Source organism: Argiope bruennichi, chromosome X1 (genome assembly GCF_947563725.1).
Source record: "Argiope bruennichi chromosome X1, qqArgBrue1.1, whole genome shotgun sequence".
Taxonomy (NCBI): Eukaryota; Metazoa; Arthropoda; class Arachnida; order Araneae; family Araneidae; genus Argiope; species Argiope bruennichi.
In genome coordinates, this window is record NC_079162.1 from 65,422,906 (window position 1) to 65,494,994 (window position 72,089).

Consider the following 72,089-nt stretch of genomic DNA (forward strand, 5'->3'; position numbering starts at 1 on the left):
ATCCAGCTTGGGAGCGGATATCAGGTTATGCCTTATTTGGGAAGATAAAATAACATTATTCAAGAAACAACTTTGGTCATTTGGAAAAGACAGTTTTACAGCTCCTTTGCCTTTGATTGGACATGTAGCCTGACACATCTATTTGCTAAATAGATGTGTTCAGGCTGATTAGATTAGATTAGATTAGATTAGATAGTGTTCAGGCTGACAGACTTAGTGAAATATTTTTAATCTGAACAGAAATGTGTCTATGCTGCACTATCTATGCGTTTAGATCCGATCTTTCAGGTATAAAAGTTTCAACTATAAGATTTTGGGTTAACCTTTCTTTCTCCTACAATCTTTATCACTTTTAGATAGTTGAGAAAGCTTTGTTACAGCGTTTATATATAATATACATAACGCGATTTCTCCTTTTATGTTGCATCTTCACCAGGAGGAATTTCCTTTCTTAAAGCTATGTTATGCACATTGTAATCTAGCAAGATAGCTATCATATCCTATTTCAGATTGGATAATTAACGGAAGTCAACGGAGCTACATGTTCATTATTCATAGTGTCACCCTACCAGACTTAGCAGTTCTTCAGAAATTAAATGGAAATTGAATTTTAAGAAGAAAATTATAAGGGTGGGTTTCCACAATCAAGTTTAAAATCCGATTGTCATTGTGGGAGTCTAATTCATAGTCTTTTCTTGAGATATATTAAATTTATCAATTTTGCTTAATTTTATCAAGCAAGAAAGATATCCACACAATGACGATTAAAAAAAACTTGAATTTTTATTATGTGATTGACATAAGAAAAGGTAAAAATGCTTATAGATTCACAAAAATGCGTATCAGCTTGCTACTCTCTTGGATTCTTCAATTCCAATAAGTTAACAGATGCCAACATGTTAACAGATCACTAACCATCTTAAATGCAGTCTGTCAAAAAATTATTGGGACACGCTACAAGTTCACAGATTTTAGCATGACATTTCACTTAAATATACAAATGAAACCAAAATAAAGAATATTATTTTGATATATAAAAATCATAATTGAAACAAAACTCTCATATTAACGCAATTATGGTTATAATTAAAAGTCAAAGAAATAAAATAAGAAAACGTGCTCAAAAACTTATTCGGACAATTCCCAATAAATTAAGAAAAACGATGAAAACTTAAGTTAATATTTTGTTGGGCCACACTTGCTTTCCTTGACCTGTCATATTTTATTTGGCATGTATCGGACCAATATTTTGCAAAAATATCATTTTTTGCATCGATTTTGTCTCTTTCTTCGACAAAATGTTTTCTTAAATTCCGCTTGTTGGAAATTTGATGTTCATATAGTTTTTGCTGCAAATAATCCCACACATGCTCAATGGGATTAATGTCTGAACTTTGTGCGGGAGTCTTAATAACACTAGGACAGTGGTAGAGAACCCATTACTTGCAAATATCAGTGATGGGTGCTCTATGATTTGGGTCATTATTTTGGTACAATTTAAAATGTCGTGAGATTCCCAGCTTGCTCGCACTTTGCTTAAGTTTCGCTTGGCAGTATAAAGATAGACATGTTTATTCATTGTACAGCCAATAAAATGTAAGTTCCAGATACAAGTACTTGCCATACTACCCCACACTATTTGATTGCCATCTCCATATTTAACAATAAGCCTTAAATTTTTGATATGCATTGCTTTATTTGGTTTCCGCCAAACGTTTTACTTGTCATCCGATCCGAAAATATTATATTTGCTTCCATCAATAAAAATTGCATTTTTCAAAAATTCTTTCGGCTGCTTTACACACTTTTTACCAGCCTAGCTTGTCGATTTGCTTTGCTGATGTAGGGCTTTCTTTGAAGTACTCTACCATGATATCTATATTTTCTTAAAACATTTTTAACAGTTTCAAGATTTACAGATTTTCCGAACTTAATTTTACATTGCAGAGTCAATTTTATTGCACTAGTTTTCGGATAAAGTAAACTTGTTTCACAATCCACCTCTTCACATTCATGAAATGTCCTTGTACGCTCTGATCTTTTCTTGTTTTCAACCTGTAAATTACCTGTACCCTTTTCTTGAACCTGTAAATAATGTTAAAAACAGTGGACTTGCTCAGTTTCAAAATATTACCTATACAGTGAACTCATTTTCCATTTTTCCAATGACTTATTACAAGTTTTCGCAGATCAACCTATATATCTTCATTTCTCATCGTTTTTTCTATAAGTAATCTTACCTAAGCGGTAATAAATTCATTTCTATTGATGTGCTATATGTTTGTTGAATTTCTCATTTCAAATGTGTCCAAGCAATTTTATGACACCCTTTTCCTTTGAATTATATCTGAAAAGCTGTAGATCAAATTATAATTTTAAAATATCGATAAAATTTTCCTTACAAACTGTATACCAAATGTTAAAATATTTCTTGATTCATCCAGTTATTGTTTTAGTGTGATAAATAGTTTTATAAATGGCTTTGTAGTTATTCATTCCGAGTGTGCCGATACTTTTTTTTAGTGACTGTATGTGGCGATATAGGAAATGACTACACCTTCAATCATAAGCTAATTAGTCAGAATAGTTGCCAACTGCGGTGCTGCCTCACAAGAGCTAATGAGGATCAAAATTTGCATCCTGTAGATGTTGCCGATAAAATGAAACGAAAGTTTCAATTTAGTCTCAGTATAATTAATCTGTTCTCTACACAGAATAAATTTCCTAATTGTCAATGCTCTCCTTTATCTTCCGCGGGTTGTTGTTTTTCCCAAGGAACCAAACTCCTAAGTCGGAAACTTCTTTTCTAAAACTATATAAGCTCAGAATACTTTCTCCCAGTCTCTTTCTTACTTTCGATCTTCCTATTTGCAAAATACAATATGTTCACCAGGGATTGGACAAAAAATTTTGGTTATATATGTAAAACTGGGTGGGACAAAATCCCCATTCAATCCCATTTGGATCAGTGTCTAGGGTACTGATTAAGAAACTTTTAAAAAGAAACAATTTATTTACAGTAAACACGATTTAAAAGGACATTAACAATTAGGACGGGAAAGATTATTTACATTAAAGTCAGAAGTAAAATATTTAGATGGCACAAAGGGCGAAGCCTAACAAGATGTCTGCTCATAGCTAAACTATGTAACGCCCCTCTGCTTTTCTGCTCTCGAGCGAATGCCAACAGCTCACTTTGTATAAAATTTATGGTCACGTGACTTAGCACTTTTGATTAGAACCCATGGTGCCATCTATTACAATATAATAAAACTAAATTGAATTGGATGCGTTCAGTATAACAGTGGAATGGTAATGGCCACTAATTAAATCTCTACAACTCGGCCAATCCTGATAGAACGATGACCTCATCGTTGTTTACATACTGGCACTCAAAATTGACATTAAATTCGACTCGACCAAACTGTTATTAAAGGAAACAAATTCAGAAATTCACTTTAAATACGTTGATTCTTAATAGAGAGGAACGTTACACTAGTAGTAATAATTTGCTAAATACATAACTGGAAAAAAAAATGTCTAAAATATAAATGCACAATTTAAAGGAAAACACAGTTTACATAATTGTTGATATTTCTTGTTCGTGGATGGCATAGGACCTATAAAATCGACATGATAGGTACTTAGTGGTATATCTTCTTTAGGAATAGCGTTCAAAAATCCTTCTTTCTTCCCACTTTTCTTATTTGCTAGTATACATGATACACAGTTCAAGATTACATTTTGTACTCGTTTGGTTAGGTTTGGAATAAAGAATTCTTGCTTGATGATTTCTTCGGTCTTAGTTGTTGAAAAGTGTCCCTTTCCATGAGCTAATTTGATTAATTCGGTTTGCATGTCTCTTGGAACAACTATTAATTCCCGACCATTTTCATATTTATATAAATTTTCGTTTCTTTCGAAAAAATTTTCTTGATCAACACTGCCGCTGATGGCCGATCTGAAATTTTGGACATTTTCATCCTCTTGCTGGGCTCTTTTCAATCTTGCTGTAATAGTTTCGTTTGATATTACCGCTACCGGATTTCTGCTTAGAGCATCTACCTGTTGCATTCTTTTACCTGGTCGATGAATAATTTCGTAGTCAAATTCTTCTAAAAGAAGTGCTCATCTGGCTATTCGAGTGACTAAGTCCTTTTTATCCATAGTCTTTTGGAAAGCGGAGCACTCTGTAAGAATCTTGAAGTGATTACCTAAAAGGTAGGTGCGAAATTTCTTAAGTGCGGTGACAATGGCGAGGACTTCTAATTCGTAGCTACTATACTTTTCTTCCGCTGGAGAGGTTTTATGAGACATGTATTGGATCGGATGCAGTTTTCTATCTTCGCCTTCTTGCAGTAAAATGGCTCCATACCCATGTTGACTTGCGTCCGTATGTACTGTTTTTCTTCCTTGTCGAAATATATTTAACACTGGACCTCCTGTTAATATTTTTTTGAGCCTTTCGAATGCTTCAAATTGTGGCTGATTAAACAAAAATGGAGTATCCTTTCTAGTCAGGTCACTCAGTGGTTTTGCTATCTTTGAATACTGAGGAACGAACTTGCGAAAATAGCCGGTTAGGCCTGGGAAACTTTGAACTTGTTTGACCGTTGTCGGTACTGGAAATTCTTTTACTGCTAACGTTTTTGCTGTTGATAGACAGATTGTCCCGTTTTCGACGATGTGACCTAAAAACTCTCTTCTGCAGAAATTGACATTTTGGAAATTTTATTTCTAAGCCAAATTTGGAAGCTACTTCAAACACTTTCTTTAACTTTTCGAACCCCTCAATTTCGTCTTTAGTTGGAATTATTAAGTCGTCCATGTAAATTATCACAATGCCTTTACGCATAAGTTCTCGGAAAATACTGTACACATACATCTGGAACACGCTAGGACTGGTACTCAGACCAAAAGGTACCTTGTTGAATTCGAATTGTCCATCAGGAACTACAAAAGATGTGAAGTGTTTACAGTTTTCGTTTACGTCGACATGAAAAAATCCGTTTCTTAAATCAAGGGTAGTGTATACTTTAGCTTCTTGGAGTTTATTCAAAACGTCTTCTATTAACGGCAATGGAAAACGGTCTTTGATGAGCTTTTTGTTTAATTTTCTATAATCGATGCATAACCTAGTAGTACCATCTTTTTCTTTACTAATACGATTGGACTCGCGTACTCAGATGAGCTGGTTCCGATTATCCCTTATTCTAACCATTCGTCGATTTCTTTATTCCCTGCTTGATTCTCTGAAAATGAGTCTTCTTGCAGGTTGGTAAACTGGAATGTCGTCCTTTAAAATAATTCTCATGGATACATCCGTACTTTCAGTTTTTTCTGGTTTGTAACTGGAAATTAGCTCCGATGATTCTTTTCTTACTTTTGGACTAGAAATGTGCTCTATTTCGATTTCATCTTTTGGTCTTGCCTCATATAGCTGTGCATGCATGGAAAATATTTCTACGTCTTCTCTTCTTCGAAATTTAACACCTTCTTTGGTGAAGTCAAGTGAGGCTTGTTCTAAAATGTCTGACCCAATAATTGCCTGAAAATCTAAATATGACGTAGTCACCACATGCCATGTCAGAGAATATTTTTGTCCATCTAATTCGATATCTTGCCGAAATGACCCTTTTGTTTTGACTTGTTATTTTCCTAAACCAGATAATATAATCGTTTCTCTTGCGAGTTCTGAAGGTTTGATGATTTGTCTCGGAGGAGTGTGACTGAACTACCAGTGTCGATTAATGCATAGAAAGTTTTGCTTCTTAAAGCTACTTTTCTTGTTCTATTTTTCTCTCCCGAAAGTTCCGAGCAAACTTGTTCAATAGGCGCCAAAAGCTTATTACTTTTCGTATTTTTGAGTCGTCGTGGACAATATACGCCCAAATATCCTAGTGTCTGGCAGTAACAACAATTCACAGGTCTCCATGGTTTATTCTTCTCGACGTATGAGTTTCTATTTAGCTGCAAAGGTCTCTTCTTGAACTTGTTATTAAATTCCCTGAAATTCTCTGGTCTTCGTGGGTAATTCTGAAATTTATTTGCTCCTTGAACTTCATCTTTCCTTCTGAAGAATGGATCTGATGCTTTTGGTTTCAATGTCCTCCTGACATCGTCATATTGCTCGAATTTTCTCTCCATATCAGCAGGTGAATTCATGGATGACCACTCATGAAGAAAGTGATTCTGAAACTCTGGTGGTGCTTTCCGCTTTTTCATCTGGTCCGTGATAATAAATTCACGTAACCTTCCGTAGGTGTCTATTTTCAGCCCTCTTAACCATCCATCAAAGTAAGTCTACAATTCATGATAGAAATCTTGCCATGTTTTCCCAGGAGCTTTTTCATGTGAAACAAACAACTGTCGAAGTTTCTCCGGTGACAATTTGAATCTCTGTAACAACAAATTCTTCACATGTTCGTAATCGTTCGATTTTCCTCAGGTTCTCGAGCACTTAAATGAGCAACTTCCAGAGGAATTAATCCTAGTAGCTTCTGGACCCATTGCGCTTTTGGCAATAACGTTAAATTGGCATGGTGCTCAAATAGCGTTAAATTTAAACTTATGTCATCTTTCATGTTGAATCGGTGGAACATCTCTTGCGAAGCCTTATTTTTTGTTGAAATATCTGCCGAGTTTTCATGACCAACATTTCTTTGAGCTTGGATTCTCAACTTCTCAAGTTCGTGCTCACGTTCCTCCTTCCGCAATCGCTCTTCTCTTTCGTTCTGTTTTCCTACTTCTGCTAGAAGTCTGTCCTCAATGATACTATTTAACATCACTTTGGCATCTTCCTCATCATAATCTTCGCTTTTCAAAATCAGATCTTTAATTTTGGGTTTCGTCAAGTCGGTTTCAACAGATACGCCGAATTGTTTCGCGAGAGCAATTACATCTTCTTTCTTGCCTTTTAGTAAGAAAGCCATTTTGAGAGAAAAAGAGAGCCGGTGGCGAATCTTGCTCAGTAGTTGTATGCGACGACACAACGTTTTATACCTTACTCGGCGGTGCACACTTATTTTCGATTTTCGATAATTTTTTTTCGTTGATGATGCTTTCAAGATTTTTGACTGATGATGCTTTTGAGATACATTTTTTTCACTGATGACGCTTTTGACATTTGACATGCAGGAACACACATTCTTCCGTTGCACAGGTAGGAACTCTTCCGTTGTATGCTTATTTGAAGAGGAGACTGGATGCTGGAGTTTTCTTTAACGATAATTCAAAATCCCGTGGCCATGCCCCCAAGTTTGTAGGACTGGGTGGGACAAAATACCCATTCAATCTTATTTGGATCAGTGTCTAGGGTACTGATTAAGAAACTTTAAAAAAAAAAAAAATTTATTTACAGTAAACACGATTAAAAGGACATTAACAATTAGGACGGGAAAGATCATTTACATTAAAGTCAGAAGTAAAATATTTAGATGGCACAAAGTTTAGATGGCGTTACACCTAAACTATGTAACGCTTCTCTGCTCTCGAGCGAATGCCAACAGCTGGCTTTATATAAAATTTACGGTCCCGTGACTTAGCACTTTCGATTAGTATAACCCATGGCGCCATCTATTACAATATAATAAAACTAAATTGAATTGGATGCGTTCAGTATAACAGTGGAATGGTAATGACCACTAATTAAAACTCTTCATACATATATATATATAACTGGACTACTTCATAGAAATTAGGAAGAATTAAAATCTCTAAAGAGCTCCAAGGCTGTTGCTTAAAATCCTATTACATAATGAAATAAGAATTCATTACTGTAGAGTCATAAAAAATGATATAAATTGTGTCGATAAAAAGTATGTTCTCTGTACAAATACGGAAAAATAAAAGATATATATTCATTAAATAACATAGAAATTGTCTTCAGTTTATATAAATTGTATTAAAAAATAAGCATGAAGATAAAAACTAAAATAAATTTAGTTAATGTTACTTTCTTGCCTCAATGGAGGAGTAATAAAATTTTTCAGCTCCTGTGAACTCGTATTTTCAAAATCTGTCATTGGGTAAAACACAGAATTAACAACATCCAATCATCTACGGATTCATACGTATTACGAATCTTATGAACATATGTTCATTGACACTTGAATTATTTTGGTAATTATTCTTTGCCTCAATCATTATTCAATGTAGAACAGATAATTAAAAAAACGTTGCCAATATATGACATCTCAGCGAGCATACAGTTCATGGGAACGAAAGCGATTTTTGAATACTGGTATTATGACATGCGTTCTAGAATTTGAAAACAATAGCCCTGTTCTCATGTTTATAGTTAGATACAAGATCTTAAGGTAACCGCCTACGTTCGAAGGAAAATTTTTGAAAAATTGGATTTTTTAAAATCTATTTATGGTTTTCAGATGTATTGTCAATTAGAAACACTATATATACAAAAAAAATTATTTGAAAATATATTTTGAAAAATAGGAAAATTTGTGGTAAATTTTAATGAGATTTAACCAAAACGGTTAACACTCTACACAAAATTGTACTGCACCAATCCTATTTTTCTTTGTACACAAGTTATAGAATATAATGGTGAATGAAATGAACCTCAATCTAAGAAAAATTGAGATGCAAAAAAGTTATGGGTATAAATATACTTACATATGCATTTTTTCCATAAATTTATAACTAAATTTTTCTAAAAACCCCTATAAATGAAAAAGTATTTCACCAACAATAAAACTTTTGGTTCATTTCATTGCTCATATTATTTAAAACATATGTTGAAATTTTTATGTAAATATCTTTATTAGTTTTTGAGATATCATGTTAACGGTGGAGGATTTTTATGAAAATTAAAGTTTTGAGAAAATTGAAGTTAAAGTCAAATTTTAGTTGAAAAATATGGTTCCTGTAATTAAAATTGCTTAAAATTCACCTGGATGATAGGTCAGGCCTTCCTTTTCCTCAATACGTAGGCATTTTTTCTTTCGGAGGGCAGAAAGTATTTTTCTTTGAGTTTTTGCTTTTGTTAATGAATGTCTTTTAGAATCATTAATTCGCTGTTTTTCAACTAAAGACATTCCACTTAGCATATAATGTCCTGCACTCAATTTTAAATTGTTTAAAATTTCAAGTAATCCTTTCATACCATCATTAAACTGAAGCACAGTTATAAAGGAACATAGCTGTAATGTTTGTAATTCGACAAAATGCTCTTTCGGAACAAAATTCCATAACATGCCGTTAAAACTTTCGTTTGCATTTTGTGTTTTTCCATGTAAACACTTACGTAGTAATTCCTGTTCACATAGTTTCATATAAACAGGTTTCACTTTGTTTATTATTTGTTGTGGAAGCCCTGCTGATTTATCGTGGAATGTTTTGTTATTAGATCTTTCTCGTTGATACTTGCACCAACTGTCGACACCTTTAGGACATTGACCATGCATTGGGTACTTCTTGCTCGAGCAACAATGATAAAATGCTGCGATAACAGCGCTTTGCATAGATTTTAAATTGCCTTTATTACTACGAATTGCAATTCCGTAGTAATTTTGCAACTTATCGATAAAGCGATCAGTGAGTTTTCCTTTTCCACCTATTCCTTTTGTACATTTTTTCAGTTTTCGAAGGCGTGTTCCAACTCTTTTTTGAATGTGGCCAATACATTCCAATTTCTTTACAGAGTCCTTACCATAAATGTCCTTTACAGCATCATAGGCCTTTGAATCTCCATCTCCATAGTAATCAGTATAAATTAATTTCCGGTTATTTATTGAACGCTCAAAAATACGGTAGGCTCCAACCGTCTCCATACGTGCAGCTGAACCATTGTGGTTTTTACACACATGTGGATTATTTACAGTTTTTTGCTTTCCTGAGAAAGTTTTGCAAAATCTGCAGAACTGAGAAAAAGCTTCAATATCCAATACTTTGCCGGTGTCAATTGATATGCAACTTACAAGGCCATTCAATGAGGAAAAACCCCTCTTCTGCCAAGTGCCATCTACAGACACTCCGCAATCTACAATGTTACGCTTTGAACATTTTGAAATTTTTATTTGTTCAGCTGCATTTTCCATACTTTTTTGAGCAGCTATAGATGCAGCTTTCAGAATTGTCAGCTCTTGCCTTCTGAAAGTTGCTTTAGAAAGAAAAGGCATATCTAACATGGATATCAGTTTCTTACCTGCTGTATATCCTTTTCCTATAAGCCTTAAACCATATACAAATAAAGTATTCACTTCATTAGCATTGTTTGTCTTTTTCGAAGAAAATCCTTTAGCAAATGTGCAATTCTGGCATTTTAACAAAAAATTTGAGCACAAACCAAAACGAGAATCTTCTTCTAAGCAGAGTTTGTTTTTTAAACACATGGGACAACATAATATTGTTAACTGACACTAGAATCTCAATGTCCATTATTCGATTTCCACATAATTCATTAGGATGTGAAGACTCTTTCAGTTGCAAGTAGTTTTTACCACTGAGTTTTGAAGAACTTGCAGTAGTAACCTCAGTAGAAGTAGCTGGAATTTCACTTTCAGTATCTTTTTGAGAAGATCCAGAATTATGCTGATTTCCGGAAATTTTTCGCTTCTTTGAGCCATAATTTGTTTTATGACCCATTATAAATAAAACTTTACGTTGAAAAATGCAAAAAATTTCAAGAAAATTCAAATTTTTGCCTTTTTAAAACAATCAAAATAAAATGAGAAAAGCAAGCACGAGATCGTAAACACAACAAGTAAAAAGAGATGTTGCCAATTGTTCACAAAGAAATAAGGAAAGTATGTATTAAAAACATGTGGCTATGTCGCTAGCAACCTAAAATAAAACTATTTTATAAAGTAAAAATCAAAGGAAAATATCAAAATTTGGCAAACTAAAGGATAGTTTTGGTTTCAGAATTCTCCTTCCGGTTTCGGAATGCCACTTCCGGTCTTGTTTTGTTTCGGTAAGGTATTTTATAATCGCTATAACTTTTTTTCTAATTCACTTAGGAACAAAAGATAAACTGATTTAGAAAGAGGAAAGTTTGAATTACAAGAAATAATAATAAAAAAAATTCGCCAATGTGGTCGAAAACCAGTGTTTTCAACGTAGGCGGATACCTTAAAATGCAATGCCACTTTTTTCAAGGGAACAAGTTTCTAATAATAATAGTAATAATAATAAAAAACTTAAAACAGAAAGGTATTTTTAGGGAGAAAATTGGCCTCACTAAGCATATGTTTACTTTACACACTTTAGAAAGTCCTAACTCACTAGCAGTTTGCCGCTTTCTACTTAACAGAAGAAAAAAAAATTGTAAATTCCCAATAAATTGCATTCCGTTGAACGTTTCTTAAGTTTTTGGTCTTTTTTTCTGAAGTGCATGTTGTATGTTAAATTGATTTATCTCGGATAAAGGACATAAACGTTTCCTAACAAGCACCTTGTCTTTGGATCATGTTCCCAAGTACTGATTTTACTTCTGAGGCTTTGATGTTCTTCATCTCGTCATGATTACTTTCATCCATCTTGAAAATCCTTGTAAGGTGGGTAAGAACGCACTGAAATGTAATTCATTTCTTAAGATATTCGCTCTTATGAAATACTTTTATTTCTCAGTTTTTCAATTTCCTTCTTTTTGATTTTTATCAAACAATTATGTCAAGGAATTTGCATTTTTATTAGCTTCCACTCCAGTTAACTATTGTTATTGATATCGACGGATTTCAATAACGGAAATCGATGGATTTTTATCGACGGATTTCAATAATGTGCATGATCTGTTAGGAAGAAGTCTTCTCGTGCTAAAAAAGTTTTTAAAAAATTTCAACAGCTTTCGTTTCTAAAGCAGAGCGAATAAGTTTCGTATGTTTCCAAATGAAACAAAATTCTCGAAATCAATTTCCATTTTGTGCCAGACAGATGAATTTAAGTGCAATATCGGAAAGTAATGAGTGATCAAATAAAACTTTTAATCTCAGCAGCAGTCTTGCATCACTCTTAAACCGTAAAGAAGACTAATGTATTATAATTGCGTTGAAGGCAAGTCATTCTCAATTTCTGCACTCTTGTTCCAAAAATATTTTCATTTGAATTTTTAATCCTTATATTATGAAGCATATCTTCGTAAATTCCTTGATAATTTTGTGTTTATTTCGTTAAAAATGAAACGCAAGCTAAATTTAACTGTTACACGAACATTAAGATGCATATTATTTTCTCAACTTCTTTTGATATTATTCTATAAAATATTTTGTATTCTTAAGAAACTGCAATTTTTGCTTTATAACAAGAATTTTTAGATTTATCTTTTAAAACATTTGCAAAATTCCTTCAGACAAAAACTCATTCATGAGGTATGTTTAAAATATTGTATCATTTATATACTTATACACCATAGGTTGGTGGGTTGGATTTTTTGGCGCAAGAGTCAATTTTGGCTAGGCTGCGCCAAGCATATCTTATACACCATAGATATTTCCGAATTGCAGCTAAAAATATGAAGTATTTTAAAACGAGGATAACGTTATAAAATTCCGTTTCCAGACAACTATAAAAATCGACATTAAACATTAATATAGTACTCTACAGAATAAGAAAAAAATACATTAAACTGAGCAAACAAATAAAGATATCGAAAATATTTTTTCCATTCAATTGCTGAAATGCTGTATCAACAAAAAATTATTTTTTCAAATATATTCAACTTCTATTATTCTATTTTACCAAAACAAAAATAAACCTGCTTTCGTTCATATAAAAATTGTTCCCACTGACCGATTGTACTTTTAACCATTTTTGTGTCCGCAAGTTGTGATAAAGTTTGAATTTTATATTTAATACAAGGATTATCCACCAAGTACAAAATTAACGTGTTGCTATTTCAAAGAGATGCATAATTTCCGAATGAAAACTTTTATCAAATTTCATTGCTAAATGTAAGTATTACAAACTTTTACCTCGGAACACTTTTTTTAATTTTAGAAATTATATTAACGTATACGTATCAAAGAGACTAATAGTCTCATTTTGTACAAAATCTTATCCTTTTTGGTTAGAAATAAAAAAATATATATAAAGGATTAAGTGTGAAACTGTATCATATATTTCACCATGCTCCATCTACCACTATCTGTTGTTCTTTTGACCAGGTCAGAGATGTAATATTTCATTAGAAGAATGTATGGATACTTGATCCAAGATCTTTTGCTCTTATTAAGAGGAAATTAATGCATAAAGATGGTAATTCGCGTTTCCCAATTCTATTTGACCCTTGGTTATATTCTCTATTGCAAGTAATTTCTATTCCAAGCTTAAAATTCCTTGTAAGGATGGGTTGATAATAATATTGTGGGTGTCATACACAAATTTTCTCGTTTTCTTCTATCGGAGAATTAGTTTATTTTTGACACAAAGACTAATTAAAATATTTGGGTTATTTGACATTATGGCATTGTGCAACATCTTAATTCTAGGCGTTTTAATCTTTGAATTGATTACTAAAAGTCGAAAAGTATTCATCAAACAATTTCATTCAATTTAGTCTTGCCAATTTTCAGATTATTTTATGAGATTAGTTTCAGTTTTTTTTAAGCACTTTATCGATCATAACCGATCACGTTCCGAAATCCTGCACTAATCCACGAAATTCATCAAAAGAGTGATGTGATCATAATGATTTTCAATTCTTGCAGTAATTGTCGAATCAGCCGCTTTACAGGAATGTATGTTGTAAATTAAAAAATCCTCACTTCATGAAGCAGTAAAATATACATCTCAGTTTTCAAACAACAATACTTTTAAAATACATGTCGACAAAGACCTAGTATCATGGCATCTTCAAATCCAAAGAGCACAAACCAAACGGCAAGAGAAATGTTTGGTGTCCTGCTTTCAAAACCAACAGTAAAAGTTTCATGGGTTAAAGCACATGCGAGCAATATAGGCAATGAAAAAGCAGACCAACTGGCAAAGGACGCAACTCGAAATGGGCAATTTTATATGCAAACAAAGCTTCCTAAACCACATATAAAAGCCCTCCTCCGGAAAGACATGCTTGAAGTATGGCAAGGATATTGGAGCAATGGTGTCACAGGCAGAAAATTTTTAATATCCTGCCTTCAGTCAACCTTAATCCCACTATCTGGATCAGAGAGGATATAATTTTCTTCTCAGAACACGGCCCTTTTCCTGCCTACCTCAAAAGGTTCAGTCTGTCTGAGAGTGACCAGTGCAGTTGTGGTGGGATTGGTACCGCACTTCATTATGCTACAGAATGCATCCTTACAATCTCTTGGCATATGAAAAAACCATCACCAAACCATGAACAGGAATCGCTGAAAAGAGTCGCACGCAACTTCCTTTCCAGGCAAAAAAATCCACAGTATAATCAAATTTATAAGTAAAAATAGACCTATTCTTGCCTCCACAGCTCTCAACATCAAGTCTCATACCAAAAAAATATATACTAAGGGAAAAAGCAAGTACCGTAGTCTCCTGTCATACATTTCAATCAAACAGATTATCTTCATTCCCATCTCTCAAATTATGTTCCATCTGATTTTTTTAATTGAATCATGATATACTATATGATAAAAATAAGTGAACACAGAATATATGTATATTTTCACGCATTTTATCTCTCAGCATTACATTTCTAAGTTTATTATTACAAATTATATTTCTAAGTTGAAAAATTTTGTAAACGGTTTCAGTTTATAATTTCTTATATGCTTGCAAATTCTGTAAATAGTTTTTTTTTTTTTCGTTTTTCTACTGTAAATATTTTGTTACTTAAATAAAATTCCCGTAACATGCCCACCAAACCGTTCAGTGGCCAGAATGGTCACGGATATGAGGGTTTGAGACGGCGTTCTGTTCTGTAAATTAAAAGCTTAATACAAAAAGGCAATGAACAACTGGATGTTAACCTCAGATAATAATGATGCCTATCATTTATATCGGCTTCCTGTGTGGCTGGCTTTATGACCCCGAGATACCCTAGTAATGACTGTTCTCAAGTTTACACTACCCTCAAACTCTTCTTTCCGCCCTAAATTGAAAGCGACAGAGCTCTCCTTAAGAAGCTATGGCTACTCTATTTGCTTTTTTGCTTCTTATGAATGGTCAAAAATCGTGTATGTTGGTCGTGCATAGAGATTCCTTAGATAGGCGGTACACTGTTGGTCTCTAATGTATCAATACGGCTGGTAACTTAATCATTCAAGTGGCTAATTTACTCTGGGATCAAGTGAAATGGTTATGGTTTTGCGTATAGAATTTGGATAACACTATGGTAAATTCTGGAGCTAGAATTGACCAGAGTGAGCCTGTAACTGCCTTCTCTATTTGGACTCAGTTGTAGTGGTCGTGTCGTAGAGGTACAAGTTTAACGTTTCCTTCCCTTGGGGCGTGCCAAAGAGGATGTCTTTAACGAGCAACATTATACCTGAAAATCTTTTTGAGACATATTTCATTATGAATAGGGGATTCTCAAATAATGAATGCCTTATTACTCTCACCTTTTCTAGTCCAAATAATATCATAAATTACAATAAATCTTACATTTGGGGACTTGCTGAGAAAGCTGATTTCTCGGCAAGAAGCCTGCTAATACAAAATGGAGACCATAATTGCTATTGCATTTAATATGAGCGCTAATGATTACATTCTCCAAAAATAAAAGATTTTATTTATGATATTTAAATTATCTGCTCGACCTTTTTTACTTAACCCGTTAAGATGCTTTCAGTATCACAGTTTTGGCCACTCACGAAGTAACTGGCGCAAAATAACTTATGACCATTCTATTGAGAAGCCACAATAGCAAGCAGTGCACTTCTCCAGAAAAATGCGTGAGCTGCATCTATGATCATACTGCCTACTTACGAATACGTAAGTTCATGCTAGCAACTTGAAAAAGAAATCCTTAAAGAACAAATATCTGAAGCAAAGTGTAAAGTTAAAAATTTAATATGGATTGATGGAATTAGTTATGTTTCTATTGCTAAAACTTCTTCTCAACCTAAAAATATGCCATCAATCAACATTTAAAAAACCTACTAAATCTCATCAGTCTCTTTAGCGACCTCCATCTAATCAAATCGAAATGTTTCATTACATTTTTATCGATGAAACGGCTTCAGCAATACCATTAACTCAGATATTGGGGATTTTATTACGGTAAATAAAAGAAATCCCAAAAAATCGATCTTCAATAAAGAGCAGCAAAGAAAAACAATATAGAAAAATTCTAAATCTTGGACAACTTTACCTCTTCAAATATCGAATTCAGCTCCAGTGCAGGTCGATAATAATCTAGTATCAATAAAAGGAACAAATGTTGTAATAACTATTGATATTATCGAATCCAGTATTGTACACTTAAACACTGAATCCATACCAATGGACAATTGAAAAGACTTCTGTTTTAAAACATCGAGCTTTAATCTTATTTTCAGAGCATCATTATCTCTTCTGAGAAAACGACATTGAGAAAGACTGAAAAACTACCCTTTTAAATTGGTTAGTTTAAAACTTCTTCGCAATATATCGCATAATATTGTCCATAAAAAAATACCTTGTTTAAAGATTATGCTAATTTGACTTCCTTTGTTAACGTTTCGGCCTCTAGTATTGTAATGTTTTTTTCACTTAAAATACTTGAGTAGCATCAAATAATGTATCTCTTCTTACTTTAAAATAATTGCCTTTGAAAATTTGCCTTCACATTTTACTCAATCATAAGGTTGTTTTACTTTTGGCGGCTTTTATCTTTTATCTAGCTGTATTAAAACGGCTTAAGACATTTTAATTAATAAAATTGCAACATATCCTCCGTGTATTTAGTACAGTATGGTCAAATCTGGCTTTTGGGATCTAGAAACCCCAACCAAGCATTAATTTTATCCAAATTTTCCTTTTATTCTTACTTGATACGAAATTGATAGTAGCAAAGCAGTGCATAAATACTCACCAATTCAGCTTCTTTCATTTCATTAAAAATAATGTTGGAAATTAATAACCCGAACGAGTGCGATATATATTTGTGTCGGATCTGCAAGTGTATGATAAATCAAATGAATTATAGTCTGCTCTTTCTGCGCTATAGGTTCCAATAATTAGTAACGATAACATGAGACTAAGATGAGCTAGAGTCTCCAATACGTCAGCGGCTGACCAAATCTAGGTTGTTCACTCATTAACCCTTTACCCTTGAGACCGCTTTCTCGCGGACGAATCAGCAACTCGAAACGTTTTGTAGAGCTTTGAATTTCTTACCTCTAACTTAAAATGATTACACACACAATTTAGCGTATAAAACATTTACATTTACACGCTTTATTAATCCTTGAAACTTACACGCGATATTTCAAATGTATGCTGAGTTTTTTTTAAAGAAACTATAGTTATCACCGCTCGTCGAATTTTCTCTCAAAACAAAGTGGTGAGCGAAAATCACCTTTCAAGTTGCGGCATTAAATCATGTGATGAGTGAGAGTCATCTTTCGAGAGCAAAGGGGTTAATATATGAAAGTCCTTTAGCCAGCCAATTCAGGAGTAAAAGATCTTTATACGTTCTAGGACAACTAGTAAATTATCTCTAAATAGTTTCTAAATAAACGAAAATATTTTTTCAAACTCTGCAAATCAGATCACATTAGATGGCAAAACTTTTCAACTAGATTTTTATTTTAATTTGAAATGATCTTTTGTTGAGGAAATTGGTTATTTCTATGATGTAGGAGGGTATTTTGAAATCTATGGGCTTGTAAATAAGACCGTTATGCCGCATTCTATCAAATGCCTTTCTTACGTCAAGGAAAATACCACCGGTGTATAATTTGTTATTGAAACCATGCGTGATGATATTTGTGACCCTCAGAAGTTGATGAATACATCCATGAGTGGGCCTAAAGCCATATTGCTCATCAGGAATGATAGCAAGTTACCTTACTCTTTCACTCTGATAAGAATAATATTCTCATAAATTTTCCCAGGTTGCTCAATAGGCTTATTTGTCTGTAATTTCCAGAAAGTTTTTGATTTTTTTGATTTTATTTATTTATTTGCTGGTTTTGGAAACTTTAGCACATGTGCGATTTTCCATGCAGGTAGAAAATATCGATATAGCAGGAATCTGTTAATTATTTTGGTAATAAGAATGACTACGTTGGGTGGAAGGGATTTCAGAGCTTTGTTCGGATTGCCATCCGGACCTGTAGCGTTTTGGGGATTTTTCTCTGGATTGATGAGGGCTGCTTAGGTATTTTTCAACTGTAAAATTGACTTTAGCAATTTTTTTTATTTTCATAAGGTTCTGGATTTTTTGAAAAGAATTTTCTAAAGAGTGTTTAAAAGCATTGGCTTTACCCAAAGGAGTGTACATTAAACCATCAGTGTCTAGAATAGGTGGTATTTAAATAAACTTTTTTGTGAACTTCCAGTTTGCTTCGTAGACAGTTGTCCTCGGGACTTAGATTCAAAAGTCAATCTAGCCGAGAATCCTGATCGAAAGCTACTAGTTCTGTAATCAATGCTACATGATTGAGAGAACATATTGAAAAACTAAATCGTAATTATAATTTGTTGTTAAAACAGAATGTAATGAACAAATAGGCTTAACAGTAACAGATTAAATAAGACTTTAAGCTTATATTGAGGATTATAAAAGAAATACTTACCTTAAATAAGTTATATCCTAAACTTGCTTTTGTATCTCATTCATTTCAATATAACACCATCTTGTATCAAGAAATAAATAGAAAAATAGAAAAAAAAATGAAGGCTTACAAACGCCAGCCGCCTTTCACTTCGCGCAGAAAACCTGCAGAGTGACGATTGTTAACCGGCTTCTCGATCGCCTAGCAGTGATGACTCATGAAGGAGCGAGTCGTAGAGCCAGCAGGCCTTGTCTCTCGGAGGTCACGGACCTTACCACCAGGCCTTCTATGATAATCGTTGAAATACATGTATCATAATAGAGACTTCAAAAGAATTTCTCTTGGTCCTGGTTGATCAAGTTTTGCATTATTTAGGTTGCAGTTTTTTGCTTGCCTTTCATGTCTTACTGGGTGAACATCCTAAAATATGCATCCTAAATAATGCACCAAATTTTATATAGAATTGAATTTCGCAAATTTTTTTGTTAGAACTATCAGAATTCTCATTATATTATATATTCTCATTTTAAATAAGTATCAACATCTTCAAGAAATATATTGATTCCTGACAATGATTTACAAATCTCGAGTTTTCTGTAGGATTTCTGGTGTTGAAAATGATAAAACAAAGAAGGTGATAAAACAAAAACAATCTTAATTCTAGAAGAAGCAAACGTCTTTCTCCCTTCATTTATTTCTCAGTTCTATCGTCCCGGTTTCTCCTACTTTATGCTCGTTTCGAAGAAACGCCTGTTGCTGAACAGCAATCGAAACTCTCTACTATCTATACCCATCTGGGCAGGGTAAACCTGAAACAAAGACTGAATCAGAGGCCCTATTTTATGGATCGACTTAAAATATTTTACACAAGTACATGCAGCAGTTCTGTTCATGATAAATTCGTTAAATGACATACTTTTGAAAGTCTTCAATGATTTTAATTTCACTGTCAAATGATGCAAGAATGGTACAAATTTTGTTTAAGTACGCGTTTTTGTATTTTGATTTGTGTGTGTGTGTGTGTGTGCTTTTAAATTCCTTCATATTATTTTTTTTTATCTTTTCTGTTTGATATGCTGTATAACTATGCGACAAAAATTTTATTTCAATTTTAATCATAATTTATCACCATGAATGTATCTTAAAAATTTAGATTTTAAAGAATTTTAAGGGATATTGTGCCAGAAATACAGTTGACATATCTGACTTTTGCGCCATATAACTACCAATTTCCTACGATATTACTTTTATTACATTTCACTACCGGAAGTGATCTCTATAATGTTGATCTTTTGTCTTTTATAGCCTTCAATTCTAAAAATGGTTGGAGCTCTTAAAGTCAGCGATATGATCTAATCCAGCGAACAGACTTCATATTACTAGTAGAAATCAAAGACTATAGCTCGTACTGCAGACATGTCGAAGGCATTACAGCATGTCATTGGTCTCAATATGCACACCATTCAAAATGACATTACATGTCATGTTTGCCGTACGTGGCAACCCATTAGACTCGGGGATTATTCCTCGTACAGGTGGTAGAGGCGTTCAGATCATACCTTGGGAAGGCCTCAATCTTATTTCAAATGCAGGGCACTTGGGTGTTTATCTATCACACGAAATTGCTATTTTTTCAGATGTGATAATCAATAGTTTACATGAGAATGTGAAAACATTATCATATGGCTGATAAACTATTTTTTTAAGATGCAATTTCAACAAATAGAATTAATACCCTGGGTATTGGGAATTGAGATATTAATTTGGCGTTTTTAGACTGTATATGGTGAACGGATATCCTTATACACCACCAAAGATATCAACACTAGTGTGGCAAGGGTAAGTAATGAGGTTACTTAATACTAAAAGCATTGGTAAATAGATGATATATCAGGAATAACTTCTTGTCACTTCTTCAAATAATTAAAAAAAATTGCTAAACAGAGGAATTCTTCAAAGGACTTCTGGATTCCTAGGGTTTGGAGTATTAACTATTTAATAAAGGTGTGATCCAATTTGAGAAACGTTGTTGTCAAAATCTGATCGATGTTTGTTGCACAGGGAATAAAAAGCCTGTGGTGGACCTGCTTTCATCAAAATGACGTCACAGTTTAAGTTGCGTGATCCTGAACGCGGATTTATTATACGTGTACGAGATATTATTATACTGCACCTGAATCTTTTTTTCTTCTTAATGTTTCCGTTAAAATTAATATGCTATTTTTTTACGCCGTCATTGAATTAAATATTATAGACAACATCCACAAGCCTTAGCAGTTGTTTAATCTTGTTGGAATTGGTCACAACAACAAAAGAGTATAAAAACCGGCATAATATTACAAACAAATTCTTTAATGAACAAAAAAGAAGTCTGCTTCTTGCAGAGTATTGAGTTACAGCCCGCACCAAGTCGGTGCCCGTTCTTTTTATTTAAAAGCACAATTTATCCGGAAATACAACGTACTTCCGCTTACAAAATGTTCTAACAACTAATGTTATTTGTCTGGGATCGACCTCTGCTTGATTTGAATATGTAACAAATCTGCATTTTATGGAAGCAAATCTTTTATGGAAAATATAGTAATTCAATATCGTTTCTTTTTGCATAATATTTCACAGCATGTATTAAAGAAAAATTTCCATACAAATATATAAGCTCTCGAGCTCCAAAAAAATTGAATCTTATGAAAATCTTATCAATGAGAACGAATTTCATAAATCATTCCTGCAGTGAATACGGAATGACATGCTGCAAAAAACAAAACTTTACGCTGCTGAGGGGTTCGGGTAAAAAAATAAGGTTCCAACAGATAATCTCCGAGAATTCCTGCCTTGAAGTTAATATTAAACTTGTGTTATACATTCGACGAGATAGTGAAATGGGAATTTTCGTACGATCAAGTATTCTTATTTTGCGTATTGAAGACGCTTTTCTTGTAAAGCAGACCATCTGAGAATAAAATTCTGGGAGGAAAGTGTGCAACTTCCTATGGAGCAACAAGCATCCAGAGTGGGCACTCCACCCGAAGTGGATAATCATCACCGCATAGGAGTTAGACTTTCTGCAAGTGGAAAGGAGTGCATGTTTTCAACTCGCATAACCTTCCACACCGTTACGTGCTGAATACTCAGTTCAGCTGCAATTGATTGTGTACTTGACGATGGGGTATCGGCAAAGCGTTCCAAAACTCTATTTCCTGAGTCAGATGTGCGCACACTATGCTCTTGTACTGCATTTGACATCGTTATTTGAACCCTCCAAGGGGCAAATCCGTCTTAAGACGCCCCTCAGGGGCTCACCTACTATAGGTGAGTACGGGTGTCCCAATCCCGAGGTACCCAGGGATCTTTACTCCCTTTATGATTTACTCTCCACTACGCCTTCTGCTGTCTCCTTTTTTTCTTTCCCTCGAGGGTACGCGAGGGAGCTTTCCATGAGAAGCTGTCGCCGCTCTGTTTGCTTCCTGCTTCTCATGGACAGCTAATACCCCCACGTGTTTGCCGTGCGTGGCGACCCATTAGACGGGCGGTGCACTGTGGTCCCCAGTGTATCAATCGGCTTGTCGCTAACCACCTAAGTGGTTAGTCTGCTAGGGATCAAGCGAAGGGGTTACTCCTTGGGCTTGGCGTTAAGGGTGGTCACTGTCCCCGGGGGTAACTCCCAGCGTATAGGTACCAGTTAGCATTATGGTAAGTGCTGAGGCTAGGAACATCTAGAGCCAGTTACTGCCATCCCTAGTAGGGCTCCGTGGTGGGCGATGCCGCTGGGCCTGAACCTCTATAAATATCATATGGGCCGCAAAAACTTTTCTAACTTCAGTGGACACCTCAATAATCAAGTCGAATCTAACAAATCTTTTGATACATTTTTTATTTTGAAACGTATTTCTACTACAAATGAGACTTTTCATACTGTTTCTCCGTTCTTGGTTGAGAAGGCGATATCCTCTAATCTTGGTAACACTAAGTCTATTCGGAAACTACGCTCAGGAGATCTGCTTATTGAGGTAGCAACTCGTAAGCAAGCAGAACAAATTCTTAAATTGAATTCTCTAAGCACTATCCCTGTTTCTGTTACTCCGCATGCATCTCTTAACTCCTCAAAGGGTGTGATTTCTTGTGGAGAACTTTTTAATGTTCCGGTAGAGCAAATTTGTAAAGATTTCAAGGCAATTGGCGTTACACATGTGCGTCGGATCAAAATCAGAAAAAATGGTGAACTAGTTGATACTAAGCATTTAATTCTCACTTTTCACTCTCCTAAAATACCCGAGTCAGTTAAAGCGGGGTACATGAAATTGGCAGTTAGACCATATTTTCCAAACCCCTTGCGGTGTTTTAAATGCCAGCGTTTTGGGCATTCACAAGCTTCCTGCCGTGGAACTCTTATTTGTGCCCGCTGTGCGGAAGCTGTTCATGACAGTTCTGCATGTACTAAACCAGAGAAATGCGTAAATTGCAAAGATTCTCATACTTCCTTTTCCCGTTCCTGTTCTGCTTGGAAATTTGAAGAAATGATTGCTGAGAAGGTAAAAAAAGATATTTCTTATATCGAAGCCAGACAGATTGTGAAGTCTCGCACTCCACCTCCAGGAGTCAGCTATGCATCTGTGGTGAATAAAACATTCGGAACCACAAGCACTCAGATCTTATCTGCAGTTCTGCTCGATTTAAAATATCGTACATACCTTCGGAGACCTGCCCTAGATATGACGAATCTTTTATAGCAGCATTCAATCCCAGTACATGTGGAGAGAAAACCGAAGAAATGCGTAAATCCACTGTCCCAGAATCTAATATAAGTTCATCTGATTGCTCTGGTTTTAAAAAAGTTAATAACAGGAAAAAGTTCAAAAAAGATTATAGGATTAATAAAGATAATCAAAAACTAAATATTAATAACGCACCGAAACATTATAAAACCTCGCATCTTTCAGAATCTCACAAGATGAACTTGGATAAAAAAGAGAGTGCAAAGTTCCATAAAACTTCACCTAGAAAGCCTCCCCTTTCCGCTTCCGTAGAGGGCAATTCTGGAACGAATGATGTAACAAGTGCTGCTTTGATTACAAACTCTCCAGCCCTTGTTTATTCAGCTGATACTGAGACTCGAATTTTAGCTGACCTTCCTTCGGGAAACTCCAGTGATCCATTACGTCAGGAATCGGATACTGACGCAGAAATGTGTTCTAGTGCATCGGAAGGTGATACACTGGAATATAATATGTCAGAAAACTTAGAGGATACATCTGAAGACACTAGTCCTCCAACTCCGCCTCTACCAACTACTACACGCAAACGGGAGAAAAGATACTCCCATATTATTATTCCAACAAAATATAAATAAATATATATCATCTTTTCAACCTTAGTTTTTTAAAATTATCGATTTCGTAGTTATCTGTCGGTTTTAAAATTTACATTTATTGTATGACGTTATGTACTCAATTAATTCCTTTTAATCTTTGCCATAAATTTATTCAAGTATTTCATATGTATAGTACTTGTTCTCAATGATTTTAGACATTTCTATTTATGTACTTAAGGAAAATTTATTTTAATATTTTTAAAATTTTATATATTTTATACCTTGATCCTGTTGATCTAACATATGTTTGGCGCAGCATAGCCAAACATGGCTCTTGCGCCAGTAAAATCATCTAACCAACCAACCAACCCGTCTTAAGACGGAATCTTTTCCCCCTTCAAAACGGCGGACCCGTCTATAGACGGAAACAAAAAACCCCTTAAAACTGTCGCTGCCCGTACTTTTACGGGTTGCGGTTTTTCCCTTCCCTCAATCTCAAGCTGTGCGATAATAAGAAGGGAATGTGAGATAAGGAAAAGTGAATCGTTATCAGTGGAAGATATGATTGACGTTTTCCTGCTCGCGTCCATTTATGGATTTTAAAAGATCGCTTAAGTTCTGAGCCGTTACTTTTAAGATTTTGAGATATTAAATAAGAAGCCAAAATTAGTTTTAAATAAAGGGAATAAAATTGAACGTATGAAAATATATACCTGGAATGAATAAATATACGTATTATTAATAATAATTTGATCGATAAGATCTTAAAGCTTTCTAGCATAAGAAAATAGTTTATCTAAAAAATATATAATTAAAATTTGACAAGTTTCTCTTTTATAGCGTGCTTTTATTTAAGGATTGCTTTTGCAATTTATTTTTCAAAATAAGACACTAAACTTATGTACAGAATTTACTTAACGAACGAAACTTTTTAATTTTTAATGAAATATTTTTTTTAGTTTTCATTAATATGTGTATTTAAAAACGGGGAGATATATAGAACCAATATATTAAAGTGAGATTTTCCGGAAATATTAGCATTCGTTACATTAAATCCTTATTTTTATAATGTAATAATCTATATATGAAAATTGAATATTCGTTTAATTCTTTAAGCCTTATAGAATTTCACACTCCTTGACGAATTGGAACAAAAATGTAAGCATTGTAGATATATAAGTTTCATTGTTTTTATATTTTTCTCTGGTTTTTAATATTTCAAAGTTAATATAAGCGCAGTTTTTAAAGGTTCTATTTTTTTTTATCGAAATATTAATCTTATTTCACTGCTGAATCCCATATACATCGAGCGGTTTTGTTAATGCTAAATTGGTTTCTTCTGACATTTTTACTTATACGTTTAATGTTGAGTAATTTAATCCGCGTGAAATGAATAAGTGATCTAATAGTGAGAATTTTTTGTTAATTTTATTAAAGTGAAATAATTACACTGTTTTTTTTTTTTTGAAATGTTGCTATTTTTTTACATCCTTGATCTAATTTTATCTCTTATCTTAGCATTTAAAAAATTTTTAATGCCTACAGCTGACATTTAGACTATCTTCTTCTCCTGTTTGCCCAGTTTGAGTTCCCTGGATGTGATTTTAATTTATCAAATTTGCTAGTTTTTATGTCCTAATATGCCAAATGAAGAAACTAAAATGCTCGTTTAGTTTCCCAAAGCTTTAAAGAGGTAATTAATTATTGTTAATTAGGGCTAAGTTTTATAAATATTCTAAAGAAATTAAATATAAAAATACAAAAATTTAAATAAAAAATCTGTTTATTTTCTTTCTTTTTCACAAACAATAATCGCAGCCGAGGTATTTTATATATACTAGTTTGTATATGTAAAATTGATGTATCTTTTTCTGACATTTTGGCTTAATTTTTTTTTCGCATATTTTTAACACCTTTAAATTTTTAATGTACCTAATATATATCATTTTTAGTTTGTTGAAGAATACAATTGCATTTCACTTCGTAAGTTTGACAACATTATACATTTTATCACACTAGATTTAAAACCATACTTTTAATATGTACCGATTGACAAATCTGATAACTTGCCTCACTACAGATTTTTGGCCTTCTTTTATACGTCATAAATATAGACTTCAGGCATTTTTTTGTTGCGTTATTGAAAATCTAAGTATTGAGTTTTGAAAATTTATTTAAATACTGTAGGAAATGTGAACAATAATGTTCTTAAAACAGAACGAATACGAACACGTATTTAAAAACCTATTACAAGCTAAAACTATTTTTACAAACACAATCAAAAACATTTTCAAAATATATGTTTACTTATATACACATCTTCATTGATATGCTACTTTTATTAGTAGTTTATAGTAAAACTTCTATTTGTGCTATTACATCAGGTATTTAATGAAGGGATTGTTACCTGAAACCAAAAGATTTTTGATTCCGCTTGACATTAATTCCTTAAATAAGAAATTAATCCCTTCAAAAATTCAGCATGCACCTAGAAACGCAATGTTTTACCAACGTTCAATTATGGTTCAAGCAATCTGCATACATTTGCACCAAATTTAAGACTAAAAATGTTGTTCTGCCAAATTCTTTAGATTATTAATTAAAATAGATGATCTTAAAACTTTTTAAGGATTTAAAGAGAAAACTTTTGCAATTAAATATGTTCTGTATTTTTTTAGTAGCATATGTAGCAGATAAATGCAGGCGAATCCATGTATAATTATTGTGATTTCTAATATAGTTGAATTTTATATAAGATACTTATATGGGTGTTATTTTTAGAATTGTGCAATAAAATTAATCTTTCCCTTACTTTTTTGAAAACGTACAAGAGAATACACATTTAATTTGATGACAAAACAGCAAGTAAATTTACTCCATAGAAAAATTACGAGAAATTGCTCAACCTATGAACCTCTATGGCCTCTGGGTTTTTCGGAAGAAATTATATTGTAAAGGAAAATGATTTATACGAAATATTGAAAGTTTGAAATGCAATAAATGTTTTCTCGGAGATTACCAGAAATATAGCAATATAACAAAATAATTAAATAAAACTTAATGCAAAAAGTAGAATATATAAATAAAAATATTAATGCAATTAATGATTATAAAAGATTCTATTAGATTTTTGTTATAGGGGATGTAATTGTAAAATCAAACCCGTCTTATTTATTCTTGGAATTAGGAAAAGAACAAACACAAATATTTTAATTACAAAATGTCAGACAAAAATTATTAAAATTATACAACCTTAAAGCAAATATTCAGAATTTCATAGAAATAAATTAATACACAAGTCCAGAAAAACTTATTTACAAAAATTTAGTTTTCCTCTTAGGATCATAAGAGGGAATTGTGTAGTATAATGAAAATAAAAGCATATCAGAGAATATATGTGGAAACGTGTATAGAAAATGCTTGTTTCAAAAGATATCTTAATACATACAGCTTATTTAAATAATAAAATTAAGTCCCAACTGCTAATGGGAATCTGATTTGTGAGACTGAGAATGTAAGTCTCGGTAATTCATCACAGTATGGTATCTTTCAAAGCATGGTATTATGCACAGTGCGACCTTGCATTGTTTGCACTCGAACCTAGTTTCTTTCCGCAAACGACGGCCTTTATTGTCAAATTTTTTGCTGCACACAATACACACTCTTGATAAGGTTTTCTTTTTTCCTGTCGCTTCAATATGTGCGGGAAAGTGGCGTCCAATAAGGCGGTCGGTTGAAGTCAGAAGTTGCACATTTTTCTTCTCTCCATACGTTTGAAATAAACTTTCCATCTAAAATCTAAATGTGTCATTCTACCTCCACATATTTTGAAGAGTACAAATGCATTCCACACGCTCTGGTTCAATAATTGCCTGAAAATCTTCTTGTAATACTTTTTTTTTTTTGCTGATTTCGAACTGTTGGGTAATATGATAAGCATTGATCAGCCATATCCACACCTCCCATTGTTCGATTATAGTCTAAAACAGCCTTAGGCTTTTTAGTTTTAATTTCTTCAATATCGCCATTACTTTTCTTCCTTTTGCACTTCTCAACAAAATCAATTGTGTGTATTGTGCTAAGCATATGGATTGGCTTCTTATCCATATACTTTAAAATACACATTTTACCTTTCTGGAATCCAATTATCTCTCCCTTTTTAATATTTCTGTCCTTTATGTCTTGTGGAATACCACGTCTATATGATCGTAGAGTTCCATAAACATCTGTTTTATTAGTTATCAAAATCTCTGCCAGTTCTGGTGAAGTATAAAAATTATCCAAAGTTACGCAATATCCTTTACCCAGAAGATTTTCCATCAACGTCATAACTATATTAGTGGTTGAAGAATATTTATTCGCGTTTTGCCATAAAGGCATGTCTCTTCCAGTGTATACTAAGCTATTCCAAATATATCCGGTGCTTGATTCACATAATTGGTAAAATTTTACTCCAAATTTCGACTTTTTTTTTGGTAGGTATTGCTTAAAGACCAACCGGCCCTTATATAAGAGCAACGATTCATCCACAGTCACTTCACATTCAGGAATATATGAAGATTTAAATTTCCTGTTTAAGGCTTCATATACTTCATATATTTTTCGCAGTCCAGGTTGAGGATGATTGCTTGTATCTATTGTTGCATTATTAGTGAATTGCAAGAACTTCATTAACAAAGCAAACCTTCTTTCGGACATTATCTGACCGAAAAACGGAGTATAAAAGTATGGAATTTGGGACCAATACAACTTTTGAATTGGCTTTTGAAGGATTCCTTGGAGTATCAGTAGAGCCAGAAATACTCGTATTTCGCTGGAATCCATGTCTTTCCAATTGTGCGACCTTGAACTGGGTGTTAATTCATTATTTTCAATAAAATCCTCGGCAAAACGGTTTGTTTCACTCGCAATAAAGCTAACGATATCATCATCAAAAAAAAAAATTCCGAAGAATTCCAAAGGTGAAGAACTGTGGATCTCAACTTTTACTCCGGGATTCGCAGTAAATGGAAATCTTGGGGGAGAAGGTCCAAGGTTGTCTTCATCCAGACGACACCAGTCTCTTGCATCATCTAATGATGCATCCTCATCACTTTCAGAAGAAAAATCTGAATACGATGAATCAGAATCAGAGTATTCTTCAGAATCCATTTATAAATTAGTAGATAAAACAAAAGCGATAAAATATTTTTAAAATACTGAAATTTGCCAAGTAACGACAAATTAAATCAATTAGGAACTCTTTTAAAATTTGTCATTTAATATAATGTAAACTAAAAAGTAACTTTTCTAACCTACACTATCTACCTAGTTTCCTACCTAGCTGACTAGGTACTCCACACAGGTTGCTCGATAGGATTTGAAAGGAAAAAATAAATCTAAATATAGGAATAAGTTTGTAGCTTCACTATCTCAACTATCTGCAGAATAAGTAAAGACAACCCATTTCTGGTCTTTACTTATATAGAGTCCCTATATCGATATTCAATTCTTTCGCTCCTGTTTTTATTGCCATCTGATATGCTTTCTTGTACAATAATCATCTGGCATGCAAATGAGAAAATAATTCTTCAAACTATCACATGCTTTGAAATCGCATATCAAACTTCAAGCATATAGACCAATCTGCTCTAAGCGTCTGTACACGGTCTGCCTTGAAACTGTCGTACCAGTTTCAAGGCAGTACCAGAGAGCTGACGAGACAGGTCTGATGCTGTGCTCCGTTTCTTTTGGCAGTAACTGCCAAATACCGGTCCTCATTCGGAGTTGTAACTCGGGGGCGACCTGTGATGTAACGTCTACTCACGTTACCATCACCTTGGAATCGTTGCCAAAGCCTGGAGATGAGACTCTAGGCTATTCCAAGTTCCTCGGATACTTCCAGCTGGGTACGCCCACATTCCAGACGACCGATAATTCTGAACGTAAAAAAATCATCCAAATGCGTTCTTTGTGTCATATCTATGTGGTTATTGCATTGGAAAGCTTATAAAGCGCTTGCGAACAATTTTACTTCTTTACCTGTACTCCTTATACATCACTCTCTTACACTCTCGTTATTGTGACGTACTCTGTGTCATCTGGTGGCTTCCTGCAATTTGCATATGATTTTTGAAGGTGTTTGTACTCATTTGAAGGGTGATATATGTATTTTAGAGTTCGATTTCCGCGTGACACTGAATTTTCCTGAATTTATGGACATGAGTGTATTATCCCATAATGCATATCCATAATGCTGAAAAGCATTGGAATCTGTCTCAATATGAGATTTTTCTGGGGTTAAATGATATTCCTTTGATGCTGGCTTTTACTTCAGATTCGTAAATAATTTTTTTTTTATTAGGTCCTTGAAATTTTTAAGTAACGTAAAATATTTGTACTGATTTTTTTTTTAATTCAATGTCCAAAATTAGATTTGGGAGAAAAATTCTTACAAATTTTAATTGTTTTTAGTATCAAAGTATGTGTTTCCTTTATCCACAGGGTCTTTTTGTTTTAAACGGTGTTATTTGGATGGCTTTTTATTTTGAAGTTTCAATGTCCAGTTGCTATATTGGAAGTGGTGAATATTATTGATTGGAAATATCGATATTTCATTTATATTTATTATCTATCATAATTAACATTATTTACTAGTTATTTGTTAATTATACATCTCTTAAAACTTTTATATAAATCTTAGGTACTATTAATGTACTTCAATTCATGAAAACAATAATATCGTTTAAAAAGGAAACCAGACTTAAGATCTTGTAATCAAGATACTTCTCAAGACAGGGTAAAAAAAAATTTTCGTAAGCAAACAATGGCAGATGAAGTTCATACTTTTTAAAAACATCCCAAAATATAAATTTCTTGTAGGCTAATATATAGTATATAAATTACAATTGCTAAACAAGGTATAGTATATAAATTACAATTGCTAAACAAGGTATAGTATATAAATTGCTAAACAAGGTATAGTATATAAATTACAATTGCTTTACAAGCCATACACTGGCAAAGTATTAGTGCACAGGGGTTTCGTTAGAACACCGAGGACAAGTATTTATTTTGTAAAGAAACGCGAGACAGTACACAAATGGCAGGATTGCTTCGACAATTTTTAGCTTGAAAATTTTTCTCTCGGTTCTCAGTTTTAGACGCTTCTTAATTAGATTATTTTCGCAAATATGATTATTGCTATGGTCCCGTCAGCTTCAAGTCATTCAAGTTTTATATGTGTAGGAACATATAGATTTCATTAAAAGTTGCGGAATTTGCCCTTAATATATCTTTTTGTGGTATAAAATGCATAATAAACAGTTTCAAATTAAAAAGCACCGATACGAGTATTGCAATCAGTAGTGTATATACTAGGAAAGATTTCTTAGCATTCAAAATGTTGATTTATACTGCAAAAATAACATTGAATATGGAACTTTAAAATTTCGCACTATTTTCAATTTAACCCTTATCGTGGCAAAATTGCTTTTTTGAAGAAAAGCAAAAAAAAAAAATGTATATAGGTAGTTTCTTTACACTATAAAAAACATCAAAAAATAAATTAAAATCGTAATATGAAAATTTTGGAGAAACAAGATGTATACTATTCTATACATTGCTACACGTACAGTGATTAGCGCATTTTTAGGAATGTATATTATGCTATACATTGCTATGTTTAGGGAGTTGGAATGTTACTGGTAGTTTTTAACATATACCAAAAGATTATTGTAAATAACATGATTTTAAATAAAAACTGTCTTGGTGGAAGTAAAAATGTTTAATAAAATAAATCTTTCTTGAACATTTTTTTTTTACAAAATGATCGTAATATAATAATTCAGAGTCCCTATTGTTTGCGGTGGTACTCCAAAAAACAGTTTCGATTCTTCACATAACAAAGTTGAACCTTACATTTAGTGCACATCGTACTTGCCTGGCCAGCTTTGCAGTACTTGCACCTCTGATATCCGGTTATTTGCGGCCAATGGTCATATTTGTCATACCGGACATCATTGCATGGTCGTTCAGATACCAGTTTTTTTATTTTTGCTTTGTCGGGAATTGCGTCTAAATTTTTCACTGAAACGTTTCGACCTCGTTTCAATACGCCACTGTAGATTTCATTCCTAAAATATTTTAAGCGATCCTGCTTTCTAGTGGTGTTGATCATTTTGTTATGTCTTCGACGTAAAAGCCAAGCGTTATTGATATATCCAAAGCGTTGTTGCATATATCCACACGCTGCGAGAAAATATACATATACCACCAGTGCGATCTTATTCCACTGCGATATAATGCAATCAGCATGTCTGCCAAATCGACACCTCCCATGTGACGATTATAGTCTTCAACAATTTTAGGACATTTTACATCAACACGAGATTTTGCTTCTTTGCTGAATCGTTTTATATTTTCGACAGGGTATGCATCATCATAAGAACTCACCAATGTGACCTGTTTATTATCAAACCACTTGACAATAATAAGTTTATTTTTATTGCAAACAACCTAACAGAAGGCACCTCTTCCTTTCTTTTTAAAAGCCTTTTCAGTTAGCAGTTTAGTAGCAGCATCTTTGAGTCTATTTTGTCTGATTGTTCCTAAACTAAATATACTATAATTTTGCCTCAACATATGTACCAGCTCCAAGGAAGTAAAATAATTGTCAAAATATATCACACTTGCTTTATTTTTAATAGTCTTAGATAAAGCTAAAACTATTTTACTTCCAACACCCATAGTCTCTTCCTCTTCATTAAATGTAATCTCCCGCGTAGAGCAAGAAGTCATAAATGATGCCAGATACACCGGCCCTGTCTAAGTTCTTGAAACCCCATTTACAAGGCTTATTTGGGTTATATTGACGACGACTTCCTGCTTTCTTCCCTTTGTACGGTATAACCATTTCATCGATACTAAGAGCATTCTCTTCTACGGATAAACACTGTGTTCGAATGCGCTCAATTACAGGACGTAGTTTATAATATCTACCTGATGCATCGGCTTCAGAATTATTGGTAAAATGTAAAAATTGCCTAATTTGTTCAAATCTTTTTAGGGGCATTACATCTGCTACCTTTGCATAACGAAAGGGCATTTTCCAGTAATCTTTGTATGATGGCAAAATTACAATACCCATGATGACATTTATTGCCAAAAAGTCTAGTATTTCTTTCCTTGAAGCTGTTATGGATCTTCCTGTTCTTTGTACGCTATATAAATTTGTGGGAGTGGTAATAATATCTACTAAGTCTTCAGTAAAAAAATCTATAAAAATAATCTAAAGGTGGCAAATCAGATGGTACATTTTCCAAAAATGTAGGCCCTGCTATTTCAACCTTGTGTTGAAATTTTGCTTTTTACCTACGAAAAGATAAATTAATTCTTCTGCTACACTATCTTTTTATTTTTCGTGCAACGATGGCAGGAGCTTTGCGTTTCATTTTTTGAGCGCGCGTCAAAGGTGTGCCGACAGGCGTGGATGCAGGTGGTTGATTTGAAGGCAAAGATGAAATTGAGGGTAGAGCGTCATAATTACTTTCTGATGGATTAGGAAATACCTGAGTAAGAATAGGTGTAAGAGGCACTTCGGTTGTATCGGCATAAATACCATCTGCATGCGTTCCTATCTCATCATCAGAAATTTGTAGGAGGTTTAACCTTTCGAGACTGGAATTTATCGATGGCGCTGGAGAACTTTCTGCTGATCCAATCATTCCAGCTTCATCACCGCTACTAGCTCCGTCACTTGTGTCAGAGTATGCATTTTTTTCAGGCACCTAGCTCTTTCACTCATAGCAGTCTAAAACCAAAGCAAAAGAAACATGCTAAAAAGCCATCACCATAGTAAAGCCAAACCATATTGTATTAGATAGGTAAATAATATATGTAATGTTATTTGTCCCTTTATATAGGTAGGTAGTCATGCAGTAATAATAGTAGTATTTTTGTGGTAATCGAACCCACAACTTTGTGTGTCGCTTTCTACAACCACTATATCAACGAGGTAGTCAAACATCAGTACAACTGTCTTTTAAATTGTAATAAAATTGGTTTTAGTATATAAGACAGACATACTTGCAATTTAAATTTTATAGTAAAGTCCAAAAAAATATTGATCCCGTGAATTTAGCAATGTATATTATTCTATACACCACCAACGAAAGGTAAATTACTGCAACTGCGGCATTGTATAGTATAATATACGTTAGTAAAAAACACGACAAAAACATGCTAATTCTCATAGCGACAACAGAATATATATAAAAATGTGTGAGAACAAACATTTAGGCATGTGTATGTTATAATAAACATGCATATTTAGGGGTACAAACATAAAAATAAAATAAAACTTACCTTAGATAAACCTGAGCGGAGCATCTTGACGGTTATTTTTCACAACTGATTTAAAATTATGACAGATAAACTATTTTTATTTTTGAAGTATAAATAAACGTCTAGAAATGTCATGGGTTTAATAAAACTAAGTTAAAAATTATTTTATAGTGGTAGTATATTTTTATAAAGTTGTATGTATGGTATATTATACAAAATGAACATAGTTTTATTTTCTAGGACATGTGCAGCGCAGCTTGGCCAACATTGGCTCTTGTGCCATAAAATTTTACTCAATAACCAATCTACCTACCTACACTGAATTTGGTGTACCATCCAGTCTTAAAGAATAAAAAAGAATTTACTATACCACCCAATTTTAAAGAATAAAAAACACATCAGCTTGGGAGAAAGACGAAAATTCATGCACGAGCAAGAAGTAACCCTATTAGCGATTTCAAATAAAAATATTTTTTTTCTAAATACTGTTGTTGCGGATATGGTTGATAAATTCAGATTTTGTTGCTTTAAATTAAATATTTTCTAATTGTAAATAAAGTGTCTTCGAATGCAAGGCTTAACCCTCCAAGTGGCAAACCCATCAAAATAGGGAATTTTTTCTCCCATCAAAATAGCGGGCCAGTCAAAAGACGGAAACAAAAACTCCCTTAAAACTGTCACTGCCCGTATATTTATGGGTTGCTGTTTTTCTCTTCCCCCGATCTCAAACTGTGAGATAATGAGAAGGGAATGTGAGATAAGGAAAAGTGAACCGTTATCAGTGGACGATATGATTGACGTCCTCTTGCTTGCGTCCTTTTAAGCATTTTAAAATCTCGCTTACGTTCTGAGCCGTTACTTTTGAGATTTCGATAATAAATACGTATCCAAAATGAGTTTTAAATAAAGGGAATAAAATTGAACGTATGAAAATATATACCTGGAATGAATAAATATACGTATTATTAATAATAATTTGATCAGTAAGATCTTAATGCTTTCTAGCAATAGAAAATAGTTTATCTAAAAAATAAATTTAAAAAATATATAAAATTAAGATTTGACAAGTTTCTCTTTTATAGCGTGCTTTCATTTAAGTGTTGCTTATGCAATTCATTTTTGAAAATAAGACACCAAACTTTTGTACAGAATTTACTTAACGAACTGAACTTTTTAATGAAGTAGTTTTTTAGCTTTCATTAATAAGTGTATTTAAAAACGGGGAGATATGTAGAACCAATATATTAAAGTGTTATTTTTCGGAAAGATTAGCATTCATTATATTAAATCCTTATTTTTATAACGTAATAATCTAATATGAAAAATGAATATTTGTTTAGTTCTTTAAACTTCCTTGACGAATTAAAACAAAAATGTAAGTATTGTAGAGATATAAGTTTCATAAGTCCCGAAAAAACTTATTTACAAAAAGTTTTGTTTTCCTCTTTGGATCATAAGATGGAATTGTGTAATATAATGAAAATAAAAGCCTTTCAAAGAATATATATGGAAATATGTACAGGAAATCTTATTGAAAAAGGTATCTAGTATACATACAACTTATTTAAATAATAAAATTATGTCCCAACTGCCAATGGGAATCTGAAAAATACTGTGAGACTGAAAAGTGTAAATCTCAGTAATCCATCACAGTATGGTATCTTTCAAAGCATAGTGTTATACACAGTGCGAACTTGCATTGTTTGCACTCGAACCTAGTTTCTTTCCGCAAACGACGGCCTTTATTATCAAATTTTTTGCTGCACACAATGCACACTCTTGACAAGGTTTTCTTTTTTCCTGTCGCTTCAATATGCGAGGGAAGTGGCGTCCAATAAGGCGGTCAGTTGAAATCAGAAGTTGCAAATTTTTCTTCTCTCCATACGTTTGAAATAATCTTTGTATTAGATTTAATCTAAAATATAGATGCCATTCTATCTCCATATTTTTTTAAAGAGTACAAATGCATTCCAAACGCACTGGTTCAATAATTGCCTGAAAATCTTCTTGTAATTTTTTTGCTGATTTAGAACTGTTGGCCATATTTATGCCAACTTACATAACTTTATTCAAAGATTAATGAATTTGGTGATGAGCGCAATTCCCATGCCCTTAGAAAGGGTATATTAAAATTTTAAAGAAATGATCTCCACCGTCCAAAGTATGTAGTTGCTGATTTTGGTAATTTTATTTCAAACTGTGAGGTCTGAATATCAGCAAAACAAACAGACAAATAATGATGCACACACATATCCATCTTTATTATTAACAGAGACGAATGTTTGTGCATTTTGGCACTCTATTAGAGCTCCTCTCTATTAGATCCATTTTTTTTTTTAGTTCTGAAAATTTTTAAAAATCATTAATTAAAAACTGAATAAGATTTTGACGAGTTTTTTATTACAACTTTCACAATTATTACAGTATAAAAAGGGTTGTTTTTTTTTATCATCCTAAAATTCAAAAGATTACTCTTTCAATGATTCATTTCTTTTGTACTTCATTTTTTTATTTATTTGTAATAAATTCAAGATCATATATTAAGCCGTTTTAACAGCAGCATATTTCACTGTTATAAAATAATTCAAGTCGTTTACATTATTGCAACACATATTTGATCATGGACTTTTTTTCTATTGTTCAAGATGAGGTTACGAAGACATGGATTATATTTCCATAATTAGTAAATTTCTGTTAAAGCTTGCTTTTAATACTTTTTTTTCCTAATTGAACTAAAGTTTAATTTTGCAACTAAGCAGTGAAGAAAATTTTTCAACGTTGCATTCATTTTTAAAATATCTGCCCTATCCTGTAATATAATAAAAAATATAACAATATATGATTGTTTTTATCACTTGAAAATTACATTATAAATTAATAAGCTGAATTGTAGTTGAATCAGATAAATTTTCACTGGATAAGATATATGATAGAACATCTAAAACGTTTCAAAAATTAAAAAGAAATATTCAGTAGTATACATAAAACTGAATGATTCTATTCTCCGAAGTTAGTAATTTAATAAGCCTAATTGCTTTCAACAAAAAAAGTTTTGCATTAATTGAAGTTTATTAACTCCCGTTTTAAATTAAGGATTTACGGTCGTGCAGCTGACAGAAAATTCAAAAATTATGTAGTATAGAATGGTGTATGGCGTCTGAAACAGTAGGAGTTATCAAAACTTAAAATTCCAAGATGTTTTGCTGAAGAAATCCTTTAATTTAAAATTTTATATTGACCAGCAACCTCGGCACATGTGTTGGTCACCAAAAGCAGCTAGGAAGAAATAAATAAAAAAAAAAAGATCAATGCAACTGCATTTTTAAATTCAGAATTTTTTTTTTTTAATGGTTCGTTTACTCCACGGTATGTCGTTATCCGTTTGCAAAATAGTGAGAGCTTTGATTCTAACCCAAATAACTTAAAGTTGAATTTTTTAAAATTGTAATTTATTTTAAAATGATTCTTAATATTCTGTGGGAGCTTTCTTTAGAAGCATTCGAAAAATTTCAGTTGCAAATGGTTAATTATAAGTCTAAATAACTTTTATTATTTAAGTCATTTTTCCAAGTCAAATTTGTATCATGGATATTACAAAGAAATGTTTTGACAATTACTTTTATTTGTTGCAGTCATAAGGTGCATCAGCTGCATTATCCAGTTATTTCAGCATTACTGAATTATTGTAAAATATATTTAACTACAAAATTTTAATCATGTAGATAAACATTAAAAATCGATATCTTGGAAAATGAAATATCGTATGAAATTCCATAATTATATAATTATTTTCTAAATACTGAAGAAGCAAAATTATAATTTGATGTTATTTATCGCAATTAATGCTTTAAAATATTAAAATACATTGGAAATGCGCTGAAAGGAATTTTTTTTCAAGAATTAAATCGTTTGTACGTAATTTCGAGAAATAATTTCACAGTAAGAGGGGATTAAATATTTTGAAACATATTACAATAAAAAAAAATATTAGACAAACATTTTCAATTTATAAAAATTAGATGCCTATCAAATTAAACATAACTATAATTTATTCCTAACACAAATTTTATGGTATGTTTTATGAAATAATCGAAAACCTCTAAAAAAACAATCACACTTTCTGCATTTTCAATTTGTTATTGTCACTCTCTTCCCAACCACTAGAAGAAAATGCTCTTAAAAATCGCGATAAGCAACACCTGCCACTCACACCATGTGGTCTGCTAATGACTCAGACCCAGCAGCGCTGAACAGACCGCAAAAGGGGAAAGCAATCCCCTTGTCAAAGTCATGACACTTTTAAGAATAAACCTGTTATTCAGACCTGCCACTTTTGGTAAGTATAGCAATCTGAACGCCGCCGATAAGAGGGTTAAACACGTTTTAGTATGATGTATGCAAGATATTTTCTATAGCCATTCTCAAAATGTTGGTGGAATGGATTTAAATAATGAATCACTGGGACTTCAATACTTTGGCAATTGATATCACCTCATAAATATTTAAAGGCAAATTAGGAAACGTTTTGATATTTATCATGTTTCGTTTACATTACCACTATCAGAAAGGAGCGTATCAAACCTGATATTGATCAACATATATAATAGAGTGTTCATTACTCAAGAAATACTGGTTTGTCAATAATATCAATTAAACGAAATAATACCTTATCTTGACGTCGGTGCATGAATCCTGATATTCACTAGGAGTGAAGTACAAAAGTTTACTTTTCCTTAAAACTAAGGATTGACAGTAACTGGAAAAAATGCATATAACAATGTTCAATTATGTATGTTAATGCTTCATTGTTACATTATGGTGTGAAAATTAAAGCAAAGTGTCTACAGAGTGTTCAATTGAAGGAAAAGCGAAAAGTTTAAACAAGTTTATAAATAAAACCTTAAAAATCAATATTTTTTTAAATACTCCAGGAGCCTGCAGCTGTGGAGTACCTTGAAAATGTTGGTGCGAGCTTTTATAATAGAAAAAAACTGGTGTTGCCACAAGCTTAACAAATTCGTTGAAACAATAAAATAGACGATCACCGTGTGGCACTACATTTACATGAAAGCGGGAATTATGGAATGCAAAAATTTCATCACACACATAGCATATTTATAAAATGTTGATTGAATGAAACCATTGTGTAAGGGAAAGACAAGAAAACGATATATTTTCATTCACTGTATTAAACAAAATACATACCCATGGCCAAAGACTGTTTCCAAATTAAATTGGAAATAAAATTAAAAATGCAAATTACATTAACGCTCTAGAACGGCACCAATTACTTAAATTGATTCTATATTTTTGTATAATTTACATAAAATTTTGTTTACAAAAGCAAATTTTGATAATGTATTATGAGTAAATGATTTTAAGTTAAAATCTCAAAAGTAACTAGTTGCATCTAAATAAAGCTTTCAGCGGCTCTTGCATCTGCTAGATACCTTTACGTCTGTCGATTAGATTAAAGGAATCACGCAACACCTTCCAAAAGAACAGATCAGCAACTTTATAGTAAAACAACAAGATATTTATAAAAGCGTTAAAACATGTCATTGCACTAAGGCAATGCTAGACAGCTTCGCAATTAGAACAGGTATCCAACTCATTTCACTTCACTATTTCCTAACATCCTCCCACCTTTTAAGCTAAAGAAGGAAGGCTCAAACCCTCGGGGGTTCATTTACGAGGCAACCACTTTTAGTAACTGTAGTATCGTGAGGAGGATCAGCTGGATGTTGTAGACCAACCGCAACATCTAAAACTCAGCAAGGATACACAGAAGCATCAGAAACGCACGGAATTTCAGCTCGGTGTTGAGGAACATAAGAAACTGAGTGAGGATTTATGGAGGTATCGGCAGCTTTCTTGACACCAGTATCTCGAGTATCTGCAAATCTCTGAAATTTTAATTTAAAATTTCGGGACACGTGCCTTAAACGTAAACAAGAAAACATGCCTCTTTTCCAGATAAAATCTTCAAAAATCAATTTGCTAGCCATATAACAGACCTCGCTGGGATGCTTCTCATCACAGAAAAGACAATCAAAATTCCTCCTACCTGAATTCGTTGCATTTGCCAAAGCAGCAGCTGAAGGCAATTAGGGAGTCACAGCCTTGTTCACCTCGTTTTTTTCCCCTCGGTTAATCCCAAATCCGGTTCGAGCCAGCTCGATCATTTCCTTGCCAATAACTTCTTTCTTCAAGAAGATCAAGTTTTCCAGTGAGCCACTGTCATCCCCTCTCACCCGATTTCTTTCTCAAGTTATGAGGACATCTTCGGGAAGACAAGATTCAACCAAAGGTATCAGAAAATCTCTATACTTTTGTTGAATTCTTACCAAGCTTTCCAAGGCTTGCAGCTTTCCCACGACTTCATCATATAAAGCCTTGAGGTTGGTTGTAGCTCTTTCAGACGTGACATTATTCGTTACCATACATAGTAATTCTCGAACGTAAACTTGTACCAAAAGGTATTCATGTTCGAAACGTTCCTTCAGAAGTTCCACTGCTTTTTGATAATTTGTCGTTGTTAATAGCAAGTTCTCGATGACTATAGCTGCCTTCGACTCAGGGACCATTGCTTGCAGAAAATTCTGAAACTTATTCTCCGACTTCTAATCCATTAGCACACATGGTGAAAGACGTTTGCAGACACTTTCGTTTGGTCTTGAATCCTTCCATATCAAATTCACATGCTGCTTTACAAAATAAAAAATTCAGCCGTAAAATTTCTCCCTATGCCGAACCCCAAATATTTTAAGTTAAAATATCAAAAGTAAACTAGTTGTATCTTAATAAAGCATTCAGATTTCAGGGCTCTTGCATATATCTACCCGATATATGCAAGAGCCCTGACAGCCTTTACGGCTGTCGATTAGAATAAAATAATCACGCATCACCTGTCAAAAGAACAGAGCAGCAACTTTACAGTAAAACAATAAAATATATATGGAAGCAGTAAAACACGTCATAGCACGAAGGCAACTCTGGACATCTTCGCAATTGGAACAGATATCCAACTCATTTCACTATTTCCTAACAAATGATGAAAAATGCATTCGTGAGGGACACCTGGAGCTATTAGGCCTGCCTTATACATCAAGTATTAGATAGTATTTTCAAAACAATTTTGCTCCTTTTGCCGTAATGTTGTCAAAATCCTTCTCTGGTTTATACGTGTAGTGCACGATTGTCTCGGGTTCTTTTGTAGTTACTCATATAGTTGATCTGTTAAGGATCAAACGAAAGAGTCATTCTTTGGAGGACCTGAAGTAAAGAGTAGTCATCGCTTTTTGTGGTGACTCTGAACATATAGGTGCCCTCAAGGGCTTAACTTCTGTTGGTTGGTACGGAGAGCCGAATCATGGTGTTTCTCCAATTTTACGTACCCCTACGCCTTCTGCTGTCAGTGCAATTCCATTTTTTGACGGCAAGATCTTTCACGTAAGGAAACGTCTAGTTTTTCCGTCATATGTTTGATGCAGCTTAACCAAAGATATCTTTTGCTCCTGTAATTTCAAATCCAAACAAGTGATACTCGATTTCATACCAAGCATTCGAGGAGTTATAAATTAAACAGCAGCTGAAATGCGCTGCTTTAAATCCTGAATTTTGATACAAGAAATCCTTTAAACCAATCTCCTATCGATTTTCTCATGTATAATGTGGAGTTATATTTGAAGATCGGATGACATGACTACTGAATGAAAACTCCTTGTACAATCCTCATCGGTCCATATTCAGTATCCTTTGTCAGATTCTGAAAATAAACAATGCTGTGAAACAAAACGTCAGGAACCCTCTGTGTAATTCGAGGCATTAAGAAAACAACATGGCTTTTGGTTATTTTTTACATAATTTTGTAATGTTTTCAAAACATTTCGAATACTCTTTAGTTTATTTAAATATTAGCACGATTATTTCTTATTTGTCATGTTTAAAGAAGTTTTTAAATTCTTTCAATATGCTCTCTAATCCTTTATCAGAGATACTTGGGAAATTCCATTTATTTTGGAAAATTTATAATGTTTTGTAGCGGAGTTGCTTTGTCTAAAATCTGATTCTACATATTAACAAAAAGCTGGACAACAATAAAAGGTTGAATAAAGCGAAAGTAAAATTGTGAATGGCACTTTAATTTTTTTTAATAAATTTCCGAAATTGTTTGCCCAGATTTCTTTAAAAAGTTAGAATTTTAATAGTATTATTATAAAAATTGTGAACACATTCGAGTAACAATTGTCTTCCATGATGAAATTTAATTTTTAAATATTTATTGCATTCAGTAGTAATATTAATTTAGTTTTTCATATCTATTTCAACAGAAGCCATATGATTATAGCATGGTTTATAAAGATGATAAAAATTTTAAATATACAAGAAAATTGGTCCATATGCAATATATATATATATATATATATAATATAGAAAAATTTTGTCACTGTCAAGTTGAAAACATATTTTCATTCACACTAATTATTGAGTTATTAATTAGGTTTATTTTAACATTCGGACTTCAGTGTGTTATTTCTGCATGAAAATGCGATGTTTGATACAGATTCATTGGTTTTATTGCTTTTCTAGATAACATTTTCTACTTTTGAGAAACTGAAGCGTATCTCTGAACATTTTAAATTTTGAAAATACCATACATTTAGTGAATCATTTCTTACTATAATTTAAAATATAAAATCTTCAAGTCCAGAATTTTAAAGTGCTCGGTATGTACTGCGATTGTTTTTTACTGAGTAAATATAGTTCCTGGCCGTTTTCTTAAGTGTTTTTTCAAGGGATTCCTTCTGGTTTCTCTAGAGGAAAAAAAAAGTTACTTTTTGAACATGATTTCCAATTTTTCTTCTGCGTTCTTTTGTTTTCTGTTACGTGCGATGAAAAATATTGAAAGAGCTGAAATTTTTGGGAAAGACGTGACTTTTGTTAAACATTTCATTTCATTCTTCGAGAAATAAATGTTTTCTGTAGTACATAAAATATTTCAGAAAATGATAAAAATCATCGACTTCATTCTACATTCAATTTTTTTTGTCAAAACTACAGAATCTTTATAAAGTGTTTTTTTTCCAATCAATTATTGATACCCTCTGTCTTACATTAATTTTAATGAAATACCCTACACGGCCTGAATGATAATTTTCTCATTGTGTTGCATGCTGATATTATTTTATTTTTTGAATAAGAATTCAATTTACTGAAAGAGGAAAACGAAGTTAGAATGAAGTTAAACGAATCCTTTGTTAGAGGAAAACGAAAATATCCTTTAACAAGGGATTTTCTTTTATGAAGAATTAGAAAAATTCTTTCCCCTTTGCTTAAATTTAGAGGATCAAGTCCAGGCGTCCTCGTCAACTTGTGCAGTCGCTGTGTTCAATTCCTCTTAAGCCCGGCAAACAATTCTACGAATACTTTCCAATGTTGGATACTAAAAGGTTTATAGCATGGTTTGCTGGGAACTTAGACATCAGAGCTTCCAAAATATGTGTAAAAATGTGTAATTTTTGAGTTACATGCAATTTTTGCATTCGTTCTTAAAAGTTTAAAATTCTTTTTAAAAGTATATAAGAATAACACTTTAATGCACTGTAATAAAATTATTTGGCAAATCATGATGGTTCATACAATTGATGCCAAATACAAAATGACTGCGACTTTTTTATAATAAAAAAAATCGCTTATAATCTCTTGTCTTCTTTTGTAATTATCGTATCTTTAAGAAGACCATTAACATAACTAATTATGTGCGAAATTCTGAGTAAATTTTTATAAATTATTTTTGATTATTAAAAGATAAATTCTTGAAAAATTTTATTTTCCAAGAAATTGGTTCATTTGGACATTCAAATGAACTAAAATTTATTATTTTAAAGCTTTATTTGATCCATTTCTACCCTTCATTATAATATTAAGCTAAAACTGCGTAATTTCATACATACAAAAATAGAGGTAAGTAAAAATAGCGGTAAAATATTAATCTATACTTCGATAATCATCAATATTTTTAGAAATTCAATTTCGCATCTATAGTGAATAAATCTAAAATGCATTTTGTATCCGAGGTGTTAATAATAAATGCGTTATTTAATAAATCTTTAATCTTGAATTTTTATAAATTTTGAGACTTCTATAATAAATATTTAGTACATTAACGTCTATAAATTTAAACACAAATGGATTTTGTCTTGTTACAAAATACAGAATTCGCTATGCATTAGTTATAAGAAGAAATAATTTGGACAGTATATTTGTAAAATTAAATAGTTGCAATCCTACAGATTATTTATTAGAAAATAAAATTCTCATTTTTTAAAATTAATTTCTTGTATTCTGTTCGTAACTGTTGGAGAAATAACAGAGAACAGGTTTTCGAAACAACTTTGTTTATTCGTCTTGAATAAAACGTAATAAGGTTCAAAAGAAAACTTAAAAATGAATATTTTGTAGAATATTAGGGCATGTTTGGTCATCTATAGCCATCTCCGTATACCTCTTTCCATTGTCTTTTCGTCTATATAAATACACTTATATCGTGAGCTCAATGGCATCTGAATTCATCTGCTACCTTACGGCACTTTTCATAATGATCCCACGACTGATTACCAACAGTAACATTATATGAGCCGACTAGCTTTCTAACTTTGCCATAATTTCTAGCTTTGCCATTAGGACAAAGACCCTTTTCCACACTTAAAACCAAAGTCTATTCATAAAATACTACGGCAATGAAAAGCTTTTTTTTACTTCATATTTTTTGCCACTGACGGTATTTTTTAAATATATTTTTGTATCACAAATCATATTTGAGTCACGAAATTCGTGATCAACTGTACCTGAATGCCACATAAAATGCTATCGACATTTTGGGACTTGTGTATGCATCCGTAAGTGTATCATGATAGAGGCAAAGGAGCAAAATTAATGTAACGGACTACTCGTAGGAAGGAACTGAAATTTTGCATGCGCCCTTAAAATGATCTTGTATTTCTAATTATGCCTGAACGTAAGTATGCTGGCATTAAATTTTTTTAAACTTTAATTCAGCATTTTTTTTTGTCATATTAAAACTTACTTTCTTAATATTATATGTTCAAAATGCGTAGAATATCTTGTATTTTCATAACAAGAAGAGTTTAGGTTAATAACGCCCTTTTTTTAACATATAAATAAATGTTCAAAATTTTATTTTAACATTAGAAGGTCAAAATTTTGTAGGCTCATAATTTCGAAACGATTACACCTAGTGTACTGAAATCTTGTTTCTGGGAAGAACTTTTGATGTAGTCTTGAAATTTGGGAAAAATGAGTGTTCATATTGGAAATGTTGAAGTTTGCTCCTTATTAAATATGAAGATGTTTCTTATGAAAATTTTAATTTATAAATCTTTAAGAATACATTAATTCCTTTCAAATGATACTTTTTTTTTTATAATTGATGAATAAAGATTGGGTATTTCTTTTTTTCTGTACCATATGACTGTACCATTTGATAGGAAAAGAATATGATGTATTCATGAAGCCTTTTTTTTCGTTTGTTAACGGTGAATTATTATTTCCTTTTTAAGGACGACCTTCACGTATAATTTCTCACATTCTATTTCAAAAATGTTGCACAAAATTCTTTAAATAATTTACATTTTGAATAATTGTTAGAAATATTTTATTACGAGATAATATTCCCGATTTATAGTTTTCTTTCATTGTTCTTTTTAAATTTTTAATTGTAATTTGATAAACGTTTGCTGTAATTTGATAAAAATGTATGGATAATAAAAGTTTATAGTTTTTAAAAAACCCTAAAAACCAGTTGTTGGGTTTCAAAGAAATACAGCATATTATAAATCTTTGTTATGCGAAATAAATTACTAACATTGTTTGCCAACGGATTCTAAAACCCTTCGCGCTTTTGCGCATGTGTTGGGATGGGTTTACTTCGTCAAAATAAGGGTGAGAGGAAAGATGCAAGGAGGAGATGTTTCCATTTAGAGGAGGAGATGTTTCCATTTCCATCCAAAGTAAACTTGGATTACTTGTGGACTGAATTAAAATAAAATAATAAGGCCAAAAACAACATTATACTCGCATAAACGTGAAAAAAATTGAACGAAAAAGTATCTAATAGGGCGGAAATCAAAATCGAAGAATTCCAGAAATGAGCTTAATCCTTCTACGTCTCACCCCTTAATGAAATAGAATCGTTGAAAAGTAATCGTCTCAAGATACTGAAACGAATAGTACAAAATATTAGAATCCGAATAATAAAATATTTTAATATGTTTATTCATCCTCACTATGAAGAATCAATAACTTAAGGCATATTCTTCATGTTGCCTTTTCTATGCTTAATCATTATAAAGTTCTTATTTAATGACGCATTCTTTTAGTTGGGTTGTATTAATAAATCTCATTAAATGGTGCTAAGCAAGCATGAAATACTCTAAACAAATTTTCTTCAAGACATTCTGTAAACATTCTAGTTCCTTCTCCCTATTTGAGCCATGTGTTGTTCTTTTTGGAGCAAAGTATTGAACCCTTTGCGATCGAATTAAATTCGGATGTAGGTGTCGTTCTGGAAGGAATAAATTTTCGCTGAGCGAGCAGTGATACATAGTATGCAAGATTATGAAGGAAAGACACAATCTATTCATTCTTTTGAAAACTTCGATATTGTAAACACAGTAATATGTTTTAATGAAATGTTTTATTGTAAAAATTACTGTTTATAATTCGCGATCATGTATTATATTTCAAAACGGCCTCCAATGTGAAGTCCTGGTTTTCGATGACAAGTTTCGCAAAAATAATTCTTTTGGCATCTTCGGCCCTTGATTTTTCTGTTGGAACAAACAACACAATTTTTACTCTTGACGTCTTGGCAATGCCGCAATATATGTAATCTGCCATTAAGTTTTTCCTTTCTATCCGAAAACGATGGTCGGAACGGTAAAAATGCTTTGGTAGCTGCGAGTGGACATACGACCGCAAAGGATTAATATCTCCCTGTCTTTTTCTAATTTAAACTATCGAATTCCTACTTCGTCATGCGAGATTATTTCACTCGTTTTCTCTCTTCCAAACTCTTATATGGTAGCCAATTAACTGGAAGAAATACATTTCAGATTCAAAAGTAAACTAGGTTTTTCAAAATATACTTCTGTTTGTACAAAGGTTGCGTTTAGATAATTTCGCACCTCTGGCGCATAATGAGCTGGTGTTCCATCCTGCTGGAACCACATTACTCGCCGGATACGAGGGGGAACATCTGTCATCATTTCTGGCAGCAACTGTTGTAGAAAGGCAAGATATTTTTTTTCCCATCCAGGCGTTCTGACAGAAGATAAGGTTCAAGTAGATGGTCGCCAATTATTCCTGCCCAAAATTTTATGGAAAATCGTCGCTGATATGCATGTGTAGAAGATGGATGTGGATTTACATCTGCCCATTGGTGGGAATTGTGGGTGTTAAATGTACCCTCACGTGTAAATGTACATTCATCTGTAAAAAGCACAGTTGCACCAAAATCGGGATTTAGGGTGTTCTTCTGCAGATACCAGCGAGCAAAATCCATTCGACGAAAAAATCCTTTCGAGTCAGTTTCTGGACTCGTTGGACATGAAAAGGATGCATACTTTCATCCTTTAGTACTCGCCATGTCGTGGAGGGTGATACTTCAATTTGACTATCCACTGCTCGCGTGCTTGTATTTGGATGATCAGCCACCATATCCAGAATTTTTTCTTCCACAGCAACCGTTCTGTTAGACTTCGCACAGCCTGCATTTGAACGTGCACCAAAAAAGGATCCTGTCTTACACAACTGTCTGTGCAAGCGCACAAATGTTTTATCATTGGGCAACCGCCTGTTGGGAAACTTTTCTCCGTACAATCGTCGTGCCTCTGCACTATTCCCATTTGCAGTTCCGTAGATGAAGTGCATATCAGCCTTTTCTTGATTTATGAAAGGCAACATCTTTCGTTACGTTTCTACCGTGATTTACACTTGCACACTCGGGTCAGTGTCTTTTATCTTAATAACAATTTGCATATGCGTTCTTCTTCCCCATATCACAATTTCATGTTCTTCTTCCAGAAACTTGCAGCTATAACGTTTGCATGGATAAAATTTGAAGATGTTCTAACACGTTTGCGTTTGAATTCAAATCATGCATTTTCTAATGAATGTATAAGATTTCCTGTATAATTTCAACACACTGACATCCAGTCCTCAAAATAAATCAGCGTCTGCCATCCTTGAATCGTTGATATCCCAAGGAATACTCCAGTATTCAGTTTTAAATCCTAACTTTTACGGGACGTCGACCCCTGTACCGAGTATAATTTATTATTTGTGTATCTCTAGCAAAATTCTGCATTTCAATCCAGTGAAGAAAGTGTGTGTTTTTCAAATTTACAGCACTGAAAAGTTTATTTTTCTCATTCCTGTCCGCACCTGTTCCCAGACAAGTGTCATAACACTTGTGCATTTTTTTAAAACTTCAACAGCATCCAGCATTTGGTTCGTTGAAATACAATATTCCTTCATGTTTTGAAGGAACAAGAATTGAATGAATACACCAATATTCTTCGGCTTCTGTGGAATGTTTTATACCATTTACTATTTAATAATTTCTAAGTTACTTATGTTTTCATAGCATATCCATTGTTGCAAGTTTATATATTGAAATATCTGTATTGTTTTATTTGATCTCAATCATTGAAAGTGCGTAAGAAAATATCTTTTAAATATTAAGGTATTCTATATGTCGATTTTCAAGTTGTTGTATTTCTGTATTTTATTTACGCACGAATTAATTTATCGTACTTGATATATTTCTTGGTCCGGAAGTTTGCGAACCGAAACCGAAATTGTCTGTTCTCGTTTTCTGATACCATTTTATGTGCCCTTGAGCGACGCGCCAAATCTCATTAAGTATTCATAATCTCAGTCGCTCCCAAAGCGATTATTCTAAACAAGTACTGAATGTTTTCTTTTTTTGCAGCTGCATGGTATTTTGGTATTATGTAACAACTGTGCTGTTAGATTTATTTTATTTTGAGAGTAATGATTCATCATATGCCATTTTTAATCGTATAAAATGTGCAATTTTATCTCCGATTCTCAGAATGTTATTTTTATGGTTAAGAATTCTTAAAGCTAATTCTTTTTCAGTACTTCGCAAATTTAATAGCAATTATTTGTTATATCTGCTTTTTTTTATTAAGTGTGTATATATTGTCGCGTAGACGAGATGAATGTAGTAAGGCCAATGGAAATGAACGCACTCAAGATTTTATTACAAATTCTAACTGATCGAGAAACTACTTACATACATTTAAGGAACATTCGAGACTTTGACGTCTCTCAGAAAATGGGGAATTTAAATTTACATAAATAACATAGATTTGCATAATTAACTTAAATACGCATAATTAACATAACTTTGACATAAAGTAAATTGAAATTAAAAATCAATTTTTTGGGGGGCAATTTGCCTTGCTTGTGTTCGAACCCGTAACCTCCCACTCAGCTATGAGGTGCTTGGTTGAGCCGACTGAGCTACGATGTGCTTGGTCGAAAGGAACGATTTTCGCTACATTTCCCCCTCCTTAGAAGGAAGTAGCGCCCCACTGCAATCTGGTGTTGCTCCTAGTAACAGGTCGCTTGGAAATATCAGGTATCCCTCCATGAACAAATTTTCTTGGATCAAGATGGGTTTTAATCGTAGTACATGGACGACGTCTTTTGAACTCCGACGCCCTCTATTTCGTTCCATACTTTCTACTTTATACGTCCCGTCAGGTAGTCGTCGTGTTACTCGATAAGGTCCGAAGTAGTGCCTTAAGAGCTTTTCGGATAATCCCACCTTTCGTACCGGGGTGAACACCCAGACTAAATCCCCGATATTGTAGCTGACAGGTCAATGTCTCTCATCATATCGGCGCTTATCTGTGCGTCGCGGATGTGGAGTTTTGAAAGCTGCCTAGTTTCTTCAGCCTTGGTAATCAGATGATGCACATAACTGTCGTCGGAATTTTCGGCATTAGACGGGGAAATTACTTCAAGAGGCCTCTGGATTTCTCTACCATGAACAAGAAAGAATGGACTAAATCCCGTGGTGTCTTGTTTTGCTGAATTGTAGGCAAAAATCACAAAGGGTAAAATGGTATCTCAATTTCTTTGTTCAACGTTTACGTACATAGATAGCATGTCTGCCAATGTCCTGTTGAATCTTTCTGTCAACCCATTGGTCTGTGGATGGTAGGCGGTTGTTAGAAGATTCTACGTCTGGCATAACTGATTGATGTCTTTAACAATGTTGGCTAAAAAGGTACGTTCTCGATCACTTATCATTTCCTTGGGAGCTCCGTGCTTCAGTACAATTTCTTCAACTATGAATTTAGCAATTTCCGAAGTACGAAGCGACCTCAGCGCTTCGTACTTACTGCCTTTGTGACTGTGAATCTGGTTAGGTAATCCGTGCAAACAATAATCCACCTATTCCCATTTCGGGTAACTGGAAAGCGTCCAAGTAGATCTTTTCCAATTTTGTCAAACGGTATGTCGGGGGGTTTTATTGGATGAAGCTTCCCCGGTGGAAATTGTGGTGGTGATTTTCGTCTTCGGCATTCTCGACAGTGTGATGCATATCGACGTACGCTCCCATATAACCCTGGCCAAAAGTATTTTTTATTCTGTCATACGTTTTGGCAAAACCGAGATGACTGGCGGTAGGAGCATCGTGAAGACTTCTTAGGACATCGCTACGAAAATGCTTTGGTACCACCAAAATCCATTGATGTCGCATCGGATCATGGTTTCTTTTATACAGTATACCACTTCTCATTTGATAACTTTGGTAAGCTTCACCTCTCATGAGGATTGCTATGATGAACTTCAATTGTTTATACTTTCGTTGCTCTTCTGCGTAATCTGCAATAGCTACAAGAAAGGGGATTTCATCATCGCTCTCAGTTGTTGGTTCAACGAGGGGCTTACTTGACAGAGAATCCGCATCAAAATGTTTGCGGCCGCTCCTGTACGTAATATTGATGTCGCGTTCTTGTAACCTGAGAGCTCACAGAGCCAGTCTTCCCGACGGATCCTTAACTTTGACCAACCAACACAAAGAGTGGTGATCCGTAACTACTGGGAAAGGTTTTCCATAGAGATACGGCCTGAATTTACTGATCGCCCAGATCACGGCAAGGCATTCCTTTTCGGTTGTAGAATAGTTTCTTTCAGCTGCAGTTAGGGACCTAGATGCATAGGCTATGGGTCTTTCGGTGCCATCCTGGATCTGCATCAGCACTGCGCCGATTCCATACCCACTAGCGTCCGAGTGCATCCTTGTTTCCGGAATAAAATGTCCCAGAACGGAGCCGCCGGTCAGTAATTTTTTGAGTGTCGAAAAAGATACCCTCTGTGACGAATTCCAGGAAAGTTTTACGTCTTTCTTCAATAAGTCATGCAGGGGTTTCGCGATATCAGCGAAATTTTTGATGAATCGTCGATAGTATGAGCATAGTCCCAGAAAACTTCGAACATCGGCGATATTTTCTGGGGTAGGGAATTTTGCTATGGCTACTATTTTCTGTGGATCGGGATAGATTCCATCTTGATCAACTAGGTGTCCCAGTATCGTTAGCTTATTTTTGCCAAATGAACATTTCTTCGAATTTAGTGTCAATACCACTCCCTGGATAAACTTCAGAACTTTCCTCAAACGTATTTTATGTTCTTAGAAATTCGGTGCGTACACGATGATATCGTCTAAATAGCAAAGACAAATATTCCACTTTAAGCCCCTTAGTAGTGTGTCCATCATCCGTTCGAAAGTAGCAGGGGCGTTGCATAGCCCAAATGGCATGACTTTAAATTCATAAAGACCATCTGATGTCACGCAGGCTGTCTTTTCTCTATCTTTGCCGTCAACCTCTATTTTCCAATAGCCTGACTTCAGATTCACCATAGAGAAAATCTTTGCACCGGTTAGACAGTCCAAGGCGTCATCGATACGAGGTAATGGATATACTTCCTTTTTGGTTATCTTGTTCAATCTTCTATAATCGACACAAAATCGCCATTCACCATTTTTCTTCACAATGACGACTGGAGATGACCATGGACTATCTGACGGCTGCATCACGTCTTCCTTTAGCATTCGTGCACCTCCTCAACTATCGCGTGTCTTACAATGGCTGATACACGGTACGGTCTTTGCCTGATTGGTGTGTTGTCACCTGTACCGATCTTGTGTCTCACGGAACTGCATCCAGATTTTCTTAATGTCCCCTTAAAGTCAAAAATGTCACTAAACTCTTCGACTCAATAGCTCGTCTTTTTCAGTATTTGTTAGATCAGAATCGAGAATTTCTTTTAACTTTTCTCGTGTTACTCTTTTTCTGGATTTGGGTCCCTGTGAACTTTCTTGTCCTTTATCACTCATGGAGCAGATAGCTATTGTCATTAAGCACCCTATATTCATCCTTTTCGGAATCAATTTAGTTCGTCGGGAACAGTTAGTTTTCCACACTTTACAATAGCCATTCTCAATGTCGACAATCGAGGCTGGTATAGATAACTCCTTTTCTTACCTCATAATTATACTACCAACAATCATAGCTCCATCTGCTTCCTGCACTTGCGAATTCAAAGCACATATTTTTCTTGTTGAGTTAGATTCAATTAAATAATCCGATGCGGCAATCAAACAGCAATCGGATTCCTTTGAACCCGAGTTGTATGGAAGGATTTCGGCAAGTTGGAATTCTTGGTTTCCACAATCGATAACGGCATCGGTGCCACGGAAAAAGTCCCAGTCAAGTATCATTTGATGGCTACACTGAGGAAACGCAAGAAATTCAAACGGCTTCACTGTCCCGTTCAAGTCCATTTTTAATACACAGTGTCCAGAGGCGGCTACAGTTTTACCACAAGCAGTTTTCAGTATAGGCCCATTCTTAATAAACATAGGGGCATTCAACCGTCGGCGTAATTCTTCGGATATGCGGATATGAAGGAATAATCGACACCAGAATCAACGAGGGCTTTAACACACTGTCCATTTACGAGGATATAGGTGTTCTCTTTTAACTTGCCTGTGGTGTACGTCGGAGGATTTTCTTCCACTGCAGCCTTGCCTCCTGTATAGGTCGCCCGAGTTAGTTTTCCACACCGAGTCAGGGTAGAGAAAGACTGGAACGGCGTACTGGTAATTGCGACTCTCGGTAGTTGAGGGAACGTCCTGGGTAAGGTGAACTGCTTCTTATTCTGGAAGAAGTAGGCTGTGCGTAGTCATCGTCGAAGCTACCAAAGGAGTCAGCATACATACCTCGTCGAGGGTTGATAGTTCTAGTGGCTCGTGCGTTTTGAAATATTCGACGTCTCTCCCGGCAGTACCTTAGCACATGTTCTGGGTGTCCGCAATGATAGCAGAGGGGCACATTATTATCAGTTTACCATAAGTCTGTTCTACGTTGAGGAGTGGGTATGTTGGTGGTTTCACGCCTTGGTTGTGGCCTGGTTGGAACCGAACGTCGTGGAGTTATCTTGCCTATCCTTGCACCTGTAATTGGTGCTAGCGCCTCCATAATCTCTTCCTGGATCACAGATGTAATATCACGTGGTGGCTCAGTTTCATTTTCTGTGTACTCCTGTACTTCCGGTAGCCTTTGAAATCATGATCGAACGATGCGTCCTCGGCGAAGGCTCTCTATGTGGCGGCATCGTTTTAAGAAAGTACGTAGTCTCATATTCCCGAGACGATAAAATCTGGTACAAGTCCTCTGCAATGCCCGTCATGAGATGGGCTACTTTCTCGTCTTCAGCCATAGAAGAGTTAACTTTCCGGCAAAGGGAAAGAATATCTTGAATATAAGATTCAGATGACTTACTAATTCGCTGCGCGCGGGTGAGTAGCAAACTTTTAGCCTGGCGCTTTATATCAGCTGCACACAAAATGTGCTTTTCAGCGAATTCTGAAAAAAAGTGAGTCAGTGAAAGTGTCTTTATTGTTATCGAACCATGGTCGAACTGTTCCGGCTAAGTAAGAGATGACGTTCGCTAGGCATTTGGTCATCCCAGCGATTATAGTTAGCAATTCTATCAAAATCCTTGAGCCACGGGTTATCATCTTCCTGGTTGTCTCCAGAGAATATATAAGGGCTTCTGGGGAGCTGGTAGGTCAAAATTGGAACTGGTGCAATGTTACTCGGAGAACTGGCCCCAGCTGAAAATTTCTGATCGGCTTTTCCTCCTCCGACCATTTTCCTTAATTGTCTAGTCGAATCCAGTAGGAAACCAAATTCAGGATCGAGTCCTTGAATACGTCGGCTTTGGCGTAACTCTTCCGTTGTCGTTGTCGTATCCGGCGTCTCCACCAAACTGTCGCGTAGATCAGGTGAATGTAGTAAGGCCAATGGAAATGAACGCACTCAAGATTTTATTACAAATTCTAACTGATCGAGAAACTACTTATATACATTTAAGGAACATTCCAGACTTTGACGGCTCACAGAAAATGGTGAATTTAAATTTACATAAATAACATAATTTGCATAATTAACTTAAATATGCATAATTAACATAACTTTGACATAAAGTAAATTGAAATTGCCTCGCTTGTGTTCGAACCCGCAACCTCCCATTCAGCTATGAGGTGCTTGGTTGAGCCGACTGAGCTACGATGTGCTTGGCCGAAAGGAACAGTTTTCGCTACAATATACTTGCAGTTAAAATTAACAATTGAAATAATTTGAATTTAATTTCTGTCTGTGTTGCTTGCATCTAAAATATAAATGGATAAAGTAGTTTTGAACATATATTTTCAGCAACGGAAAAAAATATTTATTTCCTACCCGATTATTGTTATTATTGCATTCTTAAAAAATAATGGAGATTTAAATAATTTGTGTTCTGCCTACTTTATTGATATTTTTGTATGTTCAAAGAGAAGGTGTGTAGCTGTTCCCTCATACTCAAGTTTCCTTGTTTAATTTCGTATTTCATCTCAATAATTTCGTGAAAAAAAAATGGCTTTTCTATCTAAGGGGAAAAGTATCCAAAATCACACCACCTCGCCGAGAAGGTCATCGGCGGTGTACGGGGAGGATGTAGGAATTTCATTACTCTTATCTCCTCTTTTGGATGCTAGATGGCGATGCCTGATTTGACCATCCCACAGTGCATTGCGATTGTAATGATAATGAGATAATATTTTGATCTGTTAAGCTGCGCGCGGGAATGTCTTGTGTTTGTGTTAAGTGTGAATGTGATTATTAAATGTTTCCGAAAACATAGTCTTGTTGCTTCCTGCACGAATCATAATAATCTACATTCCACCACAGTAGATACTACTTATTAATGCTTCTCAACAATTGGAAACAATAAAAAGAATGATTTTCAGGAAAATAGAATATCTAACAGCTACAACAATTAGTGGACCACCACCATAGGTTGAATTAAAAAAAAAGCAAGTCATCCGAAGTATCGGCATGTGTTAAAAAATGAAATTTGCAATGAATTTGTATGGTAGATTTTAACTTATATATACATATGCTTATGATTCATTAATTTAATTATACTAGTTGATATTACCCAAAATATATATATATGAGCTTCCTTACAGATATATATATTACCCAAAATATATATATATATGAGCTTCCTTACAGAAAATGGAAATTTGAGAAATTTTTCTTTTCCTTGGTAAAAGTGCAGCAGCAGCAGCATTTTACTAATGAAGATCCTTTTCATTTTAATATTTGTTAGCGTTAAGTAAGCATTTTTTTAAAAAAGAAAATGGACATTTTGTATTGCTTTGTTTTAATAACAGCCGTGAAATTTCTATCCTAAAAGTAGGTTATCATTGATTACTTCAAAATTTTTCATTATATTTTAATTTAAGAAAAATAATCGAAAAAATTTACTATTATATTAATTTCAATTTATGAAATTAGTTTGAAGAAGAAGCAAATTTAACTTACAAATATTCTTAATTTTTTTACGATATATTTCGGTTTCATACTTCTTAAATTTTTATTAGTTTATATTATTGTGCTAAGAAAATAAAACTTTATTTACGGTTAGCCGAATCATAGATCATGGTAGTTCAATTAGTTGTATCGGCTTAGCAACCAGAATTTTACGAGTTATAAATTGGGAATCGACATAGTGCTAGATTTCCCGCCACTAGAGTGAGAATTCAAAGCTCTAATCAACCGAATGCAGCTGAATAAGGTGACAGGAACATTTTAAGTACAATGGCTCAAATACTCTCATATTTGTCTGGAATTCGAGATATATGGGTGTCAACTCAAGTACTCTCTCATCATTTGGTCATGGTTCATAATTACGTAATCTCGTTATTCAATGAGTAGTAGCTTCTATCTTTCCAGTAGGATTAATCCCAGACTGTGGCCAATTGTGTATTTTGTTAAACTTTTATTGTATATCTACATTACTATATAAATTGAAGTTCCTTCTATTGCTAAAGCTCAAAGAAATAAAAATATCACAATTTTTCAGCAATCTCAAAAGAAAACGAGGAACTTTTATATATAAACTCTATTGGAATGCTGGATATATTAAAATAAGCTTTTTAGATATGATCGCAATGTATTATTCTTTTAACAATTAAGAAGATAATACAGTATCGTTTCGAATACATTGTATGTGAGCAGATGAATTTTGATTGTTCCATGCAGAGTTTATATCTTGAAATACTGCTGTTTTTTTTTTTTTTTAAATTCTTACTAAATACTCGATGCATCACTGAAAAGTATTGTATCTAGGTATACTTTTTCAAAGAATATCATCTCCCAGAAGTAATTAAAACACTTTTCAGCATTTATGATTTTGTCATGTATTTTTTGGTATATTAAATGCGAAATCAGTGTATGTTAAACTAATTCCACATCATCGAAGAGGTATCGTTATCGATGCATCACCTTTTTTTACAATTATTTATGCGAATTCCATAAGAGGTATATTTCCTTTAATTTTGCATTGGTCTAGGAAAGAAGGGTGGAGGAGCAGAATTTTTTTTCTTTTTAAAAGCAAGCTTTACAAAAACGAATTTTTATTACTCGCACTCTCTTCCCACTCTCCAGTTAGTTGGAATTTTAATTCAATTTTTGTTGCATGTATCACAAATTCTTTTACTTCCAACTATTTTTCTTCTTTAGTGACTATGTGGTGAGATGGATGGGCTTGAAATATTTCTCTTTTCATTTGAATATGATTCCTGTATATTCGAAATTAATTCAAGCTTAAAATCATAAAAATATTTGCATATTTTCCGGAGCTGGCTTATCTTTTAGAAGTTACAAAATATATATTTGTTTACTGCTGTGTCCAGAAGAAAGGAGTACCACAATTTTTAAGAATTTCTTGACTTCAAAAAATAATTTCTCTTTTGATCGGCCAGATCAATTCCATCCACATTTTTATTATACTATACTGTACTATGGAGAGCAACAAACGATGTATTTTTTCCACAGAATCTTGCCTTCTGTGCACATTTCCAACTTCAATTTTAATATCAGTCAATAACCTATAAATATTTTATATTTTGAATATATGCATAATAAATTAGTGTTATTACTACTTAAAAAAGTTTTAGTAACTTTCTCATCCGTCGTTTTATATTTTTAATATTTAGGGATACATCCTTTCTATTAGTAATCAACGTCCCGCAACTACGTTGAACCATTTTCCATAACTCTAGCATCAGTGGAACACTACCTGGAAGACAATTTTTCCAGGAGGCTAAGAGGCTTGACATATTGCAGTTGATACAAACTGGGATGGGTATCCTTTCTTTGATGGGGCAGTCTCTGATAATGTGTTGCCTGTTGCATTTAATACAACTGTGTTTAATACATCAGTTCCTTGCTGAGCGTTGGAATCCTGAAGAATTTTAGCAGATTGTTTCTTCTATTTCTATAAGTTTCTATTCTGACTGACAGAAAGCAAAGATGGTTGATGTTGTACATGTTTTTGAAATTTCCAACTTCTCTTACTTCTATGAGGTATAGTGGGAAGAAGGCATTCAATCTAAAATTCATTTAACTTATACGTTGTATGTTGACATTTTTTCTAGGTCTTTATAAATTCGATGTTTTCATTGATCGAATGACCTCTAAGCACTACTTTAATTGGGATTTCTTCAGGTGTTTTGTTTAGAATGAAATCTTGTTTCTTCACCTATAGGAATTTTGTGATTTCTTGCCGGAATTCTTCTGTATGGGGTCTGATTAGACTATGGCCTTTCGAGTATCTATTTTCTGCACTGGGGTGACCACGGGCAATTTCTTGTAGAATGAGTTTGTAATTAGCTTTGATTTATTATGGTGTGAAAAGTAAGGTAAATTGGTTTAGGCTTGTTCAAATTAAATGAAGAGCCAAAAGTTTAACAACAACAAGTTTATTACAAAAGAACCTTAAAATTTCACCTTAATAAAACAAGAATGCTCTAGGAGCCTAGTGCTGCGGAGTGCCTTGAGAATGTTTCGGCGAGATTTTTGTAATGGAAAACGGTGGTGTTGCCACAAGCTTAATAACTGCGTTAAACATACAAATAGACAACGACCGTGCGGCACCACAAATTGCAAGGCCAATTGTTTCAGGGTTCTGGTTCAGTTGTCTGAAGATATTTACCGTTTCGGTTGGAAGTATTGAATACTAGTTTTCAGTGCTGATGCGAAAATTTTCAATTGTAATAATCTTAGTTGCTTTTCTTGTGGAAACTGATTTGAAATTGTCTTTAGTTATTTAGAAGTTTCAGTTGGGGGGGGGGGGAGTTTGTTAAGACATTAGTGGGATCTGTGTTGCAGTTCTTGTATTGCTGGAGTTTCCTATTAAGCTTTTCACTGAAAAATGGCGGTGAAATATTTATTTGGCAGTTTTCCATTGATGATTTAATACTGAGTTGACTGAACTAATTCTTGTAGATTTAATTGATGTCATTGCTGAGTCTACACTGCTGCTGAAGAAAGTGTGTTGTAATGTCTTGATCTAGACTGATCGAATAACGAAGCAGAATTTCCAGACAATTCTTTATTTTACAGCCGTATATATACAAAGAACATCTTGTTCTAATCTTGGTTAAATGAATATTTACACCTGTAGTAGGAGACACAACAGTCAAAGTCGAAGGCATTTATGAAACTCAGTTGGTTCTCGGACTCCGAACTCGTGGGCGTAGTCCAACAGTCCGCCTGCAGTTCGTTTTCTCTTAAAAAAATCTCCGCACTTTATTTCGGCGACAATCTAAGCCTATTAATTTACATTGGTCATTTGAGTTCTCTTTCGGCCAATCGGAATTCAGCAATATGCTCTTTCAGCGGTGCCAGTGGGTCGCGGGAAGGTCCTTTACAAAGAGAAACATCTAGCATCCAGATGTTGGACACCCCTTTCTCTTTGTAGGTACTATCAATACCTCTTGGAAGAATTCCACATGTGGTCTTTCACTGTAGTCGCTAATGAACAGATGCGAGACCACCCAGGTGAAACGATCCACCCTCTGGCTATCTCGAGGAGTTTAGTCATTAACAGCGACGACACAGCTGGCTGTAAATGTCTTATCAGTACTGGGAAACGGTGAATGTTACAGTGTCCTTTCTGCCCAATTGGAGTTAGTTGCGATATAGTGGATCGTTTCAGGATCTTTTTTTTTATTTGAGAGAAGCAGTTAGGGCATGTCTTAAATAATCGATGTGAGAGGAAGCTGTATTGTGGACAAGGTCTGAAGTTATCATCTGGAAGCAAATTTTCGTTCTTCTGCTGATCGGTGCATCCGTTCATGATGTATGTACAAGCGTTGCCTTGATATGAGACAAAACTCTGCCATTTTTAGTAAGCGTCACAAGATTACCGTTACAATTAAAGAAGTTCATGACGATGTATCTCGGTGAAAATACCACAGTTCATTTTTTCTGCTTTTCGCATGCCATTTTCATATAACCCATTCATTACTTGTAAAAATTATGATGATATATAATTTCATACACAGTAAAATATTTGAAAAAATGTTTTCAATCTGAAGATAATAGATATTCAAATATCTGTTCGATAGAAATTGGACTATTTTGTAACTGATCTCTACTATTGCATAAATGTTTGTACGTGCTGTAAAATATAACCTTGAATTTTATGTTGTGATCATGAAACAATTGCCTCCCGTCTGCTTTAACGAAGAGCCATCTCATGCAAGTCTTGATATTCATTATCCCATAATCTAGTGCGGAAATTCGAGCAATAACCAAAATAAGTTAAGGAACAAATGTGGTTTATATATTATTTAAATTAAGGGATAGTAAAAAATATGCTTTACTTTAAATAAGTTTGCAATTAAGGAAATTCATTACAATTATTTTTTAGTCATATCTTCTTAGTTGCAAGTGTAAGATAATAACTTACTAATATAGAGGTATAAAATTTAACTACTGTTGCTTCTCTTTTTACTCTGTTACAAGATTCAGTTCTGCCATGATCCATCGTTAAGTAATAGTTTGAATGGACAACATTTTCCCCCATCCCTCCTCAGTCTGATTAGTCTAGACTATTTCACTATCAATAAATTTATTTCCCACCTTATTCATATTATCAAACTTCTACAATTAACCTTATACAAAAGCATAAATATACATTCAATAAATCTAAATAAGTAAGACTCAACAAGCGAGTGTTTTTATTTTTTCCTGTTCTGGCATAACTTCTAAACATTAAGAGCAATTTCAATTCCACAACTTGCACCACTGATCAACCAAAAATGATACAGGCCTGAACTTTTCTTAACAACATCTCTCTAGATAGTGCTGTTTCACCCCAAAACATCTGTCGCTTGATGAAGGTTACATTACATGCAATGCTAATTTTACGGTAATCCTTATATTGTCTGAATATCTTGATTTTAATCATTATCAGTTACATTTTTTTCATATATCGTCTCCAAACATCTGCAATTTAGTGGGGGAAAAGTCCGAACATATTTGCATTTCTTAAAACAATTAACTTTTATCATTTTATTTAAATGTCTCGTATTTTGCCCTTGTTCTTTTTTTATTACTTTAAAATTATCACTTTTTAACTTTCGATTCTGTTCACGTTTTAAATCCTACTATCTGCCTGCTACTTTAACCATAAAATTGGGGCAGCATGGCTAAGTCTGGCCCTTGTGCCATTGTAACAAACTCACTCACAGGTAAGTGTGAGAGAAGTCTATTAAATACATTTAGCTAATGGACTGATTGATATGAAATTTGATTCGCATGTTACAATGTGTGCATAAAAAATATGTTGAATATCAGCATTAGACATTTCATGAGAGACTATTTTACTCTCTTAAATCTGTAGATAGAACTTTTAAAAAACCTGTGAATGGCACAGCTTGTCTTAAATTGGACATTTTGCCAACAAACCAACCTTACCTACCTTAAACCTGTAAGAATGTTGATTCAGAAGGATTGGAGAACTTTTAAACCTTTGCGCTCAGAAGAGTAATAATATGAAAAGTCATAAGAGCGAGAATATAATGCTTACAAAGCTAAAAAATATAGTTATTGAAAATGTCCTTAAAAATTGAAAATTAACAAACAAGATTGAGAAAAAGATGCATCATTTAAAATGGCGAGTTGGACTCTATACCAGAGTGCAAAGGGCTAATGAAATTTGGCAAATTATTTCTCATTCTTCATCTAAAAACTTTCTAAAATTAAATAATCCTCAAATAAACTAATTTCTGGGTAATTAATGTGTTTTGAGGGGCCATTGAAGTATATTTAAAAATCAATAAGATATGAAATTTTTTTTCCTGGAATTTTCAAAATTCCTGAAAGGAAAGATCTCCAAACATGGGTATATAAAATTCAAAATATTATATAATGAAATGAAAGAAAATTATCAAAACTCTATTTTGTGTCTTATCTTATATCTGGAGCAATTTTATAAAATATTTCGTGCTGTCAGACTCTTGAAATTGTTATGTCAGACTCGTGCATTCAATGTAAAGAATTCAGTTAACCACGTGGTCTTCTTGGGCGGAACCAGCTGTCAATCATGTAAATACCACGTGGTCACACTGTTGATGTTAGTATATTTTCTTTTCTAGCAGAAGTGAACTTGTACTATGGGGAATGTGAGCTCGGCTCTCTAGGCTTGCTACGCTATGGAGTAATATTTTCTTGAATATTATAGCGTAATCATGTGCCTTTGGTCTATGAAGTTTTAATTAAATTGTAATTGTAATTAGTCTAAATTTGTTGGATGTTACCAATAAACCACAAAAAGACAAACCTGTGTCTTAAAGTCATTTCAGCCAGGCCACAATCTTCACTATCAAATAAATTAGTGCGAATCAAGGAAAGCAATAATTTTCATTGAATTGTAGCATTTAATATTTAAACTTGTGTCAAGTTGCAATAGATTTAAAAGATAAGAATTCAATTGGGAATTCTCTTTTTATATGTATTGGAATAATAAGTGTTCAAAATAAAAGGTGACATCTAACTAGAACTTTCATTATTTTCACAAGAAACGGAACAATGTTATAACAGCCCCCTTGAACCATCTTCAAAGTTTTAATACGAAAAAGATTGGCAACACCTAGTAATACAAATTATTTATCTTTTTCGATAAAGGTCCTTTTAATTTTTTTTCAAACAACATATTAGGAAACATATTTGATCAAAGAAAATGTTTTGTTATTATGAATAATGTTTGAACGTTTCATAATTGATGAAAAGGGGCTGAAATCGCGTATTCCTTTCATCATTAACTTGCCCATTTTTGAAGAATCATTCACTGGAACGCCAGTTCTACTAAGCCCTGCAGGCTTCAAGTTGTAAATTTAATGCCAAAACCGCTTGTTCCGTTAATGAACAAAGCTTCAATTTATTTTTAAAAATCTTGATTGCCAAGATTAAGACATTATTTATTGCTCTTTAAAACTACTCTTAATGATTTACTGCTTTAAGAGAAGAGAAATAATAAAATGCACTTCGGGACTGAGATTCGATATCGATTAATAGAAAACTCTTTGTTACAATCTCAAGTAATAGATTTTATATTTTTAAAGCCACTTCAATCATTTTATATTCATGTATTATGTTGTATTCACCAGTCTCCTCAAAATAAAATGTTAGCAACTCATTGCTAAATGAATAATGAAATATTTGTATGCTTCATTATGCTAATAAACATATAGTATTAAAAAAATCAACATTGATTTTAACTTCCAAAAATTCTGTTATCTTCCTATGATGACAGATACTAGTTGAAACTTGGTTATTTGTGACGGTGAAGAAAAACGTTTTAAAATGCTAATAAATGGATTAACGAGAGATTTCTTCAAAATAGAATTTTTGAAAGGCTTTCTGCTAAGGAAAAAATAGCAACGTTTTAAGGGCATCAATCAAAAAATGTGAATCAATGTCTCAATTAGCGATTTTTTTTTAATTTTGCGTAACCCATCTACCTATATGTTTCAATATCTTTTCTGTCGAAAGTTTTTCAAAAATTCAATTGCTATTTCTTTTTCACTATGGATGAATGGCTAAAAGGTTTCAAGTGCAACTGCACTTTGTTTTTCAGTATTTGCCTTTTCAGTCCATCCTAAATGAAAGATTAAAAAAAAAAGAAAAAAAAGAAACTTGCTGTTTAAAGTTAGGTGATTCGTAATTTCTCTCGGCAACTCACCTCCCGATTGGTTCTTCGAAATCATGTTCATTGCGTATTCTGTCTCACACTGATCACATAACCATTTGGAGCGCCCAGTATTATTAGCTTTCCAGTCGATCTAGGGTATAATGAAAAGAAAAATAAATTTTAAAATGAAAATGTGATTCATGCTTTATTTGGTCACTTCAGTAGAGATTTTGTTGAATTCAGACTCATTGAATCTTTTTAATTAACTGTTAACTTTTTCATTTGTTTTATTTTCTTTACTATCTAATAAGATGACACCTTCTATTTTGGGAATATTTTCTTATTTTGATTCAAATGGAAATCCAGTGAATACTTGACTTATCTATGTATTTGAAGTAATTTTTTAATATTGAATTAGAATCGTCATGAATGGTTTATTTTTTCGCTCATAACTATAAAAATTCGTTAAATCGATGCACTTATGGCATCGGACAAAACAGTTAAGCGGTTAATCTGGTTTCTTTTGGAACAGCCGTGGAACATACGCTTTTACGAGGAGAGGGAAAGATTACGAAGGGAAACTTTTTACGTCTGATTACACATTTACGAGCAGCTACTGTGTATCGAGTGGTAACTTAGCTGTCTGCCTGTGAAATAATTCACCATACCATTAGAAAAGTAACTTCTACCATACTATTGGCGCAGCATGACCAAATATGGCCCTTGCGCCAAAAAATCACAAACTAACTAGCTAGCTGTCTGCCTAACATTTCGTTATAGCACTTCTTTTTATTCTTGTGGTTAGCTTACTCTCCGATAGTTTATTATTATTCGATATTTGTAAAGTTGGTATGAATAATACAGTACATGGCAACAATTTGATTGCTTCAGTAGGCCTTATAACCTCTACACGCCACTGCTTTCATTTAATATTAAAATTGAGCTAGCTCTTGAATGTCTTTTGCAGCCATGAACATTGACGACAATATAGCTTTGTTAATATAAGAGTTTGGTGAAAAAAGTAGTTTTTATTTTTTAAGATTTTAATAGCACCAACCTCTCAAATTAATCGCAAATTGTCTACTCTGACTTGCCGGAAGGCAAACGGAAAAACTTGAATGACCGGACCGCAGTAACAGCAACACTGCCGGAAACTGTGGTTGAGTCCTAAAGGCAGTCACCGGCCACGGTACAGCCCTTCCCTAAAGAAGTACGTCCCGTCATCGATGGGAGGAGCTAGACCCCCAACTTTTCGTGCACCCACAGGAACGGCGAGAACCAACCACCATGCTGAAAGCTTCTCATTCTCAATTACGAGGTGTTCTACCCCCTCTCCCCTCCCTGTGGAACAATCTTTCAAATTAAAGTAGTTTTTTTTTTTTGCTCAAGTGTTTTTATATCTTATTTTAATATTTTACTGTGTGTGCGTGTATATGTGTGCGCGCATATCTCATGAATGCAACTTTTTCTACCTATTAATAAATCGGGTTTAAATTACGAAATTTGGGAAAGTAAGATATCGATATTCAGTCTTTCTAGATTCGACGCATGCATTAAAGAAATATTTCATAATACGAAAATTAATTCCTGCTTCCTTATAGTGGGATTGAAATAGATAGAGTGCTATGGAGTACAAATTTTATTAGAAATATTTTCTATTTGTTTTATAAATTCATAAAAAAATAAAATTTAAATGTAAAAAGGTATTTTATTCCCGAATTTTTAGTTAAATTTACAGCAATGTTAAGTTTTTAAAAATATTTCCTCGTTTTAAACACAAGTAAAAATCTCATTTCATAAAAATCTTCATATAAATTTAATGATTTTTTTTGACATTATCTAATTATTTTTTTCATTAATCCCTCCCATTCCCAACTAAAATACTATTAGGATGAATTTAAAAAGAAACACATTAACGAATGAATGTCGATTTTTCGTTACTCTCCAAGCAATGATTTATGATAGATATCTTGAGTTCAGTCCAATAACACGCCATTATATCAGAGTTAAAAATGACTCTCATTATTTAACACTTATTTCGTAAGCAGATTTTACAGGAAACCACATAATTTCTGAAACTACAATTACGTATTGAAATTTAGCTAACTACTGGTAACAACCCTTAAGTAGAGAATCTGCATTTTGTGGCTGCAGACGCTTTTGCCATCCATTACATTGTCCTGCATCATGACAGCTTAACTGAGCCTAGATTTACAGTTCTACAGCGTCATCCCATATGTTACATAGGTCGCCGTAAATTTATCACTCGCCTAGGCTATTTAAAGAGCTATTTTTAGCCTCTTTGATTTCGTTGGTCCACGATCGATTTTCCAGGTTAACGCCTCTGGCTTTACCATCAGTGTTATCTGTTGTGTAGTGTTCCTTTCAATAAATAGGATTATTTTTCGTCCCCCTAAATGGGATTAATTATGCAAGGCTGATCACGAGTCAAAGTCTTCCATAATTAAATTCCGCTTATGATTACAACCATGTAGGCATATTTAATGAACCTCAAACAAGATAAACGCCCAGGTGTAAAATCTTATTTTAAAATCCAACGAATATCTTCTAGAATCTTTTAAAGAAAATTATAAAGAAATTCGTTTGACTGTTTCTTGTCGTCTAGCTCTAATGATTTTTATCCGTTTTGATGTACTATTTCGATTTAATTTTCGCCTCTGATTCGGATGGTAAAAGTGGTTTTATTTTTCCATAGAATTTGGGGTGCCTAATTTGAATAGTTTCTGAAAATTTGGAAACCGCTTATCACAATTGGATTATGTCTGCATGGTTTATGGATCTGCTTTAAAGCCAGTATTGCAAATATTAGATCATGTCCTTCATTGAGAATTCAGATTTTTATAGGGAGTTCTAAGAATATTTTATGTTAATAGTTTATACTTAATTAATTAGTAAGGTACCCTTCTTGCAGCTTATAAGATGAGGGCACGGATTGGAAAATTGAGTTTGGTATGATATGATGATAGTATACCTTAAGATGCTGTTTCATGAAAAAATTAAAGAGGAATATAATAATTTCCAAAAAAAGAAGTCTATCCTTTGGCACGGATTATATACTATCAAACTGTAACCGTTTTTCAGCCTCCAAACAGCGTGGTCACTAAGGTATATGCGGAGATCAGGGTATGCAACTTCTCTCAAATTTCTTCCAAATTTATTTAAATAAACTATTTATAGATTAGTTAATTATTATTTAATTTTTCAGCGAAGAAAAATAATAAATGTAAATGCGATTTTAAATTAAAAAAATATTCCAAATTAAATTTAAAATTTACAATTAGTATTAATGTTACTCAATTTTATTCGAAACTGAATTTTGAATCACAATTTTCAAGTTGAAAATTATAATTCAAATTTCTATTTGAAAATTAAATTATAATTCATGCATAAAACATTGGCATATTCATTACCATTTAAGTTAATTATAAACATAATTATTAAGTTGTGATGCTAGTAATTATAGTTAATATTTATTACTATTTCAGTCAATTATAAACATAAAAAACATTCAATACTTCTAGAAAATTATTTCATATTCATTAATTTTCAATTGAATACAAGAACCAAAATGGTAATTATCGTAAAAATATTGGAAACAAAATAAGTTTTGACATCTTGCACAATGGATGAATGATGACTGATCATAAGAGCAATGTTTCTTCAAGAAATCTTTTGGAAAACAAACTTCATTTGGATTCAAAACATTGGTCTTTCAACGGTAAGCTCGACAGAGTGTCAAGCACACCGTATCATTTTATTAAAAATTGGTGATGGTGTACTATTGATTCTATTTTAAGACAACCACCTCGAGAATTTATTTCTCGATCACGTTTGACTAAATAAGCAGAATTCTGCACACGCTTTATAAGATTTTTTTAAATTTGTTTATAAAAATAAGTATTACAAATAAGTATAAGCAAGAAGATGGGTGTTGCATTTTGGAGGAATAACTTGAACGTTGCAAGCTGTCATTTATGGCCATGTTGGAAAATTTCGAAATCATTGTGTTATTATTGAAATCATTTGTTAAAATAAATGCTTGTGTTTATTAAAAAAAACCACTTTTCTGGTCTTCGTTAAAATTTGAACGATCATTAAAATTTTGAACCATTTGTCTTGGCATTGATTAACTTAACACCTGCTTTCTATAATTTATTTTCAATTATTAAAGGCAGAAAAATTTGCATATATATTTTCTGTTTCATTATCAACTGCTGTTTTAATTTTCGACTTAAATATTTTCTTAATTAGAATAAATAATTCGTCACTAATTGCTAATAAAATTCAAAAATTTTAAACTGATTTTAAGATGTTAAAAATAATTTCAATTTCTATTATCCATTAAAGTTATATTTATAAATTTTAAGAAAAAAATTATTATAATTCAAGTATTAAGAGAATAAAAAATTTTTGTATAAAAATAGAAAAAATTATTAACTAAACTTTTTAAATGTTTTAATTCAAATAAAAATTCTTTAATCAATAGGAAACAAAAGATGTATCCAGGGTCGAATCATTATCACCCGATTACAAATCGAATAGTTTGATGACCACGGTGGTTCGACGTTGAAAGACGATGACAACTTACTGCTACATAATCTATACCGTAAGTCTGAAAGATATTTTTTCAAAGTTGACTAGATCTTCCTCCTTAATATTTTCATGAATGAACACCCTAAATTTATGCTTCGCTTATATTAAATCTCATTTTGAACTCAATTTCTCAACTCGTGCACTTCACTTGTAAGATAACAAAGATTTTTTTAAATATAATTTTAAAATAAAAATCAACTGCGACACCTTATATATTAAAGGATTCTCCACTTTCTTTTTCGCATGTTTTATACAAGCAAACCCTCGCATATTTTTTCATTTGGACGTAGAATGCGATCGTTATTAGAATATTATTTATGTAAAATGTGGAAATTTTACTAAAGGAAAATGAAGATTGCTAAATTCATTAATATTCAACTCAGTTTATTTTCAAATATTTTCTTACGATAAACAGAAGTATAGTACCTATGAACCATTATCTACGGTTAACTCTGAAACAGAAAACAATGTTAGTTCTACCTCAGTTTTTAAAAATTTTGCAATATCTATTATTAAATTAGTCATAGTTTCATTCCTGTCATTATGGTCCATAAAATCCTGTCAGTCATTATTTTTCGAGGTTTCATCGGTTCTATTTTGAGATGATCCAAAGCTTATTCTTTTTTTGATTATGTTCTTATTTTCAGAGCAATTATACCAATTTATATTTCACTTAATATATTTTAACTTGTTCTTGCATCTGGTGTTGACTTTTTAATCTATTGCTCCTATTGGATTTACATATATCCATATGCATGATGCCGTTTTACCAAGGATGGGTTTTACACTAAAAAAAAACTAAACAAAGGAATATCTAGGTTTCTAATGCTCTCCGAAACTCATTCTCTCTACTTGTAATCAGTTGTTCGGCGCAGTGTAATTAAAAGTGGTTCTTGTGCCAATAAACACCACAAAACAAACAAACAAACAAATAACTAACTTACTTGTAATATAACATTCACCCGTCAGAAAAATCTAGGTGGCTTTCTTATAGTATCTAATTTCCCAGAGTTTCTAATATATCTGAACCTCAAGATTATTAAATTCCTCATCAAATTAACTTTGTATGTACAGAAATTTTGAATATAGATTGTCCTCGAATATGGATCGAATTGAGACATTCGGGCATAAATTTTATTTTGAATCAGTATTTTCGGGTTCCATTTCTACATGAAGCAACACGTTGAAATACAGCACACTACCAATTTTGATGTTCCTCCATGGGATGTTCCCCAAATTTCATATCTAAATCCTTTTTCCACATATGACAAATCTACGAATGCATCAATTATCTTTCAACAACTTTATCATTATCACCGAACTGAATATGCCAGTTACACTCCCATCTTTACTGATGGGTCCAGAACAAGTAACTATGTCGGTTGTAGTGTCGTCACTGCAGAAGATACATTCAGCTATAAACTGAATAATTTGTGCTCTGTTTTGACAGCTGAACTGATGGCTATTTTGATTGCTGTAGAGAAAATCTCTAATCTCCCTGCGCGTAAATTCTGTATCTATATAGATAGTAAGAGTTCTCTTGAGGCTCTCAGCCATCCTCTGAATGGAACACACCCCATAGCCTTAAGAATTCTATCTCACTTGTGGACTCTACAAGCTAGGGAACTCGAAATTTTATTTTGTTGGCTACCTAGCCACGTTGATATTTACGGCAATGAATTAGCCGATGCTGCCGCAAAGACAGCTACCATTTCATTACAATGTTCAATTCCCTACTCAGACGTAAAAAGACACCTTGGCAAATTAATCCACAGATTATGGCAAGAATCTTGGGATTTGCAGGTCTCTAACAAATTACGGATTATTCATCCTTCTATCAATTTGTGGCCGAATCTCCCGGTGCGAGAGCATGATATTAAAATAACCCGACTGCGCGTCGGTCACACCCGTTTCACACACAAACACCTTTTGTTTGGTGAAGGGTGTCCTAAATGTACAACGTGCCATGTCGATTTTACGGTTATTCACATACTATCAGAATGCCCTGTCTTCAATCATCAACGAATACGCTATTTTAATACATCATGTCCGAATATCAGTGACTTAGTGGGAGAAAATCCCCATTGTAACATTTTTACATTTCTGAAAACAATTGGATTTTATCATTATATTTAAATAGCAAATCTTTTTACACTTTTAGCCTTGTTTACTATAGTGAACACTTCATATTTTAAAATTTGCATTTGATTTTTACTGAAATAATTCATTATACCATTAGACCAGTAACTTTTACCATACTATTGGCGCAGCATGGCCAAATATGGCCCTTGCGCCAAAAAATCACAAACTAACTAACTAACTAATTCTACATGAAGCATGCATGTTTGCCACAGAACAACCAAAAATGACTTCTGTGTCTTAAAACCAAATCAAACCGCGCATAAATTGTTACATTTTGTTTGTTTACTCTTTCATTCTGAAGGTGTACAAGGGCTATTTTGAATACTTATCAGTTGGATGGATCTGCACAATGCTTTTCGACAAAAAAACGGGATGGGGAAATCAGATGAAGTGGATGATGCTTTTGTCGACATCTGTTTCTTTAGGCTTCCATGAAACACCAAGTGTGGGCAGATTTAAAGAACTCCAGGTCTCTATATGCTCCACTCTAAAATTGAGATCTTGCATTCAGCTGACTGTAGAAGCATAAATAAAAATTCCAACATATAATTTATGCATATCTAATTTTGGATGTGATGCTGGAAGAATTATGAAAGATATTAATATTTTTAAAGCAAATGAATTGCTTTGAGATAGTTTTTAACCCACTTTAAAAAAAAAACTAAGATATAGAGGGACACTTTAACATTGCTTTGATCTTCAGGAATATTTCATAACATCATCATTCCAGTAAGACTGAGGGGTTGTAATTGTATTTGGAAATATGTAGGCGGTGAATTGCATAATATTGTATCTGTATCATGACATCAAATTTTTACTTGAACAGATCTCTATCTTTATATACTTATCAATAAATAGTGCAAATTCACATTCTAACACTCATTACAGACTGCTGTACCTACTTGCCATCTCATGATGTCATTAGACAACAGCTCGAAGAACAGCATTTCCATACCTTTTTGATCATGGATTATTTCAATGCATGTATAGTGCTTTGAACGACTCGAATAGTGCAAATTCTCGTGAGCGACTGAGTGAACAGTTTATATCTAATAACTGTCACTCACTGCTCAATTACATATAAAATGTACTTCTGTAAACCCACAAATGCCTTCCATATTATTGATCTGGCTATATGGTTTCCTAAGTTACTAATGTTTTCTGAAAATCAGAGATGATTTCTATAAAAGCAATTGTTTCCCCTTAATTGTCTTACAAGCTGATAGAGGAGTGGAAGCCATTTTTCGCCAAGTTATCTATTTCAGCAAATGAACTTAGCTGCTTTTAGGAGATGCAGCTAACAGAATTACCAAAATTATGGTCAAGGCTGTAGAATCAAGGAATACAAAATATCATTTGAGTGTTTAATAATTGCCAACAATAATTCTATCTCTAAAAGTTCATCATGT

The 72,089-nt window shown here is 33.4% G+C and overlaps 2 protein-coding genes and 1 pseudogene across 2 annotated transcripts; 1 reads left to right on the forward strand and 2 right to left on the reverse strand.

The window, feature by feature from the left end:
• Positions 1-22,390: 22,390 nt before the first annotated feature.
• LOC129959249 (uncharacterized) lies at positions 22,391-23,359 on the forward strand. Its single transcript, XM_056072072.1, has one exon. It carries the CDS (start codon positions 22,391-22,393, stop codon positions 23,357-23,359), a length of 969 nt encoding a protein of 322 aa, XP_055928047.1.
• Positions 23,360-27,801: 4,442 nt separating this feature from the next.
• On the reverse strand, positions 27,802-29,091 carry LOC129959250 (piggyBac transposable element-derived protein 4-like). The gene has a single exon (XM_056072073.1). It carries the CDS (start codon positions 29,089-29,091, stop codon positions 27,802-27,804), a length of 1,290 nt encoding a protein of 429 aa, XP_055928048.1.
• Positions 29,092-32,094: 3,003 nt separating this feature from the next.
• On the reverse strand, positions 32,095-33,148 carry LOC129959251 (piggyBac transposable element-derived protein 3-like; annotated as a pseudogene).
• Between the last annotated feature and the right edge of the window lie 38,941 nt (positions 33,149-72,089).

What these genes read in the sequence shown, in the direction of transcription:
- LOC129959249 (XM_056072072.1), top strand. Translation starts at nt 22,391, where the DNA reads ATGCCGCTGGGCCTGAACCTCTATAAATATCATATGGGCCGCAAAAAC.
- LOC129959250 (XM_056072073.1), bottom strand. Translation starts at nt 29,091, where the DNA reads ATGGATTCTGAAGAATACTCTGATTCTGATTCATCGTATTCAGATTTT.